The following is a 72,089-nucleotide window of genomic DNA, read 5'->3' as shown; positions in this document are numbered from 1 at the left end:
ATGGGTATGTTGGAACCAGTTCTAATTGCTTTCAAGAACCTATTGTTACATTTTCAATGTGAACTTTTATAAGTCAAAAATTGCTTTAAAAAAAAGGACTTGAATTTTTTTATTGTCTAAATTTAATAAATTAACTATTTTGATTAAACTTAGAATTTTTTTAAAGCACTTTTTTGTAGACCCAATTGTTGAACATTTGTCATAAGTCTGTGTTGTCCTGTCAACATTGCTTTACTTTATCAGAAGAGTAATAGAAGGCTTGGGGAATGAAATAATCACAGGCCTAGATTTTGGAGACTAAATTATTAATGTAATTAGTAATTATGATAATAATTATAACAATAGGCTTGGGTAGAGTATTTTAAGGTTCACAAAGTGTTTTATATCAATTATCTTACTTGAGGCTCACAACAATCCTAGGACAAAGGACACCGTATGGGTTGAACATCATCTAACAGACTAAGAAGTTGATAAAATGTTCATTTGTCATAGAGTCAGCCTGACCTCCAGTTAGATATGATGATAATTGTGAAATTGCAAACTTTGGAATAGTAGTTGGGCTCAGAGACCAGTAATGAATGATTAAGAGGAGATGTCAAACTAGAAAGACAAAGGGGGCCCAGAATAGAGTGATTAGCAGTTGTAGCAATGAAAAGAACAAAAACTGGAGAAGAGACAAATAAGGAATAAAAAGTAGTACTATATTGTGAATGTACTTGGGCTATTTCCAAGTACTTATCCTTACTGGGGGATTCCATGAGTGACTGATGTCTCCTCTAGCTAGCATGAGGAAAAGCTCCTGAACTGTATTTCTGTGACCCACTATGTTTTGGCTTACCTTACAAAAAGTTTTAGGAACTGCTTGGCCTGAACAGGATTTATGGGTCTTAATATTGGCTATAGAATTACCTGTATTTTTTCATTCATTTCTAATAATATGATTAAAGGCTGAGAATGTGTCTTCACCTTAGTAACAGACCTTAATTGAATTATAGCTGAAATAGCTTAAAAGAGTTAAAGATTTTTCTAAAGGCGGTAGGGCTATATAGCAGGTCAGGAACTTACCAAGATAGAAATAGATCAAGCCTCTAGATTAGAAGAATTGGATCCTATGTACAAGGAGTCCAAAGGTCCCAAGAGGTATGATTGATTCCCCAATATCTTCATAACAGGCCATAACAGCAGCTGGGATTGAGATAAGTATGTATGCTTCACAGCATATATCTAAGTATATGATAGTAAATGAGATCTGGGACTATGCACAACATGCTGGAATAATACATCAATATGTTCATCATGATGATAAGAATATGAGTGTCTCTCTATCTACCATACCATATAACTACACTGATTATATGATCTTGGGCAGATTTCTTCATCCCTTAGTGATAAAGGGAACTTCCTATGTCTATAAATTGGAGAGAGGGGGTTTCCACAGTGGAATTCCCTAAACTGATGGAATCATATGTCTGCTATAAATAGATATGTATACACACACACACACACACACACACACACACACACATATAAACATATACATATATTTGAATGGAGAGACTTGGAAATGGAATAAGAAGACACTAGAGAGGACTATTTGGCTCTTTCTTTATAAAAGCAACCAATAGCAAGAAATGACTCATACAAAAATGAAATTGTCTGACTTACTCCTATAAGATGTCACATGGCAGCTTATTAGTGATAAATTCTTTGAGTATCCATTAAATAAATCAATCAATAGATATTTAATAGTAGGTAGATAACTGAAGTAGTGGATAATATCAGGAAATCTTGAATTCAAATCTAACCTTAGAAATTTTTATGCTGGATGTTCCTGGGCAAATCACTTAACAGCTAAATTTTGTCATTTATAAGATGATGATAATAATAGCTCCTTCCTTTCAGGATTGTAAGGATAAAATGTGACCATATTTGTAAAGTTATTTGCAATCTCTTCTGGCCAAGATGGCAGAGAGGAGGCACATAGCTGTGTAAGCTCCACGTTTTCTCTCAGAATTCATTACATGACAAGCCTCTGAATTAATGCTTGACTGAAAAAAAACCCACAAATAGTTACCATGAGAAGACATCCTTGAAATTCACCAGGAAAGGTCTGTTTTTGCTTGAGGGTGGGTTTTAGATCAAGTGCAGGCTGAGGGCAGGCGGCAGCAGTGAGAGCATGGGAGGCAGCTCATAGCCGAGCAGACCAGAGCGGGGTGGGATGTGATCTCAGCCGTCTCTGCGGGGAGAGCTTTGCTACAGGATTGGCTACTTTGCCCTGGCAGCAAGTCAGTAGCCCAGCAGAGAAGCTAAAAACACCGGGAGTAAAGAATACAACCCCAAACAGCTGGAGTTTCTTGGGACCTGGCCACCTCCCCCCACAGTGTCTCAGCATGCTCTCAGCATCTCAGAGCACAGGTGCAGCACAGCTATCGCTGTCCTATTAGGGCTGCCCCTCCCACCCCAACCGCCCCAGTCTGTAGAGGAAGCTCAGTAATACCACCCAGCCCCAAAAAGAAAGCAGATTCCTTTTGGGTTTTTTTCTTTTTTTCTTTGCTAGTTTGTCTCTGATTCTTCTCTGATAAAATGAGCAAAAAATTGAAAAGGACCTTAACCATTGACAGCTTCTATATGGACAGAGAACACACTCTAAACCCTGAGGACACTAAAAACAGACTGTCTCCAGGTGAATCCCCAAAGGAAGAGATCATCTGTTCCTCAGCACAGATGAATCTCATAGAAGAAATTTAAAAGGCTCTCAAAAGAGAGCTAGAAGAAAAATGGGAAAAGGAGAGGGAGGCTTGGCAATAGAGTCTGGAGAAGTCATCCCACTCATTTAAAGACAGAGTGGATAAAGAAATCAAATCCTTGAAAAATAGGATTAGTGAACTGGAAACAGAAAACAGCTCTCTAAAAAATAAAATTGGCAAAATGGAAAAAAATTCCATAGAACAAAAGAACTCACTTAAAAACTCAATTGGACAATTAGAAAAAGATATTAAAAAAGTGAGTGAAGAAAATACTTCATTGAAAATCAGAATCGAACAAATGAAATTGAATGACTCAAGGAGACAACAAGAATCAGTCAAATAAAACAAAAAAAAAAAAATCAAACAATGGGAAAAAATGTCAAATACCTTCTTGGGAAAACAACAGACCTGGAAAACAGATCCAGGAGAGATAATCTGAGAATCATTGGACTCCCAGAAAAGTATGATGAAAAAAAAGAGCCTGGACACTATTTTCCAGGAAATTATCAAAGAGAACTGCCCAGAATTCATAGAAACAGAGGGTAAAATAGACGTTGAAAGAATTCATCGATCACCTACTGAAAGGAATCCTAAAATCAAAACACCAAGAAATATAGTGACCAAATGCCAGAACCCTCAGATGAAAGAAAAAATACTGCAAGTGGCTAGAAAAAACCAATTCAAATATAGAGGAACCACAATAAGGATCACCAGGATCTAGCAATGTTCACATTAAAAGATCGGAGGGCCTGGAATATAATATTCCAAAAGGCTAAGGAACTCAGTATGCAACCAAAAATAACTTACCCAGCCAGAATGACCATTTTTTCCAGGAAAGAAGATGGTCATTCAACAAAATAAGCGAATTTCACCTATTTTTGATGAAAAAAAAAATAGAACATAACAAAAAGTTTGATCTACAAATATAGAACTCAAGAGAAACCTAAAAAGGTAAAAAGAAATCTTGGGAACTATATTTCTGCTATAAAGATGTATAAAGAATACATGTATACCTTGCTCTAGAAACTAGAGGTAGAAAGGATATTGTACCAGAAAAGGGGTTAAGTGGAGGTACTACATCTTGCGAAGAGGCAAAGGAAACCTATTATATCTGAGAGAAAAAATGGAGGGGGATGAATATAGTGGATATCTTACTGCTTAAAGAGAAAAATTTTAGACATATTCAATTCATAGTGAAACTTCTCCTACCTCATTGAAAAGTGGGAAGGGAAAACTGAAAAGGAAAGGAATAAGCTAAGCGGAAGGGAATACATAAATGGTGAGGAAAAGGAGTAAGATAGGGGGAAGAACTCTATGGTGGGGAGAGGGATAGTAAAAAGGGAGGGCTGTGAGAAGCAAGTGGTGCTTGAAAGTTTAATACTGGGAAGGGGGGGAAGGAGGAAAGAAGGGAGAAAAGCATAAACAGGGGTTAACAAGATGGCAAGTAATATAGAATTGGTCATTTTAACCATAAATGTGAATGGGGTAAACTCCCCCATAAAGAGGAAGCAGTTAGCAGAATGGATTAAAAACCAGAATCCTACAATATGTTGTTTACAGGAAACACACCTAAACCGGGGAGATACATATAGAGTAAAGGTAAAAGATTGGAACCGAATCTACTACGCTTCAGGTGAAGTCAAAAAAGCAGGGGTAGCCATCCTGATCTCAGATCAAGCAAAAGCAAAAATTATCTAATTAAAAGAGATAAGGAAGGGCATTATATCTTGCTAAAGAGTAGCATAGATAATGAAGCAATATCAATATTAAACATATATGCACCAAGTTCTGTAGCATCTAAATTCTTAAAAGAGAAATTAAGAGAGCTGCAAGAAGAAATAGACAGCAAAACTATAATAATGAAAGATCTCAACCTTGCACTCTCAGAATTAGATAAATCAAATCACAAAATAAATAAGAAAGAGTCAAAGAGGTAAATAGAATACTAGAAAAGTTAGATATGATAGATCTCTGGAGAAAACTAAATGGAGACAGAAAGGAGTATACTTTCTTTTCAGCAGTTTATGGAACCTATACAAAAATTGACCATATATTAGGACATAAAAACTTCAAACTCAAATGCAGTAAGGCAGAAATAGTAAATGCATCCTTTTCAGACTATAAGGCAATGAAAATTATATTCAAAAAAAAAAAAAAGCCAGGGGAAAATACTACAAAAAATAATTGGAAACTAAATAATCTCATATTAAAGAATGATTGGGTGAAACAGCAAATCACAGACATAATTAATAACTTCACCCAAGAAAATTACAATAATGAGACGTCATACCAAAATGTGTGGGGTGCAGCCAAAGCAGTAATAAGGGGAAATTTCACATCTGTAGAGGCCTACTTGCATAAAATAGAGAAAGAGAAGACCAATGAATTGGGCTTGCAACTAAAAATGCTAGAAAAGGAGCAAATTAAAAACCCTCAGTCAAACACTAAACTTGAAATTCTAAAAATAAAAGAAGAGATCAATAAAATTGAAAGTAAAAAAAATTGAATTAATTAATAAAACTAAGAGTTGGTTCTATGAAAAAACCAACAAAATAGACAAACCCTTAGTAAATCTGATTAAAAAAAGGAAAGAGGAAAATCAAATTGTTAGTCTTAAAAATGAAAAGGGAGAACTCACCACTAACGAAGAGGAAATTAGAGCAATAATTAGGAGTTATTTTGCCCAACTTTATGCCAATAAATTCGACAACTTAAATGAAATGGAAGAATACCTTCAAAAATATAGCTTGCCCAGATTAACAAAGGAAGAAGTAAATAGACTAAACAGTCCCATTTTAGAAAAAGAAATAGAACAAGCTATTAACCAACTCCCTAAGAAAAAATCCCCAGGAACAGATGGATTTACATGTGAATTCTACCAAACACTTAAAGAACAATTAACTCCAATGCTATATAAACTATTTGAAAAAAATATGGATTGACAGAGTCCTACTAAATTCCTTTTATGACACAGACATGACACTGATACCTAAATCATGTAAGTTGAAAACAGAGAAAGAAAATTATAGACCAATCTCCCTAATGAATATTGATGCTAAAATCTTAAATAAAATATTAGCAAAAAGATTACAGAAAATCATCCCCGGGATAATATACTATGACCAAGTAGGTTTTATACCAGGAATGCAGGGTTGGTTCAATATTAGGAAAGCTATTAGCATAATTGACTACATCAATAACCAAACTGACAAAAACCATATGATCATCTCAATGGATGCAGAAAAAGCATTTGATAAAATCCGACATCCATTTCTAATAAAAACACTTGAGAGCATAGGAATAAATGGACTTTTCCTTAAAATAGTCAGGAGCATGTATTTAAAACCGAAAGTAAGCATCATATGCAATGGGGAAAAACTGGAACCTTTCCCAGTAAGATCTGGAGTGAAGCAAGGTTGCCCACTATCACCATTATTATTCAATATTGTATTAGAAATGCTAGCCTTAGCAATAAGAGTCAAGAAAGTGATTAAAGGAATTAGAGTAGGCGATGAGGAAACCAAACTATCACTCTTTGCAGATGATATGATGGTATACTTAGAGAACCCCAAAAACTCTACTAAAAAGCTATTAGAAATAATTCATAACTTTAGCAAAGTTGCAGGATACAAAATAAGTCCCCATAAATTCTTAGCATTTTTATACATCACCAACAAAATCCAATAGCAAAAGATACAAAGAGAAATTCCATTCATAATAACTGTCGACAGCATAAAATATTTGGGAATCTATCTACCAAAGGAAATTCAGGAGTTATATGAGCAAAATTACAAAAAAACTTTCCACACAAATAAAGTCCAATTTAAATAATTGGAAAAATATTAAGGGCTCTGGGATAGGCCGAGCAAATATAAAAAAGATGACATTATTCCCTAAACTAATCTGTTTATTTAGTGCTATACCAATCAGACTTCCAAGAAAATATTTTAATGATCTAGAAAAAACAACAACAAAATTCATATGGAAGAACAAAAGGTCGAGAATCTCAAAGGAATTAATGAAAAAAAAAATCAAATGAACAGCCTAGCTGTACCTGATCTAAAACTATATTATAAAGCAGCAGTCACCAAAACCATTTGGTATTGGCTAAGAAATAGAGTAGTTGATCAGTGGAATAGGTTAGGTTCACAAGACAAAATAGTCAACTATAGCAATCTAGTGTTTGACAAACCCAAAGATTTTAAGTTTTGGGATAAGAATTCATTATTTGACAAAAACCGCTGGGATAACTGTAAATTAGTGTGGCAGAAATTAGGCATGGTCCCACACTTAACACCATATACCAAGATAAGATCAAATCATGGGTCCACGATTTAGGCATAAAGAATGAGATTATAAATAAATTAGAGGAACATAGGATAGTTTATCTCTCAGACTTGTGGAAGAGGAATAAATTTGTGACCAAAGATGAACTAGAAACCATTATTGATCACAAAATAGAAAATGTGATTATATCAAATTAAAAAGCCTTTGTACAAACAAAACTAATGCGAACAAGATTAGAAAGGAAGCAACAAACTGGGAAAACATCTTCACAATTAAAGGTTCTGATAAAGGCCTCATTCCCAAAATATATAGAGAATTGACTCTAGTTTATAAGAAATCAAGCCATTCTCCAATTGATAAATGGTCAAAGGATATGAACAATTTTCAAATGATGAAATTGAAACTATTTCTACTCCATATGAGTGTTCCAAATCACTACTGATCAGAGAAATGCAAATTAAGACAACTCTGAGATACCACTACACACCTGTCAGATTGGCTAAGAAGACAGGAAAAAATCATGATGAATGTTGAAGGGGATATGGGAAAACTGGGGCACTGATGCATTGTTGGTGGAGTTGTGAACAAATCCAACCATTCTGGAGAGCAATCTGGAATTATGCCCAAAAAATTATCAGACTATGCATACCCTTTGATCCAGCAGTGCTACTACTGGGCTTTTACCCCAAAGAGATACTAAAGAAGGAAAAGGGACCTGTATGTGTCAAAATGTTTGTGACAGCCCTGATTGTAGTGGCTAGAAACTGGAAAATGAATGGATGCCCATCAATTCGAAAATGGTTGGGTAAATTGTGGTATATGAATGCTATGGAATATTATTGTTCTGTAAGAAATGACCAGCAGGATGAATACAGAGAGGCTTGGAGAGACTTACATGAACTGATGCTAAGTGAAATGAGCAGAACCAAGAGATCATCATATACTTCAACAACAATACTATATGAGGATGTATTCTGATGGAAATGTATTTCTTTGACAAAGAGAAGATCTAACTCAGTTTCAATTGATCAATGATGGACAAAAGGAGCTACACCCAAAGAAAGAACACTGGGAAATGAATGTAAACTGTTTACATTTTTGTTTTTCTTCCTGGATTATTTTTACCTTCTGAATCCAATTCTTCCTGTGCAACAAGAGAACTGTTCGGTTCTGCACACATACATCGTATCTAGGATATATTGTGGCATATTTAACATGTATATGACTGCTTGCCATCTGGGGGAGGGAGTAGAGGGAACAAAGAGAAAAATCGGAACAGAAGTGAATGCAAGGGATAATGTTGTAAAAAATTACCCTGGCATGGGTTCTGTCAATAAAAAGTTATAATTATTTTTTTTTTAAAAGTTATTTGCAATTTTAAAATACTATATCAATTCCAGTTATTATTGTTATTATTGAATGTTTACTATGTGCTAGACATTATATCAATAATTTTATTTAAGGATGCAGAGAAAAGGGGGGAGAAAGAGCTTACAATCTAACGTGAAATAGAGAATATATACAAATCAATTAGAAAAAAAAGATAAGGATTAAATGGAAATTAGTCTTAGAGAGGAAAGTACTATCAACTAGGGAATGGAGGGGAACAGATCTAGAGAGAATTCTTACAGATGTGGTATTGGAGTTGAGTCTTAAATGAAACCATGGATTTTGAAAGACAGAAATTACAAAGAATATGACAGGCATGTGGGATAGTCAGTGCAAAAGTACAGAAATGGAAAATGTATTGCCATTTTTAAAGAATGATACATAATAATACAACTGTACATATAGGAATGGCCAGATCATAAAGTATGGAAAACAGAATAATGTATAAGAAGACTTGAAAAAGAGAAATAACCAAATGCAAAATTCTGTTCAGAATTCAAAACCCTCCATAACCCAGCCCCTTTCTACCTTTCCAGTTTTCTTATATCTTTCTTATACCTCCCCAACACATACTCAGATCCAGTGACACTGGTCACAGAACAGTGACACCATTCTGCAAATAAGAGATTCCATCTCTTTATTCAGAGCATTTTCTTTGCCTGGCTGTGTCCTATGCTTGCAACACTCTCATTCCTCTTCTCTGATTATTGACCCTCTTAACTTCTTTTAAGTCTCAACTAAAATTCCTCCTTTTACACAAAGCTTTCCCCCAATCCCTCCTAATTCCATGCCTTCCTTCTATTCATTATCTCCTATTTGTCTGGTATATAGTTTGCTTTATGGGTGTATGTGTGTGTGTGTGTGTGTGTGTGTGTAGATACAAATATAAGTATATAGCTATAAATACAGATATAGATATTTGCATATATAGTGTTCCCTTTAGATTATTAATTCTTAGAGGACAGGGACTGTCTTTTGTCTCTTTTTGAAAAATCTCCAGCATTTAATACAGTGCCCAACTTACAGAAGACCATTAATAAATGTTTATCGATTAATTCACAGGTTATAAAAAAAAAGTTTTAAATGCCAAAGGGAGAAATTAATAGTTTCCCCTAGAAGTAACAGACAGGTATTAGAACTTATTTAGTACAGAAGTGTTGGGATCAGATTAAAACTTTAAGAAAAAGATTTAAAGAGAGAAATGGAACATGAGTTAGGATGTCCAATTAGGAGACAATCACAATAGTGCATGTGAAAGGTTATAAAGGCCTGAATTAAGTAGTGGAGGTTGCATAATCAAATTCTCTTTACCCATAACAGCCAACACCTTGGTTCCTGACAGGGAGAGAAAAGGCATGAAAGCTGTCAACTGTGGAATGTAGATTAGACTTGTTATACTTAACCTCAAAGGGCAGAACTAAAAATCAAGAATGGCAGTTATAAAGAGGTAAATTTAGGTATAAGGAAAAAAGTTCTAAAATTTAGAGCTGTTTTAAAATAGAATGAAGTAATTGCATACTCCTAATTGGAGGTTTTCAAACAAAAACTGGACGATCATTTAATTGTAATGATATGATGGAAAGTTCCTTTTTTATTGATTGAACTAGATGGCTACTGACATCTCTCAACTTTAACACTGTATGATGCTATAGTTCTGTGATTCTGTGATTATATTTTACATCCCTACATACTATTCCAAAATATGCTGATCCACATATACCCACCTAGGCTTAATAAACAATTTTAGGCATCCAGGTCAGTAGGGAATTATGGGTCTCAAAGATCCTCAACCTTAGCATTTCAATATCTTTGCTAACTTTCCCCATCTAAACTCTATAAAAGAGAGCACAGCTTGCTTCCACTGCTGTTCTCCACCTCACTTGAACATGGCAGTTTTGCTCCAATAATTAGCTATGAGACTGACTGTTTCTCTTATAACAACAAGTTTAACATGGCTTGGGGTTTGCAGTTAGTTAGCTGTGTGGTCATGTCAAATAAACCTAACAGAGCCTAGAAGATTTGTAATCTAATTCTATCCTCTTTGCATGAATGCATGTATGTCTGTATCTTTATTGTTATTATTAAAATTATATTTTCAATTTATAACAGTTAGTTATTATTCTTGATAGATTTACACATTTGTATTGAGTTGTAATTTCCCTGAAAATCCATGAACTTGCTAGCCCTTGTTAAATACCGCTGACTTTCAAAGTGTGTGTGTGTGTGTGTGTGTGTGTGTGTGTGTGTGTGTGTGTGTGTTTGAGTTTCAGCCCACCACAAAGTTCTATTGTACAAATGCTTAAGATTTGATAAGTTATCAGGTAGAAAAGAGATTCCAAATAAACAACCAACCCTTCACTTAGGAATATTCATTATAAAGCTTTGTTTCAAACACTTCATTCCCCTTACCCCCAAGATTTATTCTTTTCCCTACTACTGAGCAGCTTAGTTTGAAATGGAGAGTGTGTTCAGGATTATTGGAGGATGACCAGAATTTTTTCTCTTGGAAATTCACCTTATTGATAGTAGATCTGAAGACCCTAAGAGTTTAAGTGACAGATTCTTAGTCAGCAGTCTTCTCCAATATATACTCATTTTGCAGGGAATTTGAAACCCACCTTATTTCCTGCACTGGCCTCTGTTCTGTTTTAAGGAGCCAATTTTTCTAAGCAATCAATGTGTTCTGCTTCTTGGGACCATTGCTAGAAGCGGGCTTTATATCTTCATATCTTAAGAAATAAAGAAATACTGTTGTTATTTTTATACAGATCAAGAGACACATTTTTTTTTGCTGAAAAGGACATAGAAGAGGAAAAAATGTTATGGCGAGACACAGTGTCATTTGAATTTTTTAACTGCACCAAATTAAATCAAGTCTTATGACTTTATTATTTTAAATCTTTTTCCAGTGACCTGGAGCTCTTGGTGGTTAAATGTCAAGGCTAGAAGGCTAATTGTCAAAAGAGTCAGGGTCAATAGGTGTTTGCCCTGGTTCACTTTTCTGTGATCTAAAATTCCCAAATCTCCTAATAGGAAATAAATTGCCAACAACACATCAATGGTATGAGGGATACCTAGTAAATAGTTCTGGGCCATTTTCTTCTGATAGAGAATGGTTCATAAGAGATCTCTGATTTTCTTGCTTTGGTACAGCTTGGGAAAATGAAACTTATATGATAGAAAGAAAGCTTTAGAAGTATATTGAGGGCAGAGGATCTTGATTTATTACATTGAATTTAAAGGGATGTGATTTTAGAGAAATCTACCATGACTTGGGGCCCTTTAGCAATGTAGAAACAACAAGATCCTATGACTTAGGAAGTGAGAATGATTAGTTAAAATGAAAGCTTCACCTGGATCATCATATGTGGTATTCATCCTGATCATTAGCCTGATGCTAATACTCCAGGGTATCTGTCACTCCAAAAGATAGGGGGCAGGCTTCCCATCTTCCTTCTCTTGCTCAAAGAACTTGAAATATATACCATTTGCTCCAGTCACAATGTGTTACAATTGCCCTGAGAACTACTTATATTTCCTGGAATACAGAAATCTTGATTATTATGCTTACTCCTTGTGTGACTTTAGGTAAGTTCTATAACACGTCGGTGCCTCAATTTCATCATCTGTAAAATGGCAACAAAAAATGCCTACCCTACCTACTCTTTGAGATTCTTTCAATAATTAAAGAAAGTGATACACTTAAAGAATTTTTAAAATTACAAAGCAGTTGTTTTTGTTTTTTTTAATGCAAGCCATTACTGTTTTTATGACTCAGATTGTTTCCATGTTTCTGTTAGGGGATGCAAAAAATAAATTTCCTTTGGAAGTGCCTTTAGGTACAATTAAGTATTCTTTTAAATATTTAATACAATTTATTAGACATTGCATATGATGAATAGGTTTTTTGATGAACAGATAAATGACACTAATAAAGTATAAAGAAGGAAAAAAATAATGTCTTTTACATCCGTAACCTTATTAGCTTTTCTTAGCATTTTCTGCATTGTGAAGTAGGGATTGCAGTTACTGTTATTCCCATATAACATATGGGAAAACTGAGACTTAGAAAAATTCATTCTCATATATATCACAATATAGCTAAAGCAGATTGGCATTGGAAGTTAGAACCAAAACACTTGACTTGAAAGCCAAACATTTCTTTCTCCTACAATATTTTAATGTGTTACAGTTTATATGTTTTCCTTCTCCTTTCATTGAAATTCCATGACCTCATATTCAAGCACTATAGGTAAAGATTAATCTCATGTTGTCCATGTTTCTCTTCTCTCAAAATAAAAACATATGATAAATAGTTTCATTGTAAGAAATTAGGGATTTTTTCTCTGTGTTATTTTACCTTAGGTGGGAATATTTGCATATTCATAATATTAGAAAAAAAGAATGCACAAATCAAAGTATTACTAATGATAGGATTTCAAATGCTATGTTACTTGAAGATATTATTTCAGGAGACACCTGATGTAAAGAAGTAGCTGCTTCCTTGATGGACAAATCCATTTCTGCAATGGAAGCTTTCTTGTGAAATGTCCAGCTCCCACCTACAGAAAAAAATATTGTGATTTATAACTCCAAATTTTGTACTCTACCACTGATCTTCTTTGTTTGAAATACAAAATAGAGCACTGTATAGTAACATAAATAATCTTGCTAATTCTTGGCTATTGATCCTCAAATAGATTAGCATTTGTAAAATTAATTTGTCTTAGGATATATTTGCCTCTTTAAAATGTTAGCTGGTAATTGGTCTCAGGTATGAAAGAGCAATTGGTCTCAGTCAATAGAAGAGGTCAAAAAGGATTTTGAAAATCAAGTAAGAGTAAAGGAAAGATTGGGGAAAGAAATGAAGTGATGTAAATGGAAATACAAAAGATAATGAGGAGAATGTGAAAGGAGATACAAAAAGCTCACAGAGGAAAATAATTCCTTAAAATTATAATTGAGCAAATGAAAGCTAATGACATTGCAAGAAATCAAGAAGCAATAAAACAATCCCCTAAAAGTGAAAAAATAGGGGTGATTAAGAGATCATAAAGAAGGGAAAGGTGTCTGTATGTGCAGAATATTTGTGGCAGCCCTCGTTGTAGTGGCCAGAAACTGGAAACTGAGTAGATGCCCATCAATTGGGGAATGGCTGAATAAATTGTGGTATATGAATATTATGGAATATTATTGTTCAGTAAGAAATGACCAACAGGATGATTTCAGAAAGGCCTGGAGAGACTTACATGAACTGATGCTGAGTGAAACAAGCAGGGCCAGGAGATCATTATATACTTCAACAACAATACTATATGATGATCAATTTTGATAGATCTGGCCATCTTCAGCAATGAGATGAACCAAATCAGTTCCAATGGAGCAGTAATGAACTAAACCAACTATGCCCAGTGAAAGAACTCTGGGAGATGACTAAGAACTATTACATTGAATTCCCAACCCCTGTATTTTTGCCTGCCTGCATTTTGGATTTCCTTCACAGACTAATTGTACAATATTTCAGAGTCCGATTCTTTTTATACAGCAAAATAACAGTTTGGTCATGTATACTTATTGTATATCTAATTTATACTCTAATATATTTAACATCTACTAGTCATCCTGCCATCTAGGGGAGGGAGTGGGGGGAAAGAGAGGGAAAAATTGGAACAAAAGGTCTGGCAATTGTCAATGTTGTAAAATTACCCCTACATATAATTTGTAAATAAAAAGCTATGAAATAAAAAAAGAAAATTAAAAAAAATAAGAAATCACTGCTTCTCTACTAAGCATGTTCCACCAAAATAATAAGCATAATAAAATCTGAATAATAAAAAAAAGAAAAAATAGGGTTGAAATGTGAAATATCTCATTGGAAAAACAACTAATCTGGAAAATAGATCCAAAAAGAGATAATTTAGAAATTATTGGTGTGTCTGAGAGCCTAATCAAAAAAAATATCCTGGACATCATCTTTCAAGAAATTATTAAGGAAAATTATTCTCATATTTTAGAACCAAAAGGTAAAATAGAAATTGAAAGCATGTACCACTCACTTCCTGAAAGAGAACTCAAGATGAAATTCCCAAAAAGAATATAGCCAAATTCTGGAACTCCCAGGTCAAGAAGAAAAGATACAAGCATCCAGAAAGAAACAATTCAAGTCAGGATAACACAAGATTTAGCAGCTTTTACATTAAAGGTTCAAAGAATATGGAATATTATATTCCAGAAAGCAATAGAGCTAGGATTACAACCAAGAATCACCTATCCAGTAAAACATATCAAACAAATTGGAGGATTGAGAGAAGAATGTACTGGAAGAAAGAGAAAGAGAGAGGTGAAAGGGTGTAAATTATCTTCCATAAAAGAGGAAAGAAAAAGTTTTTATAAGGGATGGGAAGAAGAAGAGGAGAGGAGGAGTGGATGATCCTTACTCTCATCAGAATTGATTCAAAGAAGAAATAACATACATACTCAATATAAGTATAGATGTCTATCTTACAAGGTGGCTTAGTTGTACCAGACTTAAAACTATATTATAAAGCATTGCTTATCAAAATCATGTGGTACTGGCTAAGAGATAAATTAATCAACCAGTGGACTAGGTTAGGTTCATAAGACAGAGAATTAATGACTTTAGTAATTTAGTATTTGATAAAAACCAAAAACCCCAGCTTCTAGGATAAGAACTCACTATTTGCCAAAAATTGCTAGAAAAGTTGGAAATTAATATGGCAGAAACTAGGCATTGACCCACTCTTAACACCCTATACTAAGATAAGGTTAAAATTGTTTCCTGATTTAGATGTAAAGAGTGATACTAGAGTCCCTCAGCCTTTAGAGTCCCTCCCTTTTTCTCACACAGTGTAAATGAAAATCACAGGTCATATATGGAATCTCTTTGGAAAGCAATTGGGGAGTTAATCACAGAGACTCTACAGTGATTGATTCATGTTTTACTCCTTAAAAATTCTACCTTACAAGTCCACCCCTTAAATCTGATTTTAAATTTACATAGAAAAGTGGTTCCCTTAGAAACTCTTTAGTAATAACTACAACTCACAACTAGGTTGGATATAGTTTCTGCAATTTAAATTTTTAAGTGATATCTGTGGTATCGTACTAGTTTCCTATCTACCTATCTCATAAATTACTATAAGGAATAGGTTCTATAAACTTATCCTGATACTTTAATACATTAATATTTAATAATGTATTATCACTATTATTCCTCTGCTAAAAATTTGTAAATGTTCACTTCCTATTAAGTAGAATTGAGACTCTTAAAGTTGTCCTTCAAAGCTCTTTATGGCAATACCACAACTTACATTTCTAGCATTATTTTTCTATGATTCCCTATAACTTGCCTTACATTTAAATCAAATTACAATTAACTTAATTTACTATTCTTCAGGTACAGCAAGGCTTTATTCTTACTAGTCCATCTATCTAAGAATGCCCTCAAGTCTTCCATTTTTCCCCTTTGCTCTAAAAAAAAAGCTTCTCCCTACTTCAATGCCTACTAAAGTTTCACCATTATCTTGAAGCTTTCCCTGATTAATCTATTCCTTTAACTACTATAGTACCTTTCTAATGGAATCTCAAGAAGGTTATAAATAAGGCAGGATATTTCTGCCTATCTTCTCCTCCCTACTGGATTTTAGGTTCCTTGAGGGACTTTTTTATTCACTTTCTTTCAAACAAATTTTTGAGAAATATTTTTTATTGAGGAAGATATCTTCTTTAGGACATTCTTTTTCATCTTGAATTTTAAATCATTTAAACTGATTTCTTTGTCACTAATGAAAATAGGGATACATTTTGCATTATGACACAAAGCAGAATGTTAAGCTAGACACCATTGAAAGTGAAAATTAATTTTAAGAGAAATATATATTTGCACATATGAAAGAAAACAAAATTTGGAAAATAAATTTCAAAAGTCAAAGAATGTGAAAACTGGAAAAGGCCTCAGTGGCCATCTTGTTCAATTCATACATGACAAAAGTGGTCCTTCATATAGGTATTCCATTTCAATTTTATGCAGCTCTAATTTTCAGGATCTTTTTTTCTCACATCTAGTATACATAGACTTTTTTTGAACTTCTACACATTGTTTCTGGTTTTATCTTCTGAGATCAAAGAGAATAAAAGTCATCTTTCTTCCAAATGATAATTATTCAAATATTTTAATACAACTATTATACTTTCCTTCTATTTCTTTTGTTCTTTAAATATTCACAGTTTCAACTTTTCTATAATGACATGTATTCAATGTTCTCCATAATTTTAATTAATTCCTGGTAGACCCTGACATCAATATTATTCATAAATTATTATACCCATAATTAAATACAATCCTCCAGATTTGTTCTGATATTGACAAAATACATTGGGACTTTTACCTACTTATTTCATCGAAGCTATTTCTCATTTACTCTAATGTAATATTTCCTTCATTTTTTGCCCTGCCATATCAGAGTGCGGACTTTTATTGACCTCATTCATTGTCCTTTGAAAAACCACAGATGTTTTCCAGAAAACACATCTTTAACCATTGCTCCTCTAATAAAAATGACCTTTGAAAACCAAAGGTAACATTTTGCATTTTTCATTTGTTTCTATTTTAACTTCCATTTGTTAGACTCTAATACTCCAGGTCTCTGATATATTTTTGGATCCTAGTTCTGCCATCCAATGAGTTTGTTGTTCAATCATTTTATCACTTCTGATTCTCTATCAAACCACTTAGGGTTTGCTTGGCAAAGATATTGGAGTGATTTTCCATTTCCTTCTCCAGTGTAATAAGACAAATAAAGGTTGAGTGACTTGCCCAGAGTCACATAGCTAATAAATATGTGACTTGATTTTAATTTGAAATATTACTGACTTCATACCAAACACTACAACTTTTGAGCCATATAGTTGTCTCCAATGTGTTAGCTATTCCATCATGAATGCACTCATATTTCAGTGATAGTTTATATAATATATAAGAAATATGTTTTCTATGTTTGAAGATTATATTACATAATCATTTGAGGAGGAAATTAGAAATGTGACTTGATGTTCTTTATTTTTTAAACTTTTATTTTTTGTAAATATACTGCTTTTAGTAACATTTATTAGACAAGGCATAACATGTTCTACAAAATGGCTTGTCCAGGTAACAGGGAGGTCAAGGAATTTACTCCCAAGATATGATTCATCAACCTTAATTTTCTTAGGTCACAAATAGGAAAATATAGAACTTTTGTAAAAAATAAATAAATAAGAGAGAGAGAGAGAGAGAGATCAAAAATGATCTGCTTATTGATGAAAAAGGAAGAAGAAAATGGACAAATAAAGAGAACGTGTTTGTGTACAAGGAAAGAAAATTCAGAGTGAAAGGCAGGCAAAAATAAAAAGAGAGAAAGTGATGTGGGAAGAGGTTTCATTTTGTTTTCATCCTAAGGCTAAAAACTGATCAAATTTATTAAATGGAAGAATCATCCAGGAGTCAGCTACTGAAGGAAACTCCCAGCATATGATTGCTGTATCTGCGACATAGATGCCTGCCTGCTTAGCAGAGTAATATGAGATATCCAGGGAGACTGCCAGGATGGAAAATTATTGAAGATTTTAGTTGACCCCTTATTAAGTCCTTAGGAAAGGACACAGGGACTGAAACAATTTTACTTCTAAATACCTGCAGTGAAAGGCGTAAGTTGGATACAGTAGAGGTTTGAGAAATCTAACATTTCTTTTAAAAAATAGGCTATAAACATCTAAAAGTTTGACAAAAGCAAAAATTGTATCTATAGGCAGAGCCATTGAAAAGCTTAAATAGTAAATGTATGGTGAGTGTTTAGTTAATGAGATAATCTCATTTCCTTGCTGAAATCTTTTCAGCAATGGAGAAAAAAAAGGTCTCCATGTATTTTTAAGGGAATTTCAGTGGATCCATCTATACAAATGATCATTTAATTAAAAGATCCTGAAGAACCTAATCAATACATAAAGATACCTGGCAAAAGAAAATCATTCATTACTCTTAATTATTTGGAAAACACTCCTCAAGACTTCCATTCCTTTAAAATAATCTGTTTTTTTTTTCTTTAGAAACATGAAAATATAATTCTCCCAGGTAAATATACCAAGAGAAGTCAAAATCTTCAGTGATATGAGAATTTGGGTAAAGAGGAGAAATCAATGGGAAGAAGAGAGAAGCACAAAGAGCAGGGAGTCACCTGTTACCCATGTAAACTTGGACAAGGAACATCTTCTTTGTACCTAAGTTTCTTTTGCTATAAAATGGGAATACATTTGACTAGGTCAAACCTTCCAGTTTTATATTCTATGATGCTATGGATTTAGGATAAAGTCGTGAAGAAAGAAGAGAATATTCTATTGAAAAAAAAATATGATATTAAAAAACGAGCAATAGTAAAGATTGTTATTTCTTAGATTTAGCTCATCTTAGCTTTAAGCCTAAAGCAAAATTAAGTGCTATGTCTTTAACATATTTGAGAAAATAAACTTCCAATCTGCCACTTCTTTGTGTTTCAGTCTTTCATTTCTAATCTTGTGATTTTCTATCCATTTTCTTGCTTAGCCTTCAGGGAAAAATAACCTTATTTGAGGGCTGGCAGAGATAAAAATCCATTTACTTTAAAAGAATTCAAACTAGGTGGTTAAAAAAAAACAGTGTGGAGGTGAACAAATTTGGACAATGTGCACCTACAGAGAAGGGCAACTAGGTTAGTAAGAACACTGATACAAAATAAGCACAGAATCTTCCATTTGGAAAAGACTTTACAGGTTTCCTAGTCCAACAAATGCCTAGGTCTAAATCCTCTTAACAACATCTCAGGTAGGTGTTCATCCACCTTTGGTTGGAAGATTTCTATTGAGAACTTTCTCTCTATTCTCTCTATGCCACTTTCAACAGTTTGAAATGTTAAGACTTCCTCTGCCCCTTATACATTTCAAAATGTGATTTTATAAAAGGATTTCAGGTCCTTCACTATCCTTATTATCCTTCTACAATTGGATTTCAGATTTTTAAATGTTGCTTATTGTATGTAGTGCCCAAAATATTGCATGCTATCTGAACAGGGCAGAAGACAATTTACCATTAGCTTCTTTGCTTTGAACACTACAAATCTATTAATACAGACACAGATCACATTATACAATAATATTAAGCATGTGATTAATTAAAACCTTCGAATTTTTTTAATATTAATTGTTGTTTAGCTAAACTTTTCTCCAAATTGTACTGAAACGATTGAATTTTTAATCCACATGCAAAATTTACCTTTATCCCTTCTTAGATTCAGTCAGTCATTCCAATCTATCAAAATAGTGTGGTATAACAGAAAGAGCATCAAATCCAGACTCACAGGATGTAGCTTTAAATCTCACCTCTGACACATATGACCTTGGCCAAGTCATTTAAAATCCCTAAGCCTAAATTTCTTTAACTAAATTTGATCTCACTCAATAGCAACTTGAAGGAAATATCTGAGACATCAAATGAAGGGGGAAGAGTGGGCTTTGGAGTCAGTAAATCTAGGTTCCAACTCCGACTCATTGAATAATTTTGAATAAATCATTTATCTTCCCTCAACCTCAATTTTCTCATTAGTAATGAAAAAGATTAGGCTAAAGGGTCCTACCCAAAATTAAATTTATTATTATGTGAACTAGAAATATTTAACCTAGATAAGAAAATAATTGGTGTCTGGGAGCTAAAGGGGCACATGATTAGATAAATGGATGAAGAAGTTAATGAAGAAGTATTTATTAAGCTGTTACTATGAACCAAACACTATACTAAGTTCTAGAGAGGCAAAAGAAAAACAATCTTTTTCCTCAAGGAGCTTTAAATGGGAAGAATGAATGGGAAGAATCAAAACCTACAGGACAATGACATGAAAAGGTTGGCTTATGGAACATTCAAGATGATGAATGAAGTTATAGAGCATTCAATGGGCATACCATTTTGAAAGCAAAGTTGTATTCTTTTGAAGGGGGAAGGAGTGTTCACCTGTGATAGCATGCAAGAAAATATCTGCAAAGTACAGTGAAATGACTGAAAGAAGATGCTATATATGGTGAGCTTTTTGTTTCAGGAGAGAGGAGTTAAATGTCTAGTTGTGGTGGTATAGTGATGGCAGTAGCAACGTAGTATGACCAGAAAATCAAGTCTTCAAGTATTATAAGAGTTATTATATGGAAGATGGAAAACACTTTACTTGATTTTAGAGTTTAGAACCAAAACAATGGGGAGAATGCTAGAGTATGATAGGGAAGCAAAATATGATTCAATAAAATAAGATATATCTTAACAATTAAAATTCGCCAAAACTAGAATGGGATAATTTAAGGGATTATTAATTCAATCATTGGGGCAGGGGGATGGGTCATCATAACTAAAAACTACATGATCACTTATTGGGAATATTTCTAGGAGCAAATGAAATAGCTATTAATGTATGATTTGGACTAGATGAATCATGAAACCCATTTGAATTTTGCTACTGTATGATTCTCTGGCATGGTAGGATTAGATCAGGTAAAAAGAAATAAGTAGAGTCACGGTATAAAATCATTTGAAAATAAACAACTAAGAAAAGCACTCTCTTAAAATTTACTAATATAATTTCTTAGATATTCTCAAGTATAGTCTCAGTTGTTTTAATCATTTCGAGAGAAATAAAGTCACAAAATTTTAAATCCTTTTTTTTGATAATGAGCTTTGGATACCTCCTCAGGAGACAATAGAAGAGATGGTGTTTTGCTTTCAAAACCTATCAAGAACCAAGACTAATGAACAGCATTACCATGTTCTATTTTAAAGAATGCTGCATTATCTTGGTTAGAAGATAAATGTTCCAAATCTGATTTTAGAAAGCTATATGACTTTAGCCAAGTTATTACTATTGTATCTCAGTTTACTCATCTGTAAGTTCTATGATCTAAGAAGAGAATTTTGCACAGCCAGGGATCATTGTCAATAGTAGTATATAATTGCAAAATGATTATGCAGATTCAAGTATATGCTATAGGAGTCATCATGACTTCCCAAATACAACCACAGTGAGAAAATGCCTGCTGAACTGATTTCTCTGAAAGATACTGTTGAGACATATACAGTATTGTTTTTGTCTGAGCCTGAACAATGTTTTTAATGGGACTCAACCATGAATGAATTATGCTACCTTTTTACTAGGAATTGGCATCTTAAGGGTCAGAAAATGAATATAGAAAAGTACCCCAAGGGTAGTTTCTCATCAAACATTCTCCAAACTCCCAAGGGTGACAAAGCAGCTTCTCTACAGCTTTCTAGTATTGCCAGAAGAAAGGAATATTATGCAAATATTTCCAAAACACTGAATAAATCTCCAGACCTATAAGAAAATCCAAGTTTATAAAATGTGGCTTTAATAATAATTATACAATATGGGTTAATGGAAACAGTGGTGTACTTGGAGAAGGAGACTTCAAAGTTGAATCGTAGCTCAGTCCCTAATTCAGATCTAGGAAAGTCACTAACCCTCTCTGAACTTCATATACTTCATCAAAAAAGTAGTCTGGTTCACATAATCTCTAAGATCTCTTCATATTCTGTGACTCTGTGAGTAGGTAAGTAATAGGGACAGAACAGTGTTGTAAGAATCTAGAAGATACAGCTTAGGGAGACAGGAAGGAAGGAAGGAAGGAAGGAAGGAAGGAAGGAAGGAAGGAAGGAAGGAAGGAAGGAAGGAAGGAAGGAAGGAAGGAAGGAAGGAAGGAAGGAAGGAAAGAAAGGAAGAAAAGAAAAGGAAGGAAAGGAAGGAAAGGAGGAAGGAAGGGAGGGAGAGAGGGAGGAAGGGAGGGAAAGAGGGAAGGAAGGAAGGAGGGAGGGAGATAATGAGACAGGGAAATGGGAAGGGAAGGACTAAGGGAATGAAAGAAAATATAGGAAGGAAAGGAGAGAAGGAGAGGGAGAGAGGAAGGGAGGAACTAGAAGAACTCAGAGAGTGAAAGAGGGAGGGCATATTCAATTAGTTACATGTTATCTCCTCCCACTAAAATGCAAGTTCTTTGTGGGCAGAGACTGTTTTTTGTTCTTTTTTTTTTTTTTTTTTTTTTTTTTTTAAATACCCTGCAGTAAGTCCCCTGGCCCCATGTAATGTTGCTTATTGACTAATTGATAAACCAAGACCTGGACTTCAGAGGTTAAAATAAATTCCTAGAATAGGCTTCTGAAGTCAAGCTGTTCAAGTTATGTAGCTGTCCCCAGCCCGAAAATCTCGGAGTCAATAAAATAGTTCTCTATCTCTGCCATGAATCTTGTTCTTTCTGACCTCCTCTTCCTCCTCCTCCTATTCTTCCATTCCTATTCTCCCTGTGTCCATGTGGGGAATCATACCTCTACATATAGTTTAAAGGAAACTTAATTTTGATTACTTACACTTTCAAGATATCTTGGGATTCAGGGGCTAGTTTTTTTTTTTTTTTCCTTTCTAATGTCATTGATTCTCTGAGAATGAAGAACAAATAACAATGTGTACTTTCTGATCTCAACTGGACCCCAAACCACCTACCTACCTTTATTTCTATCCATTTGAGATATACATGAATCCTTTGTCTACTGCCTACCTATGTCTAGTCTGACTACTACTTTAAAACCCTGCTACTTGCCCAAACCATGCTTTGGACTACAAGCCTAGTTTCCGACTGTATCCTCTTACCATACTGCTGCTGTTCTTCTCTAATAAAGAGCAGGCAAACAGAAAATTAAAAGTGTCACTTGAAAGATACACTTTATTTCAAATATTGCACATGTTAACAAATTCTAATCTCTTCTAACCCCTGCTAAGAGAAGAGGCTCTGATAATACATGCACAGCCACATCCCTTACTGTGTTAATTCCCTGATTTCAAAAGCTAAGAAATGGGTTTCAGAACAAAGATTCAGATTCTCTGAAGGAGTCTCCAAGATGGGAGTCAGTTGTCTGTGTATTTCAAAAAATGTACTTTAAAAACTTTTAATTGTTTATGTGACAACTAAGGAGGGGAGAAGATAAACAACATCATCTGTGGCAATGCCCCTCTCCTGGTTATCTTGACTGTATCCTTTCAATCCCTCTCTCTACTTTGCTCGTTTCATCTAAGTTTGAGAGAGACAGAAAGTTATACATCACATTAAAATCTCAGGTACTTGAACTGACAAATCAGATTTTACCTGTAAATATGGTCAATTGAAGAAAGAATAGCTATGGTTTGAGATTAGATTAATTTTTTTTTCTGTGCCCTAGAACTTGACACAAGTGCCTGGCAGTTCATAGCTGATCTCTTGTCATCAGCAAATTTGGAGCAGTTTTATTGGTCCAGAAAGTGAGGACAGGCAGAATTTCTCAGGTTCAGGTCAGGCCCTTCCTGCGGGCTTGTCAGCGCATTCTGCATCACTCATAACAAATACTGTACATCTTTGGCAGGGGGGGTGGAGTGCCAGAAAGAAGCCAGCAGGGCATCTCTGTAAGGTAAAAAATGCTAGACTAGTCACATAAAGTTTTCAAGTAAATAATACATTTCATTGCAACCCCCTATTTGACACTGTGTCTGCACTGACTCACATCACTCTAAGTCAGGCCTTCATCACTTCATCAATACCTTTTACTTATTCTTCCCACCTAAAGTACTGTTATATACCAAACCATGCTCCACATAGCTGCAACCATTTTATGCAACTGCTACTCTATAAACTCCTATGGTTTCCTGTCACTTCTCAGATTAAATATAAACACCTATAATTGGCTTCTAAAGCCCTTTGCAAATTGCTTCAATCTACCATTCCAACCTTCCATACACTGCTCTTCTTCCTACATTCTGCAGTCCAGCAGACTGGCTTTGTTGTTCTCTATACGTGATATCTTTCTATTTTTTAATGACTGTCTTCCATATGTGAAAAATCCTTCTCTTGTCATTACTCCTTATAATCTCTTATGTCATTCTAACTCAATTCAAATGCCATCTTATATATGACATTTCTCTTTATTTCTCAAGAGTCAGAGGCCTCTAATCCAAATTACTTTGTATTAATTTGGCATATATGTATATGTGTATATGTATATACACATATATATGTAAACATATAGCATATATGTAAATACAGTCTCTTTTGCAAAATCCACTGCATCAGCCTTAAGATGATTATCATACCTCTTTAGATCTTCTTAGTCCCCAGTTCTTTCAATGGATCTTCATATGGCATGTTTTCCCTCTGTTCACCATGCTACCTATCCTTCTCTTGATGATGGCCAGCTTATTAATGTCCTCCTAAAAAGTAATCCCCAGAGCTGAATATTATGCTTCTGATTAGGTCTTACCAGACAAAGGAAAGCAAAGTTATTGTTTCCTTTTTTCTAGATAATATACCTCTAATAAATTAAACCTAATTTCATGCTTGCATTTTGATTGGTTTGGTTTAGTTTATTTTTGCTTCAGTTTTTACTTAACACTGTTTATTCATATTTCATTTGCAGTCCTCTAAAATCCTTAGGTCTTTTTCACAGATATTGCTGCACAGCTTCATCTCCCTACTTTATTACTTAAGTTGATTTTTAACCCAATATAAACTTATGCATTGTCAATGAAGAAAAAGAATGGCATCCTAGGAAGAAGACACAGAATAAATAAAGGCAAAAAAAAAGCTGGGAATTTTCTGGAAAATAACATGTAAAGAAGTAGTGAGACATCAGACTGAATGACAAGACATGAAAGACCTTATGTTTTATGCTAAGGAATTTGTACTTTATTTTTAGTACCCTATGATTAACAATTGAGATGTTTCTAAGGGAGCAAGATGGTCAGATTGTACAGTAAGAAGCTTAATTTGGTTGTTATACATGTGATGTATTGGATGGAGCAAAATTTGGACATGGGAGATCAGTTAGAACGGTGATAGAAATTGAAAGAAATGGACAAGTAAAAAATATGGTTCCCTTATCTTTTTAATAGTTAATGTGGTGAACATGAAATGACATAAGATCATAATGATTTTTTGTTTACATTTTATGGAAAATCCTAAACAAGTAGAAGAGATGGTAGAAAAGGAAGAGAGAAAGAAAAAGCAACAGAGACAGAGAAAGAAACTGAGACAGAGACAGACCAAGGGACAGAGACAGAGAGATAGAAAGACTGACAAAGATACTCAAACAAATGGACAAACAGAAACAGATACAAAGACAAAGATGGAGAAGGCAGAGGGACAGAAAGATAGAGAAACAGAGAGAGACAAAAAAACAGACTGGAGGAAGGAAGGAAGGGAAAGAGGGAGAGATGAAGGGAAGAAGTGGGACAAAGAGACAGAGACAAAAAGAAGGAGAGAGACAGACAGACAGACAGACAAAGATAGATGGAGAGAAAGGGTGAGAGAGAAAGACATACAGAGATAGAAAAATAAAGAAATATAAAAACAGAGAGGCAGAGACAAAGAGACAAAGGCAGAGAAATAAAGGCAGACACATAGGAACAGAAAGAGAGACACAGAGAGAGAGACAGAAAGACAGATGGGGGAGGAAGGGAGAAAGCCATGAAAAGAAGGAGGGGAAATGGAAAGACAGAAAAAGAGAGAGAAAGGGAGATAAAGAAGGGGGCAAGACAGAGAGAGAAAGAGACAGAGAGCGCATGCTAGCAAACAATATGGGTACTAGTTGTTGGATATTTTTTGCCTGTCAGCCTGTAAAGTGATTATCACTTGCCAATTTCAGTACAGTGATGCATCAGCATTCTGAAGAACTGCTCTAGGTCATATTTTTCATTTTGACTAAAATTCTAACTTGCCTATATTTTAGCTCTAGTATTTTTAGGCCCAGCCTAATTTCCTCTAGGCCCTAAAGAGATGAGTCCAGAAATAATTTGACTAATTGTAACAGTAATAAGCATAATGAAACTTGAATATATGTAGTATTTCTCTTTTGACCTTAGCCAAAAGCCTTGAAGATCTTTTTTTGAGGTAGGGATCACCCATTAAAGATGAAAGAGCTGAAACCTAATTAATCTGCATAGAAAGAAAAGGAGCAACTTGGAATCCAAGAATATCACTAAATCTCTGAGTAGGAGACCTAGAGGTAGAAATAAGTACAGAGGTCAACTGATCTATCCTTTCTCCTCTTTTTACAGATGGGATCTTTTTTCTTAGGTAATGTGTTAGAGGCAGAGAGCTTCCATCTACATCCTCTAATTTGAGTGAGCCCTTTTTTCTACTATTCTCTGCTGTCTCCTAGTTGCTCCTGATGTTGAGTAGAAATCCCCTACACAAGTGGTCATTCTAAACTTGGGGAAAAGAAGTTAGCTACCTATAAATCCTATTCTATTTTTGTATAGACGTAATTGTTTGAAAATTTCTCTTTATATTGACGCAAAATTTTTTCTTCTTGAAACATTAACCTGTTGCTCCTCTTTTTTTTTACTGTTAGATAGAATAGGAAGGTTTTAGCAAAATATATTATAATATGATTATTGAAAGCTCTGCAAATACGTGGGAAAAAAGTTTATATCTCCTCCTTAACTTTCTGCAAACTCACACTCTCCAATTTTTTTAACCAAACAGCATGATCTCCAGTGCTCTCATTTAACTGCCTTGTGATAGACTTAATCCCAAATTATTATTGTCCATTTTAAAATGTGGTCAAGAAAACTAAACATAATTTATACATGGGATGTGATCTGATGGAAGCATGCTACAATGGGATTATCACATTCTTTGTTGAAGACCCTTTGTTATTGTTACAATCTAAAAATCAAGTCACCTATTTAACTATAATTGAAAGGCAAATTAATGGTTTTCATTGAGTTTGCAGGTTACTAAAAACTACATATCTTTTTCACATAAACTATTTGCTAATAATATTCCTATACCTTTCTGAAGCTTTTTTGGGGGCCCCAGGAACTTTAAATTTGTTCTGTTAATTCCATTTTACCAGATTTGGGCAATTATTCTCCTCTATAGAGATATTTAGGAATCTCAATTATGTCATACCTTGCATTAGTTATTCTTCCTAAGTTTGTGTCATCTTCAAATTTCAGAAGTGGTTCAAGGAATTTGTACAAATCCCAAAATGTGCCCTATGTCTCCAACTTAATTATGTAGAGGGATCAAGCATTAAATTGACTGAAGCAGTCTATCATTCCAGCCATGATTTCCTTCAAGCATCGTATAAACTCTATGTTTTATCAGGAATCCATACTACTGTAAAAGCACCTCAAACTAACCACTAATGCTTCTGGTGCTGCTTTCTGATTTAAAACCACAATTCATTTGTTCCTTGTTTGTGCTCCTCTTCCAAGTATCTGTGATGTCAAATTACAAATTAACTCAAATGGAGACCTAATACTACACTAAAGAGGAGGAATTACTATTGATGGTAATCTCCTTGAAATATTTCCTTCACATTTCATCCCAATCCACCCACATTAAATCCTATAAAGTATATTAGCATATTAGATCTCCAGGGATAAGGTCACCTAGCATGAAATGTCAGAAATGAGGCCATTAAGCAGGTTGTATATTGATCGTTTTAAAATGTAATGTTAACTTTGTTGGGGTTTTTTGTTGTTAAATATTTGCCTGTTTCATTTTCATCCTGTTCAGATACAAACGTTGCAGGTTTACATAAGTCAAATGTTTCACACCATTAATCCAAATGACCTTCCTAAATTTACCTAATTTTTCCAAAAAGAGGAAGTGATTTACTCATAGTTACTGTGATTTAAAGTCCCATCTTAAGAATATAGATCTTGGTGTGTGAGACTTTGAGGCCATCAAGTCTAACTCCCTCATTCCCTTATTACTATTATTATCATCATTATTTTGCTAATATTTATGATGTCTCCTATGTGTCAGACATTGTGCTAAATACATTACAAATATTATCACATTTGATTTTCACAACAATTCTGGAAGGTAGATTCAATTTATCTCCATTTCACAGTTAAGAAATTGAGGCAGACAGAGGGTAAGTGATTTGACCAGCATTGCACTATTAATAAGTGCCTAAGATTAGATTTGAATGCAAGTTCTCCTATCTTTAGTCCCAGTATTCTAACCATTCATTGTTCCATTAATTTTCCTCAATCAACTACCTAAATTGTAAAATAAAAACTCAGGAAAATCAAATATCTGCTCAAGTCAAACACTGGAAACAAATGTCAAAAGAGGATTTGAACTAAGATTTTCCACTACAGGATCAGCATTCTTCCCACTACTGCAGCAAAAGTTCTAAAGTCTCATCTTTTTTTCCCTAACGATTGTCCTATGTACCAGATGCTTTGGAAATCTAGGCTGAAATCCCTGTTCAGTTTATGTCTCTTAAACCAGGTAGAGGAAAAATGAGAGAGTAAGCCTATTAGACAGTGCCCAAAGACAGCATTTTCTGCTCCCCTGAGAAAAGGTTGGAAATAAATAAGCAGACTTTTAAAAATAATTGGTTTCAAAACAGTCTCAGTTCCTCCCATCCCCCTTCCTTATTACTCTTTTGGGAATAACTTTAGTAAAACAACATGGGTTATGTCTGGTACATAATGTGAGACAGCAAGCCTGTGGAAAAGAGTCTCTTGACACTTTGGACAACCTCCTGCCAGGTTTCTACAAAGCAGAGTAACAAAGTTCTCACTGTATTCAAGACTGATACTTTCTGCCCTCCATTGCTGTACACACTCTTTTCCAATCCAAAGTCTATACACCCATCTATCTTACTACTCTCTCTTGCTTCTTCCATCAACTTATAATTAGCTCCATATTTCCTGCAGTCTTATTGTATCTACAGAACAGTGTCTGTTGGTAAAAAGTGTTTCCTATATCTAATAATTAAGGCATCTAAGTGGCCCAGTAGATGTGCACACTGGACACAAATTCAGGAAGACCTGAATTCAAATTCTGCCTTAGACATTTACTATCTATGTGAGTCTTGCCATTTAATTTCTCTTAGATTCATTTTCCCTGTCAATAAAATGGGGATAATAATAAAAATGTTGAATTTCATGGGATTGTTGGGATGAGCTAATAAGATAATGGGTAGAAAGCCCTTTGAAAACCTTAAAGCTTGATATAAATGTCAAATGTTATAGTTGTTGTTGCTGTTAGTATTGTTATACCTGAGTTGATAGTGGTCATATAAAATTTACTCTTGCTATACTACTCCACTAAAGCATAATCAAGTGAAAAGAATACCAGGTTTGGAATCAGAGAATTAAAGTTCAAATTCAGACCTTGATTTTTATTACTTGGAAAATTCATAGTTTTCTTATCTGTAAAATAAAACAGTTGTACCAAATGAAATGACCTATGCAAAACACCTAGTTTTAAATCCTCTTTGTCACTTACTACCCATGTGACCCTGGACATACTGGTGGACAAGTTTTCTGGGCTCTAGTTTCCTCATCTGTAAAGTAAGTGGTTGAACTATATGGCCCCAGAGTTCCTTTCTAAAACTAAAGCTATAATCCCATGGCATCTAAGGTCTCTTCAAGTTCCAAATAGCTAAACCTTTGATCCTAATGTTTTCTTCTGATGTCTCATCATGACATGCAGGTTACTGACTCTGAGTTCCCAAAGGAAGGCTTCCATAGCAAAAGTTCTGGCAACGCCTACCAAGATAGAAAAACTTCAAGTATAAATTCAGTTTTGGACTGTGTCTGCTATCTGAATATTAATCAAGCTAATTGAAGATAGGCTCATCACAGAGAGGTGGTTGTGAATTGAAGATTTTTATTATCACAGCAACAACAGCCTTGGGTTGCTATTATTGTGCCATTATTATCCCCATTTTACAGAGGGCAAAACCCAGGCTAAGGGAAATTAAGTAACTTGCCTAGAGACGAGAGGTTAGTAAATGTGACAACATTTTAACTCAACTCTTCCTGACTTCAGGTTCAGCACTTTATCCACTGGGCAATCAAACTACCCAGAAGAATGCCAACATTAAGGTATGATAGGGCTTCAATCTAATAAAGGAAATGTCTACATCAGCTCAGATAATTTATGTAAAGTCTTTTGCAAACCAAAAAGTGCAGTATAAATGTTAGCTTTTACTATTACCAATGAAACTTCATGTTAAAGCATTGAAATATTATCAAGTAACTGTGTTAGGCACTAGAGACATAAAAATAGAAGACAGTAGTAGAGGCTCTGTCCTCAAAGAGTTTACATTGGAGATATAGAATATATACAAGTACATGCAGAATGTGGTTGAATCAAATAAAAGAGAAGGAGAAATCTAATTCAATTGTTGTGGGATATTTGAGGAGGAAGAGAATACTTTCAGCAGAAGGGCCTAGGAGTGGAAAGGCTGGGGAAGTGAATTTCATGAAATAAGTAACACCTGACTAACTTCAAGAAAGAAAAAACTTCATCAGACCTAGAGACAGGACTGGAATACTGGTTATAGGAAATGTCTTGTGCCAAAGTATACAGGCAAGAGGGGCAAAATGGGATTAACAAGGGCAGTAGGCCAGATCTGGGAGGGGAAGTTGATGGGCAAAAAAATCATCAAAATCATAAATCTTGAATCCTTGATTCCAGGGGATTTCTCTCAGAGAAGGAATCTTCTTTATAATATCCCTACAAGACATCATGCAAATAAGGCTTACAGACTTCCAAGAGGTATCGCTCATTGCCTCCTAAATCCGCTCATTCCAGCTCTGGACAGCTCTCTTTGCTGCAAAGTTTTTTAGTGACTCTCTCTGGCATTTCTATTCATTGATCCTAGTCTAATCCTCGGGAAACCAAGTAGAACAAAGCCAAGGTGGATGACTGCAGTATTTTTACAGAAGATTTATAGGTCTTGAGACTATCTCTAGTGACCCTCACAGAGCTTTACACATAGTAGGCACTTAATAAATACTTGCTGTATGTAACTGAAAACCCACCTGCATGGCTCCCATTGAAATTAATACTGGAGTCAAGCACTGGGCTTGTGGGTGCATATAAATGAACATCTGCATCTGTGTTCCTTTCCCTCATTTTGTTTGTCAGATTCATTTGATCTGATGAAAGCCTTCCGAAGAAAACTGTTTGTTGTGCTAAATGCCATACAGCTGTCCCCCCCTCCCCCTTAACCTTGACCATGTTGGATTTTTCTAGGGGTGGTGTTATTGGATGGCTTTGTCAATGAGAATAGAAAGTTACTGTTTAATTAGCACGAAAGGAGCCAAAATTTTTTCGGGAGAGAAGTCTAATAAAGACCCATGATGATGATAATAAGAGATGACTGTCTAAAGGGGCTTGTTTTTCTAAGTATTGCTATTGACTTTAAAAGGACTGCTATAGGCTATTAAAGTGGCAACCCGCCCCCTGGTGGCTGTCTCAGGGAAATACATGCAGATTAGAGACAAAAAGCTAAATTTTCTTTAGACAAAATAAGAGGAAAGCTGGATATATATGAACCGTCTGAAAGTTTCTTGTATCTTTTGCCTGCAGATAATTTTTTTTCCAAATTTCTTACTATCATTCTCCATATGAATAAGCCAACAATTAGGTATTTAATGACAAACTGTCATAAATCATACACTGAATCAAGCTCCCTGTCAAAACCTGCTCCTCATGTAAACTTATAAAAAGACACAAGCTCTTCCACTCTATCTGACCTATCTTAGGGTCTCTTTTTTGTCCTAAATAGCACAGGAGAGATTTTCATCAAAGCTACTTCCTTTGTTTTCTCAATATACACTCAAGACAACATATAGGACAGGTAGGTGTTTTAATGGATGGAGCATGGACAATGATTCAGTTCAAATCCTGTCTTAGATGTGCATTGCCAAATCATGTAATTTCTCTCAGCCTTAGATCCTTCATCTAAGAAAAAGAAATAGCAATACTACCTAAAATGCCTATCCCACATGGATATAATAAGAAATATATGTTGAAAACTTTAAAGCATTATTGAAATAGAAATTAGTAGATATTATTGAAGGATTCTACGCCTCAGTGTCTGATTTGCAAATCTGATGAGAATACACCGAATGATTCACTCAGATCCCCTGCTTGAAGCTTCATTTATCAAACAGTAATAACAAACACAGTCCTGTTTTCTTACAGGAAAACTATGGGGAGAAATGAGAACAGGACAAAATTGTGCCTTCCTGCCTAAAAGAAACCACTTACAAAAAATTCAACACCAGTTTGACAAATATTAAGTACTTATTCTATTATACCAACATATTTGGTCTTATGAGATAGAAAGAGAGAATAAAAAACACTATCTTTAATCTCAGAGACCTTACTTGGAGAAACAGAGAAGATGAAGTAAATTCCAAAATAAGACAAAACATAGAAATTTAGAAAGATGGACTTTGATGCCTTCAAAGAACAGAAGAGGAAACATAATCAGAAATGTTAGTTGACTTGATGTATAATCATAAAACATCACAATGGAAAATAGATATCAGAGGTCAACAACAATGTATGACTATGCTACCTGTGCCGCTGTGTGATGCGAAGATCATAAATTTCGTAATCAGCAGATCTAGGTGTGAAGTCTGATAGTTATTAGCCCTGTCAGTCAGAAGGTCTCCATGGAAAGAAATGTTAGTGAAGAAATAAACAAAAACACATAGGAAATCTAAGATGGAAAGATAAGGAATCAGATCTGAGCTGATGATTACTATCTTGTGGTTATGGACACATTCACGTAATCTTTCTGAGCCTTAGTTTTCTGTAAAACATGGCTCAGAATACTTGTAATACTTATCTCAAAGAGCAATTAAGTTTGGTCATGGAACTATAAGAACAAGAATATAGGAAAGAAGGAAGGGAGGAATAATTGGAGTGAGGAATAAAAGAGAAAGGCTGGCAGAAAGGAAGTAAAGGAGGGAAGAGGGAAGAAAGGAAAGGAAGGGAGGAAGAAGGAAGAAAGGAAATATGGCAGAGAAAGAAAAAGGCAAAGCAGTAAGGGAAGGGAATAAGCATCTATATGGCACCTACTGTGTCTCAGGTATTGTGTTAAGTGCCTCTAGTCCTGCCTCTGAAATGTACAACCTATATAACCATGTACACTTCACTTCCAATGCTACAAATAAATCTACATGATTATAAATTGCATTCTTTAGTATTTTTGTCAGAATTTCCATACATTGTCATCTGTGATAAAATTCCAACTTTTAACATACCCACCAAGAATATTAAATATGTTTATTTAAGAAAATATTGCTCATCAGAGGGTATTAAGTAAGGAAAGTTTCATATGGTTTGTGTTGATATCTTTAAGCCAAAAGAATCTATACCTGTGTAACATTCTTTTATATCTGAGATGCTACCATTTAAGTGATGAAGCCTGAAGAATAGAACCAAAGTTGGGAATGTTGTTTTTCTACATGCTAATTGGGATTAGACTCACATATATTCTGTTTAAATCGCAAATTCTATTGTCCAAGCATACATGTCAAGTCCTATCAGGAACAACTAGGGCTTTGAATTGAATTTCTCAAGCCCTTTGCTCCCAACAGCTTGTAGGTTAAAGCCAAATGTATATGTTATCCATCTCTGCAGGCTGGCTCCAGGGACATTTATTGGCCTAAAGTTAAATAGCACAGGAGAAATTCTCTTCAAAGCTATAGTCCTTTGTCTTCTCTAGACAGACTCATGGCAACATGTAAAGCCCACATGTCAGGCCAGACACTGGTATTTTACCAGTGACTCATCAGTTGAAAAGAGAGGGATTTTTGAGTTCTAAAATATGGAAAGTATAATTCTGTTCCAGATGGTGCTTATGATTTTTACTCTTAAATTTGCTTCTTTGTTTCAATGAGCAAATACTTAGTTTGGACTTAGTTCAAATCCTACTTCTAAAGCTTATTACCTGTATGACATTAGGGAAGTCAAAAATCTTCTCTGGATCTCAGTTTCCTTCTCTATGAAATGAAGGAATTCAATTAAATATCAACTATCTGATCTAGTTATGATTCTATAATTCTATTCTGACCACCATTTTCCACAAATTATGGCAAACACCATCCACAGCAACATTATACAATGCTCACTTCAACAAATGTTTATTAATCATCTACTAACTCCTAGAAACTATGCTAAATTCCTGATACACACAAAGGCAAAAATAAAATAATCTCTACCCTTAAGGAAGTTACATTCTATCATTAAAGTTAAAAGGAATGTTAAAAACCTCCTCCTTATGAACCTAATGTCTACCTTTAGCTATGTCCTTTCCAATTCTTCCCATAACCAATCAGTTACCAAATGTTATTCATTCGCTGATTTCACTATATATCTCATATCTTTCATCTCTTCTGTATTTCTCTTGCTACCATTCTGGTACAGGGTCTCATACAAACTTATCTGGGACCATTGCAGTAGTACTCTAACAAGAGAATGTTATCTCTATACTCTCCCATTCATCCACTCCATCCCTCACACTGCTGCCAGAATATTCTGTCTTACACATAAGGCTGTTCCTCCCTCATCTGCTAAGAAAGCTTTGGTGGTTCACAATTGAAAGTTAACCCCCCATATTAGATGTGTAAAGCCCCTTATTATCTAGTTCTAATTTACTTTTCTGCTTTTTTCTAATATTTCTCATTTCTACACTCTGTACTCCAGCCAAACTGGACAGCTTTCTCCCCAGCCCCACTCCACCCCCAAACACACTAAGATCTCACATTTCTGTCTTTGTTTAAACTATTTCCTCCTGAATTTTCTTGTCTTTTGCTGTTGAATTCCTGTATATACTTTAAAACCTAATTCAGTTGTCATCTAATTCAAGAAGCTTTCTTTGATTCCTTCAGTCAATAACAATCTTTCCTCTTTAGATATCAAGTAGAATTTTATTTGCCTTTTTGCAATGAGCTTATCCTACAGTACATGTCATATATTATAGAAACAAGCATGTCATTACTCTAATGAAACCTAACATTAATGAGGTCAGGAATTATTTTTTATCTAAACAACATGTTTCACTTGAGCATATACCTCAATATTCTGCCCACTTCATCTCCAACCTCCATCCCTTGCATAGGCTGTCCTGAATGCCAAGAATACACAATATCCTCACCTTTGCTTTATATATTACATAACTTCTATAGGCTCAGACTAAGCAAAATAACAATACCTATTTATTTTTTATTTACTTATCCATATGATTATTGGTCCTTAATTTGAGAAATATTTTATCTTGACTAGTTATAATCAAGTTCTTTTCTGAATCAGTTCTCAAACTTACTTATATAATAATCCTTTTAGTGTTGATGATAAATTGTATGTCAGATAAGAATCTTAGACTCAATGTGTCTGAAATAGAATTCATTTTCTTTCCCCCTAAACCTTCCTCTGATCCTATCTTCCCTCTTATTATAAATGGTAACACCATCTTCCTAGTCCCTTAGGCTCATGACCTAGGAATCATCCTGGATTCCTGGCTATCTCTTACTCCACCCCATATCCAAGAACTATCATGTGCAATGAAGAGAAAGTAGATAGGCTTATGAGATAAAATCACAGAGTTCAGAAGGAGAATAAATGTGTATAGAGTAATTCTGTAAAGCTTGGTTGAGGCTAGGTTATAAAGTATTATGATATCAAAGGAGAATAGCTTATATTTTATGCTAGAGGCATTGGAGTTCATTGAATAGGAAACTGACATGACCACAATAGCAATATTCCATCAGTTGATATGATGGGCTCTACCCAAATACAGAAAGTTGTATGCCCATATTACAATTTGATGATGCTCTTTCAGATTAAACATATTGGATTCTTCCCTTGATTTGGGTCAGAACTACTTCCATATTCATACTCATACTTTCTCATTCTTCCAGGCTAGAAACATGGAAAATGAAAGGATCTTCAGTATTCTATAAGAAAAAGTATTCTATAAATAAAAGTATCTTCAGTGTTTTATAAGTAAAAAAAAATGCTTGGATATGAAGTTAGAAGATAAGTTCATATCTCAGATCTGCCATTTACTAACTATACAAAGTCATGTTACCTCTGTAAGAGTGATTTCTTTTTGTAAAATAAAAAGGGGAAATTGGGTTGAATGATCTCTGAAGTTCTTCCCAACTTGAAAATTCTATAATATATAAGAAAACAATGGTGACCAAAGTAGAAGCCCTGGAATAACCGTCAGAAGTGGGGGATAAAACCCCAAAGAAATGTAGAGTGGGATATGATTTATATCCCACCCTTTCTCCGATAACTAATTATGGGTTTGTTTACAACACAACTATGCCCAATACAATGCTGTCCTGCTTTATAGCTTCTCACTACTGACTTTCAGGAACTCTTCAGGATGTGGAGCTCTCAAAGCTATTATAACCTACCTTAATCCAAGCATCCCTAACAATTGAAACAGGCAAAAGTTCCAAGTGATCTCTTATCACAAACATCTTCACTCTCTATTTCCCATGACATCATGATTGCAGTAAGCACGCCTCATCAGAAGTCTTTGACCACCAAAGCAGTGGCTGGCAAGTAATGTAACCTCATCCTTCCACCCACATACACACACACACACACACACACACACACACACACACACACACATAAATATACATACTTTTTTTCCAAATAAAAAAGGGTAACAGGCAATTAGACACAGATGATTTTGATTATTTTATCTTTTCCCAAAAACTCACCCCTTTTCTAAACTTCCATACTTCAGGAGGGAGTCAAGATGACAAATTAGGGGCAATTACCCAGTTGAACTCTCCCAATGCCTTTCTCCAAAAATCTTTAAAATAATACCTCAGATAAAATGTTGAAGCAAGGTGTTGGAAACAAGATGGCTGAGAGGACACACATTGTTTTCTGAGCTCCTTTACTACCCTCAAATTATTTACAAAATTCAGCCTCTGAATTAGTGCTGGACTGTCAGAACCCATGAATATTGGGAGTACAACACGTTACCAACAGAAAATAATCTTGAAGATCACCAGAAAAGATATGTTTTGGTTGGGCCAGTCACGGGAGGATGACAGGTGCAGCCACATGTAGGCAGGTAGGCAGAGCCCAGAGTGAAGCACACCAGGGGCAAGGTGTGGTCTCCTTTGCAAGGAGGACTCTACCACAATGTCAACTACTATGCTCTGGTTGCATAGTTATAAAACTAGAAGTTATAAACTTCTAACATAAACACAAAGGGTAAAGAGTATACCCCAAAGCCCTGGAGTCTCAGGGGACAACCTGGGTGGCCACAACCACCCAGCACCAGAAGTTACTCAACACAGTCCCAGCACAGCCACTGCTGCTATTATTTCCTGGTGCCTATTGAAGAAGCTTGGAAAGCCCTCACTAACCCAAAGCAGAGCACAGCTTTTTTCTTTCTTTCTTTCTTTGTTAAAATGAGTAAAAAGACAAAGCAGGCTCTAACTATAAATACCTTCTATAGTGAAAGAAAGCAGATTTCCAGTCCTGAGGAGACTAAAAAAAGTTTGTCTCTAGATAAAACTCCAAAGGCGAATATGATCTAGTCCCCACCACAGAAGGCTCTCTTAGAAAAACTTAAAAGGGATCTTAAAAGAGAGCTAGAAGAAAAATGGGGAAAGAAAAAGGAAACTTGGCAGTATATAAGTCATTAAAAATGGAATGGAAAAAGAAAACAACTCCCTGGAAAACAGAATTTGTGAATTGGAAAAGGTAAACAACTCTCAGGAAAACAGAATTTGTGAACTGGAAAAAGAAAATAACTCTTTTAAAAAAATTGGCAAAATGGGGGGAAAAAATTCCATAGAACAAAACAACTCATTTAAAAACTCAATTGGACAAATACAAAAAGAAATAAAAAAGTAAAAATAATAATAATTCATTAAAAATCAGAACTGAACAAATGGAAATGTTCTCTCTAAGAGGGAACAAGAATCAGTCAAAGCAAAACCAAAAAAAAAAAAAAAAAAAAAGAAAGAAAATTTTTAAAAAATGTTAACTATCTACTTGGGAAAACAACAGACCTGGAAAATAAATCTAGGAGAGATAATCTAAGGATTATTGAACTCCCTGAAAACCATGATGAAAAAAAGAGCCTAGATATTATTTTTAAGGAAATCATCAAATAGAACTGCCCAGATGTCATAGATTCAGAAGGGAAAATATCCATTGAAAGAATTCATCGAACACCTAATGAAAGAGACCACAAAATTAAAACTCCAAGGAATATTGTGGCTAAATTCCAGAACTATTGGACCAAGGAAAAAATACCACGAGCAGCCAGTTAAAAAAAATTCAAATACAAAGAAGCCACAATAAGGATTACTCAGGATCTAGCCTCAACCACATTAAAGGATCAAAGAGCTTGAAATCTGATTTTCTGAAAGACAAAAGAACTTGGAATGCAATGTCTCTACTGGATCTATCTCAAAAACATCTTAGAGGAAGAAAGGGACCTACTTATACAAAAATGTTTGTGGCATCCCTTTTTGTAGTGGCTAGAAAATGGAAATTGAATGGATGCCCATCAACTGGAGAATGGATGAATAAATTGTAGTATATGAATGTTATGGAATATTATTGTTCTGTAAGAAATGACCAGCAGGATGATTTTGGAGAGGCCTGGAGATACTTACATGAACTGATGCTTAGTGAAATGAGCAGAACCAGGAGATCATTGTACACTTCAACCACAATACTATATGATAATCAATTCTGATGGAGGTGGCTCTCTTCAACAATGAAATGATCCAAATCAGTTCCAATTGTTCAGTAATGAAGAGAATCAGCTACACCCAGTGAAAGAACTCTGGGAAATGAGTATGGACCATCACATAGCATTTCTACTTTTTCTGTTATTGTCTGCTTGCATTTTTGTTTTCTTTCTCACGTTGTTTTTACCTTCTTTCTAAATCTGTTTTTCTTGAATAGCAAATAATTGTATAAATATGTATACATATATTGTATTTAATATATACTTTAACATATTTAACATGTATTGGATTACCTGCCATCTAGGGGAGGGAGTGTGGGGAAGGAGTGGAAAATTTGGAACAGAAGGTTTTGCAAGGGGTCAATGATGTAAAATTACTCTAGCATATGTTTTGTAAATAAAAAGCTATAATTTAAAAAATGTTGAAGTGACAGAGCCAACAAAAAGTCAAAGTGAGATATTCTTTTGATACAGAAGATGAAACGTCTTTAATACTGAAATGGAGTTCTGGTGGAGGCTTGTCTAAAATCCACAAACATAGGGACAGCAACAGTGTCACAAGAGCACCAGCAGCTTCAGGACCTCTCAACTCAGAGATTATGAAAGGATTAGATGACTGCTCAGAAAGATATAACAGGGTACCCTTTGCTAACACTGAGTGCAGCTGGTACTGATTGGCAACTCTATCACCAAATGCAGTCCTGGGTTGCAGTTCCAGGGTGGGAAGGACTCACAGTTTCAAGACAAACTAAGTACTAGTGTGTGCAGCTGCAGGAAAAAAGAGGCCAGAATAGGACAATAGTAACTATACCTCTCCCAGGATCATACCATCTTGGAAGCACCAAAAAGTTACTGATACCCAAAACAAATTCTAAAAATAGCAGAATGAAAATCCTGAAGTTTGGAATCCCCCACTTCCAGGTAAGGAGAAAGTCAATGTCAAAACAAAGGCTGGGGAAAATGATCAAATAACCACAATAACATTGATCTAAAAAACAAAACAAAACAATAACAAGGAAGACTAAGACATAAACTCAAGATAGCAGTGCAAAAACAATTTCAAAAATGCTAATTGGACCTAAAACCAACAATAAATACTGGAAAAGTTAAAGAAATAGATTAGAGTAGTAGAAGAAAAATAGGTGAAAGAAATGAATGCTACAAGAAAATTATGAAAAGAAAATTAATAGCTTGAAAAAACAAACACAAAAATTAATGAAGAAAATAACACCTTTAAAAAGCAAAATTGACCAAATGACAAAAGGGAAACAAAAGTTTTCTTAGAACCTGAAATTTATTGAAGAAAATAATTCCTTAAAATCAGAATTGGATGAGTAGAAACTAATGACTCTATGAGATGTCAAAAAATAAAAAATAAAAATAAAACAATGCAAAAAGAATGAAAAATAGGTGAAAATGTGAAATAACTCATCAACTAACCTGGAAAACAGATTGAGGTGGTGATAATTTAACAATTATTGGATAACTTAAGAATTACTGATCAATAATAAAACTTTAGATATTATATTTGAAGGACTTATCAAGGAAAACTACCCCAACATCTAAAAATCCAAAGGGCAAAATAGAAATAAAAAGAATTAACAAATCAATCTTGAAAGAAATCCCAAAATAAAAATTCCCAGTATATTATAGCCAAATTTCACGATCCTATGTCAAAGAGAAAATATTTTAAACAGTCAGAAAGAAATACCATGAAATAAGGATCACACAAGATTTAGTGACTTCCATGTGATAGGAAAAGAGAGGTTAGAATATGACATTCTACAAGGCAAAGAAACTAAAATTAAAATTGAGAATTACCTATCCAGCAAAACTGAGTGTAATCCTTCAAGATGAAAATATTTAATGAATAAAGGACTTTTTAACTCTGGAAAGCCCAGAGTTAAGTTGAAAATTTGGCATTTAAATACAAGACTTTAAAAGAATCATAAAAAGGTAAACATGAAAGAGTAATAATAAAGGATTCAATAAATTTAAACTGTTTACATTCCAGTATGGTAAGATGATGCATGTAACACCTAAGAACTTTATCATTATCAGGACATTAAAATCAGTTTTCATAGACTGGGTACAAATCGATTGAGTTGAAATGATCTCAAAAAATAATGAAAGGATGAAAAAAAAGGAATGCACTGGAAAAATGGGAGGGAGAAGTAGAATGAGAAAATTTTCTCACATAAAAAAGGCATGTAAAAAAGATATTTTTAAATGGTGGGGGGAATGGGAAAGGAAGGTGGCAAACAATACTTAAACCTCAGTCTCATCCAAATTGTTTCAGAGTAAAATACAAACACACACACACACACACACACACACACACACACACAGAGTTGTGTATAGAAATGTAATTTACCCAGTAGAGAAAAAGGATGAAAAGTTTAGACAAGATATAGGATAGGAAGACAAAAGGGAGTGTAGACTAAGTAAGGTAATATTAAGAAATAAAACTGATTTTTGAAGAAAGAGAGAGAGAGAATATGTGATAAAGGTAAATACACCATGAATATGTAAATAACTATAAATGTGAATGGGATGAGCTCACCCATAAAATGGAAGCAGACAGCAGAAAGGATTAGAATCCAGAATTCAACTATATGTTGTTTACAAGAGATATACTTAAAACAGAAAAGCATACACAGAGTTAAAAATAAAGCTCCAGAGCAGAATTTATCATGCTTCAGTTGCAGTAAAAAAGGCAGGGTATTAATCATTATCTCAGAAAAAGCAAAAGCAAAAATAGATGTAATTGAAAGAAATAATCAGGGAAAGTACATTTTGCTACAAAAGGTACTGTAAACAATGAGGTGATATTTTTAATTACAAGTTTTTATGATAAAGACTTGATTTCTCTAATATATCCTGACTATACAAATGAATCAAATCCATAAAAATAAAATCCATTCTCCAGGTAAAAAGTGGTCAAAAGATATGAACAGGCAATTTTCAAAAGAAGAAATCAAAGCTATCTATAGTCATGTGCAAAAATTCTCTAAACCACTATTAATTATAGAAATGCAAATTAAATAACCCTAAAGTACCACTTCGCACTTAGCAAAAATTACAAATTGGAAAGGATGAGGGGAAAACAGATACATCAATGAACTGTTTGTAAAGTAAGAACCTGTCCAACCATTCTGGAGAACAATCTGGATCTAGGCCCAAAGGGCTATAAAACAGTGCATACTATTAACCCAAAAATACTACTAGTAAGTATACATCCTAAAGAGATAAAAAATTAAAGGACCTATATTTATGTGTTATCTCCCCCAATAGAATATAAGCTTCTGTCAGTCAGAGATCCTTTTTGCCTTTTTTTTATGTCTCTAATATTCAGGACAGTCCCCAGTAAAATTGTTGTTCAATCATTCAGTCACATCTAATTCTTCATGACCACATGGGGTTTTCATGGCAAAGATTCTAGAATAGTTTGCCATTTTGTTCTCTGGTGGATTAAGACAAATAGTAAATATTTAATACATGCTTGCTGACAAAAATCTGCCAAAGTGATTTTTCCTAAAGGAAAGGTCTGATATTGTTACTCCTCTTTTCAATAAGCTCCAATGATCTATTGACTTTAGGAGCAAAAATCAAATTTGCATTTGATGAGATTAAAAGTTGTCCCAGATCCTAACTACATTCCTTGTTTCAGACTGCTTGGAATTGAACTGGGTTCAGGGTGATGACCTTTCCCAATAAAAGTTAAAGCAATTATTTGCAATTCTTCCTTCTCCACTAGTGGAACCTAGCTCTGGAACCTCTGAAATACAATAACCCACTAAACAACTTGCTGGTTCTAATTCTTAATCTATATCTGCTTTGATGTACATGAATTTTCTTATTCTCATTAAAGGAGGTTTTGAAAGAAAAAAAATTGGAGTTAATAAGCTTATATAATATGATGAGCTATGAGACCAAGGTCTGAGGCTCAAATCTGCCACTAAATATTTATGTGACCTGTTTAATATCAAACTGACCATTTATCCTCTGTTGATCTTTAATATTTTGTTTATAGAATGAAAAGATTGGATATCTTGCTCTTCCAAGTCCAAAATTGGAATAACAAAGTTATTTCTAAATAAGTAAAGCAACATGATTTAAAAGATGTAGGCATTGTATGCACTCAGTTACAGTTTAATAATCATTTGCATTTATTTCACTTTTTATTCATCAACATATACTTTCACATGTGATAACATCAATACAACAGGGAAAGTATTGAGATACATCTTGGAAAATATGATTTAATTTAATTAATGAAATGACCAACCATGATTCCAGAAGACCAATGACTAGGCATTTTATTCACCTGCTGATAGAGCTCTGTCTGAGATTGCAAAATGAACAACAATGGGAATTTATTTTACTTTGCTATTGTTGCTATATATGTGTACATACATGTGTATACATATATACACATACCCATGTGTATGTATATATCTATGTAAATTTCTTAAAGCTTTTGTTTTTCTAATTGAATGTAGGAATATCAAAAGGAAAAGAATAATAATGATGTGGTTTGAAGGAAAAAAAAGGTCATTGAAGTATTTTTCAATGTGCAGAAAAGAATAAAAGAAAATACAGAAAGAAACAAACCTATAAGACAGCTTTGAAAGCTACATGTTGAATTTCTTGTATTCTTGTATAAATTGGAGAAAAAGAAAATATTCTGGAGGCCAAAAAGCTAAACTACACAAGAATATTGATACCTCTATATCATAAATACTTTGTTCAAGAAAAAAAAATCAAGAATGAATTGAAGCAGTGAATATGGTGGTAATGGCAAATAATGTCAACAAAAAGTTAAATTGATTATATTTTAACAGATAGGAAGCAAATAATTATAGGCAGAAGAGTTACACATGAACCAAAACACACATGAACTAGTCAGCAATTGGTTAAAGTTTAAAAACTAATGCAGAACTAGAAGGAAAAATAAAAATGAGACCAAAGATAGTTCTTATGACTAAAATAATTCCTTCATGGACTATTAAAACAACTGAATGATGCCTAACAAAAGGAAATTGATGGAAGAATATCCATTAATATATTTTATATCAATTCTTATAGAAGTTTAATTAATATAAAATAACTGACATAAAAAACAACCCCAAAAAAGTCTAGAAATTATTTCACCCAAAAACTGTTGATCTTCTTGTCAAATGAAAAAATATGGTAGTCAATGACAAAATTGGTTTAGTATACAAATATTTCTATTTTAACACAGGATAGTAGAAAATTTTGAGCAGTTTTAATTTAAAAATAAGAACTAATAGAGGGCAAAAGTATTTTTAAAATGTTGGTTAGATATCAAATTAAATAAAGTTAATCCAATGATATTTAAAAATGAAACAAGAAGAAAAAAAAAACAGATTTAGAAATAAAGGAAGCCTAGAAATGACTTCAGATGAGGAAAGTATCTCTTAGAACATATGTAAAAAATTAACTTTTTAGGGCAAATTGAAGGGAGATACTGTTGAAACCTACCTAACTTCATAGGAAACAGATTTAGCAGTTAGGAGTAAAGGTTGGAGAGAGAAGAAAAATGAACTACATTGAGTAGAAATTCAGTGAGAAACTGAATATTTTCCCAAAATGTGGGATGTATGTACATCCATCCTAGCTGTATCACTACCTCCAACATTCCCAGTGGCTGTTCTGACAAATGCCAGAGCCCTTTAATCCTATCTCAAGTGAAAAAGAAATATATTGTTTCCAGACTCAGTAGGCAATAGACAGACTCATTGTGTTGGTTGTAGAGGAAATTGTACTAGGCATGAAATCCAAACTGTACCATTTATTGCCTGTGTAATTCTGGGAAAGTCACTTTAACTCTTCATTCCTCTTTTGGCTGTACTCCTGACTATCCCTGACTTTCACTGCCATGGCATGAATACCTTCACACCCTGGAAACTCATTCCACTTCCAGACTTCACATATTGGAAAAAGATTCTACCCCTGAAACCTCTCTCTCTGATTGAATAATTCCTCCCTGAACTTCCATTTAAAGAGATTGCACATTTAAATATCAAAAAAATTTTAACATATAAACTATGTAATACAAATTCAAATTAAGCGAAAACAAAGTTAGTTTCTATGAGGAAAGGGAATATAAAAAAAACTGAAAACTAGAATATAGGTATGAAAGAATATAGCATACCTGCTTGGCCTTTAGAAGGTACTTAATAGATGCTTCTTGATTTAGTTTACTTATCAATATAATAAGAATAATAACACTTACACTACTTACCTCATGAGGTTATAATGAGTAAAGGGCTTTATAATTTCAACATATAATATAAACATGAGTTGTTATTATTAATATCACTTCCTCTCCTTCCCTTCCTGCTGTAGCTATGACTCAGAGCCTTTGTAATCCCTTATCACCATGGCACTGTACCAAATGCCCTTTTCATCAAATGATAAGAAATTGCATCCAATTTTCCTCTGAGATAGAGAAGGCAGCATATTCCCAGTACTTCTCTCTGCTGTGCCTAAAGATGAAAAAAAGGCTTGATATTTTAAGGCAGGCAGAAAGGAGGAGGGAGGAGTGGATAGCCAAATAGACTCTGCATTGGGGGGTGAATTCAAGTCCACTTGACATTTCTAATAGTCTCTGCAAAGCATACAGCCTGCATAATTAACTTGTTATCCAGCAGCTCTTACTGCCACAACTCAAGTCAAATCCCTGACAACATGTCCTACTGCAGGCATTTTTTAGGAGTTTATAAATTGCATCAAAGTGGGTTCTACGAGTCAAAAGAGCACAGGGAACAGCCATGTTTCTTAAAATGTCAGCACACTATCCCAAAAAAGGTCCTAGAGCATTGATCAGAAGATGGATTTCAAATTGAATTCTGCTACTCTCTACCTAAGTGACCTTAGAAAAGTAACTTTACCTTTCTGGACCTCAGTTTGTATATTTGTAAAATGAAACAATTTGTCAAGATGGTCTTCAGATTCATATGTAGCATACTGAAGTCCTATTGTATGATTTTAGTCCCTGTAAAGTTCCAAGGGAGGTTTGAAGAGGGAGCTGGAATTATGATACAGTTCCTTTATAGGGACAGCTGGTTTTATTCACATTTTGCATACTGAGTTCAATTCCAAGTGCCACATTTTAGTAAAAATTGCAATGGAGTGTATAGAACGGTAAGGATGCTAAGAAAAAAAAAAAGAAACTCCATATTATAAAGACAATCTGGGAATGATTTGTCTGAAGGAGCAAAAAGAATGTGTGTATTAGTAGGGAAGTTTGAGAATTGGGAGGGGATAATAAGATAGCATAATTGTTTTTAAGTATCCAAGGGCTGTCATATGAAAGAAGTATTTTTATTTGCATTTCTGGGGTGGAACCAAGATGGTAGACTAACACCAGGGAGCTGCTTGAGAACTCTCAGATTCTCTCAAAAATCACATGAAACCCAAGCCTCTGAACAGAGTGAGATGAAATGAAACCACTCTCCAGCTCTAGACTGGAAAAACTTCAAGAAAAATAAATCTCATTAGGATGAAAAGAGTCAGATATCCCTTGAAAACACAAGAGTCCCTGTGCTCAAAGTCAAGGCTCAGATCTTCCCAGGAAGCTTGAGACACTGCCCCCATTACCTCAGGAGTAGAACTCAACCATAAAAGGTAAAAAGAGAGAGAGAGAATGAGAGAGAGAGAATGAGAGAGAGAATACCAAAAGAAAAGGAAAGAAAATGAACAAGAAACGAAAATAACCTTGACCATAGAAAGCTCTTATGGTGACAGGGCAGACCAAAATATAAATTAAGACTAGGACAGAATGTCGACAAAAAAAATTTTTTTTTCAAAGAATGATATGAATTTGGTCTCAAGCTCAAAGAGGGTTCTTGGAAATGGTCATAAAAGATAATAAAAGGTAAAGAAGAGAAGTAGAAGAAAAAAATGAGAAAGGAAATGGAAGGTATGCATGAGAGAGTCAAAAGCTTGAGAAAAAAAGGGAAAAAAATGCCTGAAGAAAACAACTTCTTAAAAAGTAGAATTAACCAAATGGAAAAATAGATACAAAAGCCTAACTGAAAAAAAAAATCACACATCAAAATCTAGAACAAGACAAATGGAAGATAATGATTCTATGAGATAGCAAGAATTAATCAAACAAACAAAAAAAAAATGAAAAAACTAAAAGAAAATCTAAAATACCTCATTAGAAAAACAGATGAGCTAGTAAATAGAGGCAGAAGAGGTGATTTAAAAATGATTACCCTAAAAATTGGAAACTAATGTGGCAGAAACTAGGCATTGACTCATACCTAATACTGCATACCAAGATAAGATCAAAATGGGTTTATGATCTGGACATAAAAAGTGATATTATAAGGACATTAGAAGAACATAGGATAGTTTACCTCATACATCTGTGGAAGAGGAAGAAATTTGTGACCAATGAAGAACTGGAGATCATTATTGATCACAAAATAGAGCATTTTGAGTATATTAAGTTTAAAAGGTTTTGTACAAACAAAACTAATGCAGACAAGATTAAAAGAGAAGCAATAAACTGGGAAAACATTTTTACATTCAAGGGTTATGATAAAGGCCTCATTTCTAAAATATCCAGCCTGTTATAATTGTCCAGTTTTGCAACAATGTTTTCCTGGGGTTTTCTTGTGAGATGTCTTTCCAAAGTTGATTGATGAATTCTTTCAATGAGTATTTCCTCTGTTTCTTGAATATTGGGGCAGTTTTGCTAAAGGATCTCCTACAATGAAGAATGAACTACCCAAGGAGATTCAGCATCATCTTTCAGGGGAGGTAATGGAGCTTCAGTGAAGTAAGGGACTTTCAGTTATTTCTATTAAAAAAAAAAAACCCAGAACAAAACAATTTAATCTTCAAACACAAGAAAGAAATAGAAAGGCAAACGGGAGCTCTGTGTGTGTGTGTGTGTGTGTGTGTGTGTGTGTATGTGTGTGAAAGTGTATTAAAGGTTAAACTGTTTACACCCCTAGATGGGAAAAAAATGAAAACAGTATCTGTCAATGGGGACAGAGGGGAACATCACATGAAGTGAGGGTGTGGTTGTGAATGGACTCTGATGTGATATCAAAGAAAAAGACATTAAGAAGTGGGAAAAGCTCCATACTGGAAAAAGAAGAAAGGAGAGATATAATGGGATAATTAGATCATATGAAGAGGCACAAAAATCCTTTTACAACCAAGGGAAAGAAGACAGGGGGATGAGCATGATTGAAGCTTGATTTCATCAGTTTTGGCTTTAAGAGGGAATAACTTAATCATTCAGTTGTGTATAAAAATTTATCAGATAAATTAGTGAAGAAATAGGAGGAGAAACAAAAGAAAAGGGAGAGATAGAAGGGAGAACAGAAACACTAGGAAAAAGTAATAGAATGGGGAGGGGTGAAAGAAGATTAAATAGTGGGTTAAAATAATACTACTAACAGAAGGAGGGAAGGGTGATAGAAGATAAGGTAGTGGGTGGAGTGGGTAAAAAAACCATGAGTAAGAACAGGGTGGAAAGGGAGAACAAAAGTATATATAGGGGAGAAAATAGGACAGAAGAAAGACAGAGCTGATAATCATAACTATGAGTGTGAATGAAAACTAATAGTAGAATGGATTTTTTAAAATGAATCCTAAAATATGTTGTTTACAAGAAACACATTTGACACAGAGAGACACACATACAGAGTAAAGCTAACAGGTTGGAACAGAATTTATTATGAAAAAAAAATGTAGTCCTGGTTCTGTTTGTTTCACTCAGCATCAGTTCATGTAAATCTTTCCAGGCCTTTATTTTCAGGTGAAGAAATGAAAGCCATCTATACTTAAATGAAAAAATAAATAAAATATCTCTGAGCTACCAATTCACACCTAAAATGATAGTTAAAGATAGTGATAAATGTTAGAGAGGATTTGGGTAAACTGGGACACTAATGCATTGTTGATGGAGCTGTGAAATAATCTAACCATTCTGGAGCACAATTTGGAATTATGCCCAAAGGGCTATAAAACAGTGCATAATCTTTGATCCAACAGTACCATTACTGGGTATGTATCCCAAGGAAATCATAAAGAAAAGAAAAGGATCTACATTTGCAAAAATGTTTGTAGCACCTCTTTTTTATGGTAGCAAAGAACTGGAAAATGAATAAATGCCTATGAATTGGGGAATGGCTGGACAAGATGTTGTTTGTGAAGGTAATGGAATATAATTGTTGTATAAAAAATGATCATCAAGCTGATGTTAGAAAGGCCTGGAAAGATTTACATGAACTGATACTGAGTGAAACAAGCAGAACCAGGATGACATTGTACACAATAAAAGCAAAAATGTGTGATGATCAACTATGAAAGATTTGTTTTTTTCTCAATGGTTCACTGATCCAAAGCAATCCCAATAGACTTTGTACAGAAAATTCCATCTGCATCCAGAAAAAGAACTAAGGAAACTGAATGTAAATTAGCATATGTTATGTTCATTTCTTTTTTCTGTTTTTCTTTTTATCTTTTCCATGATTTCCCTTTTGCTCTGATTTTTCCCTCCCAATATGTTTCATAAAGCAATGTATATTAAAAATAAATAAATTTCTCAGGAAAAAAAAGAAAAACAAAGAAGTATTTGCATTCTTTTGCTTATCTCCAGAGGACATGAGGAAAAGTAATAGTTAAAAAGTTGAAGAAAGAACCATATAAATTTTGCCTCAAGGAAAAATTTTGTAGCCATTATAGTTATCTTAGAGTAGGAATTACTGTCTGAGAAAATAGGGAGTGAATGAAGTTATAGATGGAATTCCTCATCAAGAGTGGTTTGATATTAAGAAAATTATCAGCATAAATGATTATATCACTAAAAAGACCATATGAGTATCTCAATAGATGCAGAAAAAGCTTTTGATAAAATATAATAACAATTTCTCTTAAAAGCACTCAAAAGCATAAGAATTAATGGCAATTACCTTAAAATGAAAGTAATGTCCATAAACACAATCAGCAAAAATAAAAATCATGGGTGAAGCAAGAATTTCCTTTATCACCATTATTATTTAAAATTATTCTATAAATACTACCTGTAGCATATTATATGATACATACTTAAAGAAAATTAAAGAACCAACCATAAAGCTAGTTGAAATAATAACTTTAGTTAAGTTATTGGACACAAAATAAATCTATATAAATCATCTGTATTTGTATATATTACCATCAAAGTCCAGTAGCAAGAGATAGAAAGAGAAATTCCACTTTAACTACAAACAATAAAAAATATTTAGGACTCTCCCTGCCATGACAAATACAGGGACTACATGAACACAATTACAAAACCCTCGCACAAATAAAGACAGATCTAAACAACTGAAGAAATATTAATTATTCATGGGTAGGTCAAGCCAATAAAAATAAAATAAAAATTCTACCTAAATTAATTTATTTATTCAGTGCCTTACTGATCAAATTACCAAAAATTATTTTATAGTGCTAGAAAAATAACAAAATTCATTTGAAAGAACAAAAGGTCAAGAATATCAAGGGAATCAATGAAAATAAAATTTGAAGGAAGGTGGCTTAGCAGTACCAGATCTCAAACTGTTTTGCAAAGCAGTAATAATTGAAACAATCTGGTGCTGGCTAAGAAATACAATGGTGAGTCAATGGAATAGCCTAAGTACACAATGCACAGCAATATATTATCATAATGATTTAGTATATGACAAACTTTAAGATCCAAGATTTGGGGGGAAAAAACACTATTTGATGGACCTGGAAAGCAATTTGGCAGAAACTAGGTATAGACCAATATCTCACATTGTACACCAAAATAAGGTCAAAATGTATACATGATTTAGACATAAAAGGTTATATCATGAGCAAATTAGAAGAGTGTGAAATATTTTACCTCTCAGATAAAGAAAAAAATTATGACCAAGCAAGAAACAAAGGCATTATAAAATATAAAATGTATAATTTTAATTACATAAAATTAAAGTTTTTCTCAAAGAAAATCATTGCAACCAAAATTAGAAGAAAAGCAAGAAATTGAGGTGGGGGTTACAGAAAATTTCTCTAATAAAGGCCTAATTTTTCAAATATATAAAGAACTAGATCAGAGTTATAAGATTATTGTTCATTCCCCAATTGACAAATAATCAAAAGGCATGATTAGGCAGTTTCCAGAAAAAAAAAATAAAAGCTATATAATGATTATAGAAATACACATTTCTATAATGTAAAGATACTACCCCACATTTATCATATTGACATATCAGAAAAGGAAAATGACAAATTCCAGAAGGGATGTAGGAAAAAAGGAATACTAAAGAATTCTTCAGAGAATTGTGAACTAGTCCAGCCATTCTGGCCATAAAGCTTTCACCCAACATTATCACTACTAGGTCTGTATCCCAAAGATATCAAAGAAAAAGAGAAAGGGCCTATTTATATAAAAAACATTTATGTAATAGCTCTTTTGTGGTGGCAAGGAATTGGAAATCGAGGGGAAGCTCATCAATTAAGGAATGGTTGAACAAGTTCTGGTATATGATTGTGTTGGAATACTATTGTCCTTATAAGAAATGACAGGCAGAATGCTTTCAAAAAAACCTGGGAAGACTTACATGAAATAATGCAAAGTGAAATGAGCAGAACCAGGAGAACACTTTATACACTAACACTAACTTTCTTAGCAATACAAAACTCCAAGACAGTTCTGAAGAACTTATGAAAATAGTTACCAGAGAAAGAACTAATGGAGTCTGAACACATAGCAAAGCATTTTTTTTAACTTTATTATGTTTGAGAGTCTTTTAGACTATGGTTTTTTTTGCAATGTGGCTTATATGGAAATATAATTGTATGATTGCACAGGTATAATCTATGACAAATTGTTGCTGTTTTTCCTTCATTCTCAAAGAGCACCAATGACATCATGAGGGAGACATCATAATGTGCATGTGAATTGGATAAATAAGATAATCAGAAATAATAATGCTTACTCTTCTTTTTTAATTTAAATTAAGCATAATACATTTTACTCAAGGATCATATTTGTATTCCTATGTTCTAAGTTACTTTTCTTATAAACAATATTTTTTGGATGCTGCTTTATAATACGTTCTACTAACTTTTTCATTTCCTTGGTGAGTTTTTTCTATTCAGGTTCACAAATGCAATTGCTAATTATGCATTTTTCTTGATCCTATGTTCTTCTACTTTTTCCTGCCTTTGTCAATTACATCTCCCACTTAACACAAAAGAAAAATACTGAAAGATAATTTAAGAGTACCAATCTATAATTAAACTATTTGTTGTTTTTCTTCTCTTTCCCTTGAATCAGTCCCAACAAAAGAATTGTATTCTTTCTTTCATACCTTGTAATGACTCCTTTGCAAGTCACTGATATAGAGGACCACTTTTTTCTTTTTTGAAAACTGTCTTATCTATCATACCACACTTCTTAATCTCCCATTTCCTCTTCCTGTTCCAGTCTAATCTTTCTTAAGGTTAATATATTCATACACTGAGCTCACTATAAATATGAAAATAAATTTAACCTTCCATTGTCCATCTCAAAGTGAAGCTCATGGAGTGAACTTTCCCTCTATTTTTTCATATTCATACACTTTTCATCCTATGTTTCATCCTATTACTATAACTAATAAGTTCCATCCTCTTTCTTCTTTTTTTTTTTTTCTTCTTTCCCATGGTGTTTTCCTTTCACTTCCAATTCTTTATTTTCCTAGGATGATGAAAAAAAAAGAATAAAATTATTTTCACTCCCTCTGCTTGTCTCCCTCTGCTTGTCTCATTTAACTTTCTCTATGACCCTGGGAGACATTCAGTATCTGAGAGAACATATTTTTTTCTTCTTCTACTAGAATGCAAACAACTAATCACTGTGAAATCCTTTCAAATTGATTAGATGTATTTACCTTTCTATGTTTCTCTCCAAACATTACATTTTAAAGTTTCTATTCAGTTCTAGAATTTTCATCAGTAATATCTAGTAGTTCTCTATTTAATTAAAAATCCATTTTTCTACTGTTGTGATTATATTCATTTTTACATGATTTTGGGTTATAATGATTTATCTTTGTTCTTTTATAATTTTATATTACAAGATCTAGTTTCCTTTACATTCTCTAACCCATGTCATTCTGACTACAGCTATTAGGTTCTTGGATTCTTTCTTTTTGACTACTTTTAGTATATTTGCTTTGCTCTAGAAGCTCTGATTTGAAGCTCTGAGATTTCTGGGACTTTTTATTTGGGGTTACTTTCAGAGGTTAGAGGTAGAATATTTCTATTTTCAATTCTCCCTCTGCTTTGAATATGGCTGGGCAGTTTTTGTCTATGGTTTCTTGAAATGTGATGGATAGATTTTGTTTTTCTTTTTAAATCTTAAATTCTTGCTCGACCCATTTTCTAGGCCAGTTATCTTGATAGAAAATATTTTCTATTTCCTACTGAGGATCTTTTCAATCTTTTGATTTAATATTTCTCATTTTTTTTCTTTGAATTACTTCTTGTTTGGTCCATTACAATTATCAGGGAGTTCTATTCTATAGTAAAATTTACCATTGTCTGTACTAAGTTATTAATTCTCTTTGTCATTTTGCTCTGCCTGTCATTTCTTTATAATTATATTTTGTAGCTTCCATTTCATTTCTTCCTCCTCTTATTATTCATATAACTAGGACATTCTTTGCTCTATTTAGACTTCTAGAGTTGCACTCTCCTCTTGGGTTTCTCTAAAGTTTCTTTTAGTCCATATTTCTTGATTGTGTTCAACATTTTTTTTATTTTATTCATATCTCCAGCTTCAGTTTTTTGAGTAATGGATTAACATGCTAAAAATAAGCTATTAGTAAAATTAATCAGACAGAAGTTAATAGTATGGATTAGTGGAGAGAGTAGAGAGAGGCATATACATTACATAAGAAAATATTAAAATAGCATAATCAAGTTTCAATTTGGGCCTGGCTGAAAGTGCCAAAGCTAAAAATGGAAATGAAATTTTAAAATTGTTGAAATATTTCTTATAAGTCTAAGTTATGATGATGGATTATAAAGCTATTAGAAATGAGGGTATTGTTACTCAGCTTTACTGACTCTTCAAGCTTTAGTGATTTGAAGAATAGTGATACTGATTGTAGAAATAGTGAATTTGTTAAAGGAAGAGACTTTTACAGGGGAGGGAAGATGATATGTTTGGTCTTGGACATGTTAACTTTTATGGATAACCCAAAGGAAATGTGTTTGGATAGTGAGGCATCAAAATGGAAATATCCTATATTTATTGAAAATACTGGACTGTCAGGATGACAAAGCTTTTTTATAAACTGGCCATTAAGGCTCAGAAAACGCATGTTAGGAAGAAACATATTTTTCCATTATTTTACAGAATAATGGGTAATCAGGATAAGCAATTCTTAGAAATACTATTAGGAAATTTAAGAGCCTTAATTTGTCATTCACTCAATTCAGACCTTGCAGGTCATTTAATTGGACCAGAAATTCCTGGGCTAGGAATAAAAAAATATAAAATAATTATATACATATATGTGTATGTGTGTGTGTGTGTGTGTGTGTGTGTGTGTGTGTATACGACTGCATATATATTTATGTGTACAAAGAGAGAGAGAGAGAGCATGCTTAAAAGTGCACTAAGAATATTGGAAAACTCTGTATAGCTTTATATTTCAGGAAAAAGTAGGAATATCTCCAAAGGTTGAGTAGACCTTTTTTGGTGAACTTTTAGAAAACATGGAGAAAATCACAAAGATATAAATCTGTTGCTATCTATGTCATTGGAAAAGACCTTCCAATTGATAAGGTCATATAACAAAGAGATCCATTTAAGTATTTGCAAATAAATATGTGTGTATATGTATTAATAGCAGAAACAAAAGTAGATTTCACAGCAGGAGGCTTGCCCTTTCCCTACAGTCTCGGTTGTCAGTTTCAAGGATCTTAAAAGAGAGACTGAGGTTGACAATCTTGCACAGCTCTGACTTGCTTAAATCCAGTTCACCCACAAGACATCATCTGATGTTATTAATCTTCTTTGAAAATGAAAGATGAATAATGAATGAACAAATGTGTTACCTCTAACAATAGTGTTAACTTGATCATATGTGTGAAGTAATAGTATGATAAAATAGAAATAATAGCTTATTGAGAATCAAGAAACTTACTTTTTCAGTCCAATTCTGCAATAACTCATTGTGCGGTGGGGTTTTTCCCCTTATCACTAAAGGCATTCAATCAGAAACTATATAGTCATTTCTTGAGAATGTTATAGCATAGATTCCAGTACAGGTAGAAAATTAGATAACTTCTGGGTCCCTTCTAACTGAAGATTCTATAATATCTTTGATATGTTATTTTCTCTGGATCTTATCTACAAAATGAGATCTCCCTAATCTCCCTTTCATCACTAACTTTCTATCATCTACTAATCAAGTACAAAGAACAAATGTGATCTTGACAAGAACTCCCTATATTCTTTGGATAAAGTCAATTCAGTTCAGCTGATTTGACAGGCTTGGTCTCTTTCCTCTCCAAAAAGAAATAAAAAGGTAAGATGAAAGAGAGAAGGGAGACGAGGCCACTAGTAATGGTGAAATATTAAATTTCTCTGGGGCAGCTCCATGGTGTCAAAGATCTACCAATGTAAATATACAGTTCAGAAAGGTACCACTTTTTTCTGCTTTCCATATCTGCTTGTGTAGAAATCAATAGTAGCTTTTAGCTATACTTTGAGGCCACTAGTAACAAGTTCACAGTTCGATTCAGAGTTGATCACTAAACATTTTTTGCCATTTTAAAGGATCAGGATGAGATAATTGGGAATCACTGTGATAATGGGATAGAATAACATATGCATTCTCAATATATTTTACCCATTGTATCATTCTGCATATTGTTAATGAACTATGGCAATTGGTTTGAGGACAAGACTAAATATTGCTTGAAAATCCAACATTAAATTGTTGTCAACACATTTATTAAATGCCTAATATATCTATTACTTGTTGTCTAGAGGAAGGGGTAAGAAGAAGGGAAGGAAAAAATTGAAACACAAAATTTTGCAAAGATAAATGTTGAAAATTATCTATACATATGTTTTGAAAATAAACCATTTTAATAAAAAATTAAAAATAAATAAATGCCTAATATAGTCAAGTCACTTTATTATTCTGTTAAATATCCAGAATGAACAATAGTACTACAAAGGAAAGGGGAAAATGTTTTGATATTAATCTATAGATGGGGCATGGTGATATATACTTGTCATCCTTGCCTCTAGATAGTGTGAGTTTGGTGGATTGCTTGAGCTCAGGAGTTCTGAGCCCTTATGGAAGAAAGGAAGGAGGGAAGGAAGGGAAGAAGGAAGGAAGGAAGGTAGGTAAGTAGATAGGAAAGTAGGAAGGAAGAAAAGAAGGAAGGAAGGAAGGAAGGAAGGAAGGAAGGAAGGAAGGAAGGAAGGAAGGAAGGAAGGAAGGAAGGAAGGAAGGAAGGAAGGAAGAAGGAAGGAAGGAAGGAAGGAAGGAAGGAAGGAAGGAAGGAAGGAAGAAGGAAGGAAGGAAGGAAGGAAGGAAGGAAGGAGGAAGGAAGGAAGGAAGGAGGAAGGAAGGAGGAAGGAAGGAAGGAAGGAAGAAGGAAGGAAGGAAGGAAGGAAGGAAGGAAGGAAGGAAGGAAGGAAGGAAGGAGGGAAGGAAGGAAGGAAGGAGGGAAGGAGGGAAGGAGGGAAGGAAGGAAGGAGGGAAGGAAGGAAGGAGAGAAGGAAGGAAGGAGGGAAGAAGGAAGGAGGGAAGGAAGGAAGGAAGGAAGGAAGAAGGAGGGAAGGAAGGAAGGAAGGAAGGAAGGAGGAGGGAAGGAAGGAAGGAAGGAAGGAAGGAAGAAGGAGGGAAGGAAGGAAGGAAGGAGGGAAGGAAGGAAGGAGGGAGGAAGGAGGAAGGAAGGAGGAAGGAAGGAAGGAAGAAGGAGGGAAGGAAGGAAGAAGGAAGGAGGGAAGGAAGGAGGGAAGGAAGGAAGGAAGAAGGAAGGAAGAAGGAAGGAAGAAGGAAGGAAAGTAGGAAGGAAGGAAGGAAGGAAGGAAGGAAGGAGGAAGGAAGGAAGGAAGGAAGAAGGAAGAAGGAAGGAAGAAAGGAAGGAAGGAAGAGGGAAGGAAGAAGGAAGGAAGGAAGGAGGAAGGAAGGAAGGAAGAAGGAAGGAAGGAAGAAGAAGGAAGAAGGAAGGAAGAAGGAAGGAAGAAGGAAGGAAGGAAGGAAGGAAGAAGGAAGGAAGGAAGGAAGGAAGGAAGGAAGGAAGGAAGGAAGGAAGGAAGAAGGAAGGAAGGAAGAAGGAAGGAAGGAAGAAGGAAGGAAGGAAGGAAGGAGAAGGAAGGAAGGAGGAAGGAAGAAGGAGGGAAGGAGGGAAGAAGGAAGGAGGAAGGAAGGAGGGAAGGAGGGAGGAAGGAAGGAAGGAGGGAAGGAGGGAGGAAGGAGGGAGGAAGGAGGGAAGGAAGAAGGAAGGAGGGAAGGAGGGAGGAAGGAAGGAGGAAGAAGGAGGGAAGGAGGAGGAAGGAAGGAGGAAGGAAGGAAGGAAGAAGGAGGGAAGGAAGGAAGGAAGAAGGAAGGAGGGAAGGAAGGAGGAAGGAAGGAAGGAGGAGGAAGGAAGGAGGAAGAAGGAAGGAAGGAAAGTAGGAAGGAGGAAGGAAGGAAGGAAGGAAGGAAGGAAGGAAGAAGGAAGGAAGAAGGAAGGAAGGAAGGAAGAAGGAAGGAAGGAAGGAAGGAAGGAAGAAGGAAGGAAGGAAGGAGGAAGGAGGGAAGAAGGAAGGAGGAAGGAAGGAAGGAAGAAGGAAGGAAGAAGGAAGGAAGAAGGAAGGAAGGAGGAAGGAAGAAGGAAGGAAGGAAGGAAGGAAGGAAGGAGGAAGGAAGGAAGAAGGAAGGAAGGAAGGAAGAAGGAAGGAAGGAAGAAGGAAGGAAGAAGGAAGGAAGAAGGAAGGAAGAAGGAAGGAAGAAGGAAGGAGGGAAGGAAGGAGGGAAGGAGGAAGGAGGAAGGAGGAAGGAAGGAAGAAGGAAGGAAGAAGGAAGGAAGAAGGAAGGAAGAAGGAAGGAAGGAAGAAGGAAGGAAGAAGAAGGAAGGAAGAAGGAAGGAAGAAGGAAGGAAGAAGGAAGGAAGAAGGAAGGAAGAAGGAAGGAGGGAAGGAAGGAAGGAAGAAGGAAGGAAGAAGGAAGGAAGGAAGGAAGGAAGAAGGAAGGAAGGAAGAAGGAAGGAAGAAGGAAGGAAGAAGGAAGGAAGGAAGGAAGGAAGAAGGAAGAAGGAAGGAAGGAAGAAGGAAGGAAGGAAGGAAGGAAGGAAGGAAGGAAGGAAGGAAGGAAGGAAGGAAGAAGGAAGAAGGAAGGAAGAAGGAAGGAAGGAAGGAGGAGGAAGGAAGGAAGGAAGAAGGAAGGAAGGAAGGAAGGAAGGAAGGAAGAAGGAAGGAAGGGAAGGAAGGAAGGGAAGGAAGGAAGGGAAGGAAGGAGGAAGGAAGGAAGGAAAGGAAAGGAAAGGAAAGGAAAGGAAAGGAAAGGAAGAAATGTTCCCACATTTCAAAGAAGATTCCCATTTCCTTCTTAATACCAGTAGTAAGCTGCTCTATCTGGGAAGATGCTACTGAGTTCAATCTCCTTGAGAAACCTGACCCACACTGGTTGCCACTGTAACTATCTCACTCCCAAACTAACACTCAAATTGTGTTTTCTTGTGAACTCCCTTGTGAGGCTCAGTATGAGGCCTTCAGAGCTATTGTGTTCACGTCTTTGTTTGTATGGGCTTGTCTTTTTTCCTTATTCAGTCAGAGATACATTGTCAGAGGGAATCCTGCTGTTAGCCAGACAGGGGTCCCGAGAGAGGACATATTGGGTTTGGTATGTTTAACTTTTTATCCTTTATGTCAACCAGTTACGTTTCTAAAACATTTCCAATCCCCCGGTCTCTGAGAAAACAAATAACTCTCCACAGCCCCTCTCTCTCTTCATCCTTCATAAATAATCCCAGGGAAGGAGAACAGCAGCAAAGACAGAGTTGGAATGCTGAAAAGGGGCTACATGGCCTTAGAGAATTGTTTCACAAAAATGTCTCAAAGTTTGGGAACTAATTCCAGGCTTCTCTAAGCTTGCTGGTGACTCATAGTGATAGACTAATAAAGGAATAATACTATATTTGGCAACTATACATTTATGTTTATGAACAACTAAATAACAACCATACATTTCCCTGATGACATATTTTACTTCTTGTTCTTCAAAAATAAGGAAAGAAATAATTTTGCCTTTGGAATTTTATGACACATTTTAAGATAACTGGAGGTAGCTGAGGGTATCATAAAATCAGGTAGGTATCAAATCATTTCCATTGTGTGAGCAAAGAAAGAAAAATATAGTTTAGGGTATCTATTTGAACAAAGGTGTGTCTTTCTCCACTCCCCTGACTCCAACCTCATATTCGACCTCTGTAAAATGAAGAAGATGGTCTAATGATAATTTCTAAACTCTAGATACACTAAATCCCTAAACCTTTAGTTACACATGAAATTATTTTCCTTAAAAGAAATGAATAAGATACAATGCATAGTGATGAGGTAAAGTAACATCTAGAGCCTTGGGTTCAAAACCTAGCTGTACCATTTAACAATCTGTGTGATGCCAAGCCAATCACTTCGAGATTCTGAATTTAATTTCTTTGTGCTTCAGTTTCCTTAACTATTAAATGAAAGGGTTTTCTCTAAGGGTTCTTCCAGCTCTGAAACTATCATCCTTTTAATACATACTTCCCAGAATTAACTGTGCATGTGAGAATACCTCTGTGTGTGTTCATGACAAAATATTTGTTCATTTATATATCAGGCAGGTTCTTTCTGAGTGTGACTGGAAATGATTAAGATCAATCAAATGCATCCACATCTCTCCTCTCAACACCTTCCCATCCCTAGCTTACACACAAACACACACACACACACACATAAATGGCCATGCACCTGACCTGATCCTACTTCCTAAGGCTATTGAGTGATTCCCTGACAGACAATGATCTTGAAGAATGATGGAGCATGCTCCCTGTTAGTTTATTTCTTGGCACTTGATGATTGGGGTTCATTGTCACAGTTTAGAGTTTAATGAACCAAAATGTTTTAAGCAAGAGCAGACGGAGCTTTCTCATAAAAGAGTAAATTGCTGGGCTACTAGAATTCAAGCAAGCATCACTATAGTGAGCCTGAGTTGGCCATATATCTAAGCAGCAAAGACTGCACCTCTTCAGTCAGCTGTTTAATATTAGCAAAGGTCCTTACCCTGATAATAGGACTCCCAGTGGTAGTATATACTTACACTTTGACCTTATGGCTAAATTGAAAACAAGAGAGAGAAATGGAGATACAAAAGATCTGAAAAGTTGCCCTCATGTATTGGGAAAGGTATTTGTTATAAAATCAGACTATGATAGTTCAAACCTCAGCCCTGTTACTTATTACTCTTGTGATTTTGAAAACTTAGTGCAGCTTTTCTGGGTTTCATTTCCTATTATGTAAAATGACTTGAAAAAAATATCTCTAAAATCCCCTTCAGCCCTAACTTCTATAATACCATAAAATGAAGTTCAATTTTTCAAGATTCTATTATCATATCAATGTTCATGCTCTCAAAATAAATGTCAATGTAGATAATTTATGAGAGTGACTGAAAAAAATCATTATTTTCCTAGAAAGGTCCAGTGAGATATCTCTCCAAGCCTGGCTAGTTTTTATGTGACAAAAAACATGTAATATCACAACATAACATCTGAGAAACAACCTCAGTGATGATCTAGCCCAAACATTTCATTTTACAGATGAAGAAACTGAGATTCAGAGAGGTAAGGTACTTATTCAATTATAGAGCATCTGAGGATAATTTGAAATAATTTCCTCTGACTACAGAGCCTATGTCCTTTCCAACCTACTATGCTGCCTCCAACCTACTCTATTAAGGAAGATAACAACATGCAATAATATAATACTTTAAAGTGATTTACTTATGAAACACTTGACCTAATATGTTGCTCTGGAAGTATACACAAAATTATTTGTTTTTTGCATTAATACAGCATTTAATATGTGCCAGGCACTTTACTATGGATATCTCATCAGATTTTCACAACAATCCTGAAAACTAGATGCTATTATGATCCCCATTTTACAAGTAAAGAAACTAAGACAAATAGATTAAATAACTTACGGATCACAAAGCTAGCAAATGTCACAGGCCAGATTTGAACTCAGCTCTACCTGGCTCCAAGACTGGCACTTTATCTACTATGTCACTTAGCAACCTTCTAAGGCTAAGAACAAATGCAGGGTTGTTCCAGGTGTTGGGCAAAGATGAAACTGCACCAGCTTACTTCAAACTGTGTACACATAAAAGGTACTTCACCAAATTTCCCTAGTTTCCTCAGGTTTCATTATTACAGCAGAGTCTAGGGGAATGGATGAGGGTTTTTTTTTTTTTGGAATTTTTAATGAGCATAATTCTTTTGATTTATGCCCTACTTATATAGATTCCTAATTTCCTGTCTTGGTATAAACACACAGAACTGAGCATATAAGCTAAATGCATTTGTTATTGATGATGATGATGATGATGATGATGATGATAACATTTATATAGTGTTTTAAGGTTTTCAAACCATTTTACATATTTACTATTTGACTCACAACCATCATGTGAGATAAAGTGCTAATATTATCCCAATTTATACATGAGAAAACCAAGGCTAAAAGTTCAAGTTGTTTCTTCAAGGACACAAGGCTGATACGGCTCTGAGACAGTATTTGAACTCAGAACTTTCTGATTCCAGATCTAATATACCATGTGATTTAATAATTTGTTTTTTGTTTTTTAAGTAATTTTTAATCATATCTAACTACTTGTTACACTGTTTGGGTTTCTCTTGGCAAAGATACTGAACTGGTTTGCCATTTCCATCTGTAGGTCATTTTATAGATAAGGAAACTGAGGCAAACAGGGTCAAATGACTTGCCCAGGATCACACAGCTAGTAAATATCTGAAACTGAATTGGAACTCGATAAAATGTTTTCTATCTGGAAAATGACTCCAGGCCCAGCACTCTATCCATTGCATCACCTAAATTCTTTTCAATAGTATTTTATTTGTTCAAATACATTCAAAGATAATTTTCAATTTTCACCCTTGCACCCAATTTTTCTTCCTCTCTTTCTCACTTCCCATCTCCCCAAGATCACAAACAATCCAATATAGGTTAAACATGTACTGTTCTTCTAAATATATTTCTAATTCATCATGGTGGAAAAAAAATCCAATCAAAAGGGAAAAAAAAATCAGAAAGGGAAAAAAAGCAAACAAACAACAACAACAAAAAGATGGAAATACTATGCTCTGATCCACATTAAGTCTCCATCATTCTTTTTCTGACTGTGGATGGCACTTTCCATCATAAGTCTATTGGAATTGCCTTGAATCATCACCTAAATGTTAAGTGGCAGAACATATCTACCTCTTAGTAAAGCTGTATTTTCTTCCCCCACACAATCAACTTTTCCCTGCTATTCACTTTCACCATAGGAACAGATATGACCAAAAATCATTTGTAGAGCCATGACATCAACCTTCTTGTTCTGAAAGGTCCAAGGAGGTGATGGACATTGGCTATCATAATCATCATCACATACCAATCCATCTCACCTAATTTATTGATGTAGCCAGTAGAAATCATCAAACCTGACTTGCACATGAATCTGATTATATTATATCACTTGAATAAACCCTGGGAAAACCTAAATAAAAACCTCACTAGGCAAAGTCTCTTCTGCATCTTATTCCAGAGGGAAGCTGGTAACCTTCAGATAGAGTAGCCACCACAAAATATTGTGCCCACCCTTTAAAAAAAAATTCTGCCAGATAATACAATCAATATGCAACTCTTGATAAGTGTCTTTTTAGTTGTGCACTCATTTCTACACTTATATCTCTAACACCTAGAAAATGAAAGGAAAACATCAAATGGAGCATCTTAATTCTCCTTTGTAGGAGCAATAACTATACTATTCCTTTAAGCCTCAAAATAACTCTAATCTAGGTACTACAAGCATTACTAACTTCACTTTCCAGAAAGGTAGACTGAGGGTGGCCCTATGTGTATTTACAATTACTTTAACATTGAAGGGAATTTGAGGAATTGTGATGTTACCCACCATTTTGAAGTCATTTTTCTCCTTTTATTTTTATAATTCGACTAATGAATTCTAGGCCGATGGAGCTTTCCACTGTTATGTTGCATCTCCATTATTATTATTATTAATTATCATTAACCATCTCACTGTGAAAAAGACAAAAAAAATTATTTCTGATAAAGAAATGGTTTTAGAAAATCTAGATTTGGATTCCAAAAATAAATTATACAAAATACAATTGATGGGGTATCAGGGAAGGAGGGATATGATAGCTATGTAGGAATAGGCATAAAAAGAATTTGAGGATTTGGGTAAACTACAAAATGTCTTGCTCAAATTTGTACAAACTGTGATTTGGCCAAAAAAGTAATGTGATCTTAGGCTACCTTCACAGGGAAAAAAAAAAAAAAAGTATCTAAAGGATAGTCCTGCTATCCTCAGCATATTGACTCCTCATGGAGATTGCTAAATGGAGGTTAAGTAACTGCTTATCAGGGATATAATAGAGTAAATTCTTAATCAGGTAGGAATTGGGCTAAATTATTTTTCTGGTCTCTTTATGATTCTCTCATTCTTCGAGAAATATTTAATGGAATCAAGTGTGTCCATTTGTAACAGTCAAAATGAGAACCCATGAATCCTGACTGCTGGTCTACTCCTACAAAGAAGATAGCCTATTATTTCTCATTCAGTGTTGGTGTAATATTGAATTTAGAGAAAACTGACATTAAATTTAAATTATGACATGATATTGAGTAATATTTATATTTTTGAGGTTTCATTTAATGTTATATCAGAAAGATATTAATGAGGGGAGGATGAGAGATGGAATTTGAATAATGATTGTGCTCTCCATTAGCTACTAAATAAACCCCAGAACTCCACACCCTGAGCGGCATTTAAACTCACATATTTAAAAGTATTGAGCAATTTCTAGTGTTTGGCACCCTGCAGGCATCTGTAAACTGTTACTCTCAACTCAGATATAAATATCCAGGTAAAAGGCATAAGAAAAAAAATTGAGAGCTTTTATGAAAGTATTTGACTGTGAAGAATCTTTAAATTGCTGGAATTTTCTTATCATTTTAAAGAGAAACGTTTTGGAAAAAAGCTACTACTTTTTCATACTATGGCAATGGTTCAGAATCTCTCAAAACACTTAGTAAACAAATTCAAGAAATAAGGGTTGGAGTTTTTGTTTTGTTTTTGTGTTTTCACACAGTTCATTTAAGTAATTTTGAAATTAAATAACTTGAAAATTTGGCATTTGAAATTTTCTACTTATTATCTATATAATCTTGGACACTTAACAGTTCCTAAAGCTTTCTCTATTTAGATGATCCAATTATTGACTGATTAGATCAGATTATCTAATTTGTTTCCATTCAAAAAACACTTCTTAAATAACTATTCTGGGCAAGACACTTTTTAGTCTGGAAAGACAACAATAAATTAATAAATTTAATAAAACTCTCCTGGCCCTCAAGAACTTTACTATCTACCAAAAAAAAAAAATACCTTCATAAGTCACTGCAAAGTAAATAAAATACAATTTAATAAGAAATACAATTTTTAACAACTGGGAATAAGAAGAAAGGCTTCCTACTTTCCTACAGGGTATGATACCTGAGCTTGAAATGAGCTAGAGATTCTGTGAGGATGCAAGGAAGCAGTTCATTGCAAACATAAGAGATCACCTGCACATAGACATTCACATAGAAGATAGAATACCACATAGAAGGAATAACTAATAATCCAGTTGGCCTAAGTGGAGAGTTTATGAAACAGAATACAGTTGTCCCTTCCATATTGCAGGATTTGAGGTAAAGTACATGCAATATGAAAAATTTTGTGTACAAATTTTGGGTCCCGAGTTATGATGTTATTAAAAAATGAGATATATTGACATCATATATCACTATATGTATGATCTAAGCATTTCTACATTTTAAAACTTTTTTCTGTAACATCCATAAAACTCCCAACAATTTTAATTTAATTTCTTATGTAGAGCCTCAATATGTCAAAACTTCAATAGAGAAAGTTATAATATAAAAGGGATAACTGCATTGTGAAATGTGACTGACAAGATAGATGGGCAGACTAGAGGGGCAAATCAATATTAAACCAGATGAGGGGCATCTAAATGGCATAGTGAATAGAGCATTGGCCCTGAAGTCAGGAGAACCTGAATTAATACTTCTAGCCTGTGTGACCCTGGGCAAGTCACTTAACTTCAAATTGTCTTATTCCCCCCAAAAAAAATCCTTTAAAAAAATTAGACCAGGTTTTCTTAACCTTAGCTGTCTGTGGAAAAATTTCAGAAGGGTGGACCTAGGGTGGGAGACATATATACATATATATGTGTATGTGTGTGTGTGTGTGTGTGTGTGAGTGTATACACACACACACACACACACACACACATATATGCATATGTGTCTTTATTTCAACATAACTGGTTTCCTTTTAACTTTGTCTTTTATTTTTATACATTTATAACGTTATTCTCAGAAGTCTATAGATTTCAAAAGGGTCCATGATACATTGGGAACAGGAAGACCAATTAGGAAATTATTCCAAAATTCCAGATTACAAAAAAAAAAAAGTGGGAGGGCAGTTCTAGATAGGTAATTATGTAATCAAATAGATAGATGCAAGGGATGACTTAATTAAATTTTGCATCTGATTAGATGTGGAGAATAAGGGAAAGGAAAAGGTCAGGATCATTCTAAGGCTGTTAACTTACAAGCATGGAAAAATATTGGTACTCTCAAAAGAAATAAAGTTTGAACAAGATTGGGGTTTGAAGATAAAAATAACTATTTCTATTTGTCCATGTATTTGAAATGTCTGGAACATTCAGATAGAGATATCTAGTGGGATGGGTGGTAATATGTAACAGGAATTATATACATGTAAGGATTATCAGCATAAAAATGATAGTAAAACATTGCCCCAATGCTTTTGCTGTGGTTGTCCTCCATGCCAGGAATACTCTGCCCCCTTGCCTCCTTTTTATAAGTCTCTTGCTTCTTCTATTTTTTTCCTTTTTAATTTTTATCTAGTATTTTATTTTTTTCCAGTTAATATGCAAAAAATTTTAACATTGCTTTTTCTTTTTAAAAAATTTTTATTAGATGTCATCACTTCATATTCAACCAATACCTATGCACTCTATCTATATATACTCCTATATTCCTTAATAATCAGTAAATTCTTATGAGTTACAAATATCTTTCCATGCAGGAATTAAATAGCTTAACCTTGTTAAGTCCCTTGTGATTTCCCTTTTCTGTATAACTTTTTATGCTCCTCTTGAATCTTGTATTTGGAAAATATTTCTTTCTCATCTCATTTCAAGGATTAGTTTTGATATCACTTTTTATATTGTCTTTTCTGATGCTCTTACTTGTCAACACATGACCTTTATTAGCATGTTTTATTATCTTCCATAGGATGCAAGTACCTTGAGGAATGGGATTATTTTCATATTTTATCTTTTTATCCAGCAACCTAGCACAGTGGCTCATGAATATTTGATACTTACCAAATGTATATTGAATTAAATGTAGACCCATTTAAAAAATAGGTTTTTCATCTCAAAACACAGTAATTAAGGTTATACTAGATGACAGTAGATCTTTGTTGATTTTTCTTTCCATCAGTTTAGGGATGGCCAGTACTAACAGGGTAAATTTTAGACAGAGTAACTGGGTGGCAATTCCAAACAATACGGGAAATAATTTTAGATTTGGGGACATGACTGGGAGTACTGGGTGTGGATGATTTTCCTTGGTCTGTAAAAGCCAGGAGGAAATGTCAAGTCGCATTTTTGTCCATTTCATGACCAGTTGAATATGTGTTATTTTCTATTTACAGAAAATGGCATTTGAGTGTTCCTGTTGGTGCTAACTTGGACAAGGACAAATGATGCCGACAGTTCTGTCAACTGTACTTTTAAGTTGTCTAAATGGTTTCTAGAAATTCCTCCTCACAGCGGACAAGGTCAGGAGCTTTTGTGAGGGTCTTCTCATTAGTAGTGAAATACACCTGTTTCAAAGCTTCATGCAAACCTGGCCTTGCTGCTAAAATTAGTCCTGTAGGCTCTTCAATATTCCATCTTTTCATCTCACATTTACTCCCATTAAACACAAAGAATAGTTTATAAAGGATGAAAAATTAGTATCCCTAAATTAATTGGGCTTTAGTAGAAGAGAGACTGAATATTACCATTCAGCTTGGCTCAGTGGGAATAATGAGATCTTTATTTTCTATAGGACTCAGTGTCTGTTTCTTTGTTTCTTCTTCCTATGATTTCAGAAACACTATTCCTCAGCTAAGTGTGAGTATATCAACATGTTTCATTTCCCTCTAGTTTGAAAAGGATGTCACATATAACAAAAGCAGATAAGTGACCATTGTCAAAATACATATACATATATATACATATACACACACACACATACACACACACACACACACACACACACACACACACACATATATATATTCCAAAAGAAATAAATAATCCATAGGTTAATTCTTGTGTATGTGTATATGTATTATGTATCCCTGAGATAAGTTGCCATGAGGAGCATAAGAATGGTTGGAAAGTCATGATCACCTCCTTTTTGGTGTTTTCACCTCCTTTCCTGAGAAGGCAGGGAGGGCTGTGACCACCTGTGTTCTAAAACAAAAGAAAGCAGGAGATGTAAAGGGCTGAAACTCTTAAAAGGTTTATTTGAGTCAGACAACTGAGCACTTAAGGCTAATTACCTATTTGATGTGAGATAATGACTCTATTAGCATATGTTTGGATAAATGGCTCTTCTCACCATTGGTGCTGGCTCATTGTTTGGGATTAAGATAATTGAAAGCAAGGATTAGAGGGTGGGGTAACAGAAGTCAGAGATTCACTTGGCAGCAGGATGAGGAGGAGAAAGATGGAGATTCTGGACTCCAGAATCAAGGAGAGATCTTTCACAAAACTCCTGGCAGTTTGCCTGCTTCTCCCCCTAAAGACCAAGGACTTTTACTTATCCTTATTCTGGCTGATCCTGAGACCTCCAGGGAGCTAGTTTGGCCTTAACAGGAAGTGATTAGCAAATGTGAAGTGCTCCCCAACATATTTTGTTATAAATAGCTGCTATTCAAAGCCATTATCATATTAGTGCTATTGATCAAACATGTCAAAAGATGGTTTCATAAATGAGAATATTCCTTTGATCAATACTGATTAAAAATCTCTAGTGCCTTAGCAGGAAATCTTGGTACCTTGCAAATAGTAGGTACTTAATACTTATTGAATTTTCATAACTTCATGGATACTGGATCATAGGTTTTGGAACTTGAAGGGACAATATGAAACTGCTATGAGTGATTAATAATAAAATAAATGTAAATCAAAACAATTCAGATATTTCACCTCAGAAAATTGGCAAAGATGAAAAAATTGATGTAGTTAATGATGGTGGGAATACAAGATAGGTACAGTAATATACTCTTGGTGAAGCTGTGAATTGGTCTAACCATTCCAGAAGGTTACTTAGAATAACACTAAGAAAGAAACTAAAAATGTCCATTACCTTTTGACACAGAGACTACCACTATCAGTCATATACTTGATGGAACTAAAAGACTGAATGCTACCCAAGACCCTACCCCTAGACATAAAAATGTTCTAAATAGCACTTTTTCAGTAGCAAAGAACTGGAGAGGAAGGTTGATGCTCCTCATTGGGAAATGGGTAATTAAATAAAGAAATAGGAATACTATTATACTATAAAGAAAAAAGATAATGTGGGAAAAATTAAGACAAAAGGAAAATTTATATAAATTATTGGAAAATGAAGTAGGCAGGATAAAGGAAGCACTATGCCAAATGATTATCATAATGTGAAAGAACATTCACTATTAAAAATAAAACTAAACTGAAGGTTTTAAAACTATGATATTCATGTTTTCCCCTTCTGAAAAAGCACTGTTTTCCCTTCTTGCTGAGATAGAAGGTCTAAGTATGTAGAATATATTACGAGATTCCATTGAAATGTTGGTTAATGTTACTGAATGTTGTTGCTATTTTTCTTTATTTTTTATTGCAAGGGATGAATCTTTAGTTCCAAGCAGTTGAGAAATTCAGAAATGAAGGTAATGAAAAAGCAAATATAAGACTACATTTTTCAAAGAAATAGAAAAGACCTTTGAGATTTGTAACCAAACATTCTTACTTTAGAAGAGAAGAAATTCCCATGTAGATCAAATCGTTTGATTATGTTCACACAGGAGTGAGTAGAAAAGGTACAGAGATAATGCTGTCCTATTATCCTCTCTTCCAGATTAATGAATCACTTGCTAGTACCACCATTTTGAAAGGTACTCTGCCCAACAACCTTCTCTTCTGATTAGAGAATCTCTGGGAGCCAGAGCCACTATTATGTAAGTACTCAGGCTGTGTTCACTTGACTTTTTACTCTGAAAACTTATTTACCTCCTCTTGGACAAACCTTCCCATGGTTCTCTTGTCCTACTGTTTTTCCTATACCTTTTTGCATTCTGGCCAAATGAGAATATAAACTTCTTGAAGGTAGGACGTGTCTTTTGGGTTTTTTGCTTTTGTTTGTATTTCTAGTGTTTTAACACATTGGCTGGCACATGATAAGCTCTTGATAAGTGTAATCTCCTTGAGGACAGAACTGTCTTTTATTTGTATTTGTATCTCCAATCCTGAAGGCAGTGCTTGGTACATAGCAAATGTTGATTAAATATTCTATCTAAACTATCTGAATATGCAATACTAAATCTGTCTTCATTTAACATTGCTTGTTCTAGATAACATAAATTTATTTTTCTAAGCCCATTCTTCAGTCCAGCTTGACTAATCAGTCCTACTGGATCTTGTGCTTTCCTGAAATATACTTTGATAACCTAGCGTCCCCTAAACACATTATTGAAGCATTGGGGGAAAGTTTTATAAATCACTTAATATACCATCAGAACTAGAAATAACTGTAAAAAAAAAATCTAATCTAACACTTTCATTTCACAAATAATAAGTCTTAAGAATAATCTTAAGAATCTCAAAATGAGTACAAAAAAAAAAAAAAACATAGTAATAGTGGATTAACTATCAATAAGGAACATAAACCCAAAAGTCTAGCAAAAGGAAAACTGTCATTTCAAGCACTTTTTGAGGCTTCACAAAAAGAAAAAAATGGTCTGATAATTTCAAAGCACAGACTCACGGCCCTCCTTAATGCAGTGGATTAAGTTGTAGCACCTTTCAGGATGAATGATAATTTGCCAGTAAAGAGAGACATATTAAACCTGTCATAGACAGATTTAGCAATAATCAGAGTTGCATTTGCAAAAGAATCAAGGTTCCACATTGTCAGTTTCAGCTTTTCTATTTAAATTAAATACTTCCTGAAACATCTCTGCCTTCTGGGGAGAGAGAGAAAAGAAAAGAGTATCATGACATGAAGAAAATAAGATGACTTGATTGAATTTGAGTTAGGTTGGCCTTGTTTTATAGTATATGAGTTATCAGAAAAGACAGAGAAAAAAATAAGTACATATTGAATTCATGGTCTTTTGTGTGTTCCTTCTACATATCTTCTCTGTTTCTCCCGGAATAATCTCCTACTTGTCATCATTATAACATTTCCTACTCTTCTTTAACAATTCAAATGTTAAGAATATCTTCGATGGGGCAGCTAGTGGCATAATGGATAGAGTCCCAGCCCTGAAGTCAGGAGGACCTGAGTTCAAATCTGATCTCAGACACTTAACACTTCCTAACTGTGTGACCTTGGCCAAGTTACTTAATCTCAATTGCCTCAGCAAAAAAAAAAAAAAAAATCATAGATCAAGAATATCATATTAAGAAGATCCTATAGGAGCATTAGAATCCAATTTGTACCTGATTTAGATGATCTATGTATTACTAGCAAGTGTTGTTAAAAAAAAAAAAACTCTGAGATGAAAGTTTGTAGTGAGGAAAACCTACATCAAAAGATAAATCATTTTTCTTAAATCATCATTACTTATGGCCAATTCATCTAGGCTGATCCTCAGATATCAAATATACAGCACAGTTTGGATCAGATCAACAGCAGACTAGAGCTGAAATAGACTTATTATTTTGTCTCAGTGGAGTAGGACCTGATAATAACACTGCCCACCTCTTTCACAGGATTAGCATGGAGAGTGACTAAAACCCTTACCTCTGGCCTTTGAATATAGCTTGGAAACTACATTATTTCTTATACACTATCCATTTACTATCCTCTATAGCTAAAAATTTCTCACAATTTAGTTCTTTTTTTATTCCAGCATTAATCAATCACTGTCTCAAAGAAACCCAACTATCTCTAACCTCCATCTCCTGTCCTCCCACATGCATTTTCAATTCTCTCACCTATGTTGTTCCCCAACCATGAGCTATATACCAATTCTCATGTCATTCTCCCTCATTTTTCAGGGAATTCAATGCCTACCTGTCTACCTCTCCTCCCAACCACCTACCACTATACTACTATACTTCAACAACATGTTGATAATCATTTCAACCTCTTAATCTTCCAAGCCCCAATCTCCTTATTCCTCTAGTACTCATTCATTCCTCTTAAGACTTTGGAACACCTTGTTTAGAGAAAAAGAGTGCAAGGAGAAGCAGGTGATCGACAATGTTAAACCCTGCAGAACAATGTCAAAGGCTGCATAGAAGTCAAAAGGAATGAAGATTGAAAAAAGATCACTAGATTGAGTGATTAAAAGATCATAGGTAACTTTGGAGAGAACAGTTTCAGTTGAGTGTCAAGATCAGAATCCAGA

This window comes from Antechinus flavipes, chromosome 2 (genome assembly GCF_016432865.1).
Source record: "Antechinus flavipes isolate AdamAnt ecotype Samford, QLD, Australia chromosome 2, AdamAnt_v2, whole genome shotgun sequence".
Taxonomy (NCBI): Eukaryota; Metazoa; Chordata; class Mammalia; order Dasyuromorphia; family Dasyuridae; genus Antechinus; species Antechinus flavipes.
Note: the sequence above shows the minus strand (reverse complement) of the source record.